The sequence below is a fragment of the Ornithorhynchus anatinus genome, chromosome X2, assembly GCF_004115215.2.
Source record: "Ornithorhynchus anatinus isolate Pmale09 chromosome X2, mOrnAna1.pri.v4, whole genome shotgun sequence".
Lineage (NCBI taxonomy): Eukaryota > Metazoa > Chordata > Mammalia > Monotremata > Ornithorhynchidae > Ornithorhynchus > Ornithorhynchus anatinus.
This window is the reverse complement of record NC_041750.1, coordinates 29,490,032-29,550,979: the sequence shown is the minus strand read 5'-3', so window position 1 is coordinate 29,550,979 and position 60,948 is coordinate 29,490,032. Positions and strand designations below refer to the sequence as shown.

Genomic DNA, 60,948 nt, shown 5'->3' with positions numbered 1-60,948 from the left:
AGGATCCTTCTGGGAGTGAAACAAGTTCATCCTTTGATCACCCATTGGATCAGAGGGGCTGCTATCCCTTTTTCTGATAAAAACCAGCTAGACTCCACTGTTATCTCTGGGTCAGTGAGCGAAGATCATTCCAGATCCATGGTCATCCAGTAGCATCACATGACTTTGGGGACATTACCTCATAGCGGCATGAGAGGCCTTACTTCTTTCTCCTCTGAATCGAGCAAACATCTCTGGGCTCTTTGTTTTCCAAACCAGAATGGCTACATTATGTGAGCTCTGACTTTGCGGAGGGCGTGGGCAGAGCTGTTAAATGGATCTGGCCAACCCGTCAGCCATCACTCCTCTCCCTTCTCCCCTTGTGGTCAAGAACAGCTGTTACAGGCTCCGGGACAGCCTCCGATGGATCCCAGACTGAGAAGAATGGTGAGTTTGAAGTTATCCATTGTCACTGTTTTTCAACATGTGATTGTCCTAGGATAACGTGCATAGCTTTGGGTTGCAAAAATGCATTAAGGAGCTTTCCTTCCATTTCTCTTAAAACATTTTTGTTTGTAATGAGACAGAAAGCTGAATGGATCCTGCCAAGCTCTTCATTATACAATATCAGATGTATTTGGCACCGATATTGACTATTTCTAAAGGCTCCGCCGAATCCGAAGATGGAGCCAAACTGTAGGCGGGCTCTCCATCTAAATTAGGCCTCAAGCAGGGAGGAGGAAATTTCCCTGAGGGAAAGGTGGGTGGGTGAAACCAAGACCCAGAACTCGGATTCCTCGGGGGTGTTCCCGGAGCTCTCCAGGTGGGCTGGGAATCTCACCAGGCCAGGTGGGCTGGTGGCCTGCCCTCAGTGAGTTCTCAGGAGGCCAGGAGGAAAGAAGCAGACAGTTGTAGGAGAAACCATTGAAAGGAAAGAAAGCACAGAAGCCTCGGTAAAAGTGAATGGAAGAGTTTCACTTATTAGATGTGCAAAGAGAAAGGATGGAAGATAGGAGGGAGGATTAGACTGTAAGCCCGTCACTGGGCAGGGATTGTCTCTGTTGCCGAATTGTGTATTCCAAGCGCTTAGTACAGTGCTCTGAACATAGTAAGCGCTCAATAAATACTATTGAATAAATACTATTGAATGAATGAGAACTGAGTTGAGGTTAGTCAAACACTTTCTGGTTTAGGATCAAAGGCCTTTAAATTCTCCTGGGCGGATTAATGTACCATGTCCATCCATATTCATTGCTCTAAGCTACTGAGACCAGACTGAGTTGAAGCTGTTCTGGTGAATCCAGCCAAAACAAGCAGCTACTTCCCTTTATATCTGAAGGAAGCCTCCATTCAGTCCCTAAAGAGTTAGAATATTTGCTTTGCATTGTTAAAGGAAAATAAACCTGGCCATGAGGGCATCCTTCACCAGCATTCCATTCCCTACTTCTCCCACTTGGCTTGGCCTCTTTGTAAACTTCTTTCTTCTTGGTCCTGGCACCTCCAGGGGATGTCTTCTTCTTGGGTTGCAGGTGCTTGGAAGTTTACACTTTCCTGTTTGCCACCACACTGGGCAACAAAATCACTGATCTGATTCTCAATGGATTTTCCCATCGGAAAACGTTCTACTCTAAGAGGTGACTTCACAAGGTCATTATCATTTATAAACTAGATTGCTAATGACCTCCATACCGATCTATTCATTCCAGTCCCAGATTCTAGCTTTCCATCAACCTGAGTGATGGGCTGAAGATCTCAATAGCCTTTGAATTAAAGTTTTTTATCACACGTAAGAAAATGATAAACTCATTTTGCTCTAAAGACTCCTCATAATCAAAGAAACTATTCTACGTTCATGATCTATAAAGGAAATGTATTGAAAATGTATTGCTGCAATTTTAAACTGGGCTTTGGTAGAGATTAAGGTGGCCCTCAAAGTTATTCCCTGCAGGTCAGTGTTTGGATGAGGAAGAGCATAGTGGAACACGAGACCTGAGCTGAACTTCGGTCTTGCACCTCACTCCACCATGGACCACCTACCTTGGTCCTGCCCAATGGACCATCCGCCTCGGTCCTGCGGACCGAGGACCATTCCTTCTCCCCCTCGGCCCCCGGTCCTGGCCCATGGATGACTCCCCTTGGACAACCTCCCTCAGTTCTGACTCATTCATTCAGTCATGTTTATTGAGCACTTACTGCACTCAGAGCACTGTACTAAGCACTTGGAAAGTACAATTCAGCAATAGGGACAATCCCTGCCCACACCGGGCTTACAGTCTAGAAGAGGGGAGAAAGACATCAAAACAAGTAAACAGGCATCAATATAAATAGAATTTTAGATATGTACATATATACACAAGTGCTGTGGGGCAGGGAGAAGAAGTAGAGCAAAGGGAGCAAGTCCGGGCGACGCAGAGGGGAGCGGGAGCTGAGGAAAAGGGGGGCTTATTCTGGAAAGGCCTCTTGGATGAGTTGAGCCTTCAGTAGGGCTTTGAAGGGCGGAAGTGTGATTGGAGGATTTGAGGAGGGAGGGTATTCCAGGCCAGAGGAAGGAGGTGGGCCAGGGGTCGGCAGCGGGACAGGCGAGAATGAGGCTCAGTGAGAAGGTTAACCGCAGAGGAGTGGATTGTGCGGGCTGGGATGTAGAAGGAGAGAAGGGAGGTGAGGTAAAAAGGGGCAAGGTGATGGATAGCTTTGAAGCCAATAGTGAGGAGCCAATCATGACCCACAGTCTTGTCCCTCGGTCCTGCCCCTTGGTCTTGCCCTTGGGTTCTGTCCCATGATCCTGGTCCAGGGATGTCCCAGGGATGGGATGCAGGTCGAAACATTCTCTTCTGGCACAAACTGGGCAGGAAGGAACTCTCTGGGCATGTGAATTTAATTCAAGAAACTCAAAGGGATATGGTATTTTGGTATTTTTAAAAACAAATCTGATATTGCACTGTGTTACGCTGAGCGGTGGAGGAAAGGGGTTGGGTCTCGTTGCCACCATCAAACACTGACTGCACAGCCCTGCCCAGGTTCTGGGTGTTCACAGTCGAGTTGGATCAACCTCTTCTTCTGAGCAGGACCCAGAAAGGAGAGGGAGCCAGGGTCTTTTCTTTCCCATGGAAAATCCATTATCAATCCAGTCTAACTGCTGCCCTTGTGGGCAAATAGGTTTCTTGAGTCACAGATCCGGAACTCGAAAATTATAGCCACACCATTTCAGCAGAATCCAATTTCTTCCCACCCTCTTTCCACCTTGGGAATAAAGCTGGCCTCCCTGCCTCCCAGCCCTCTGATTTATTATCCCTGATGTTGCTTGGAGCATCAGTTTGAATTTCTCTCTGTCCCTCAAGCCCCTCCCTGTCTAGACATCAAGCAAAAACTCCTCTTTAATAACGTTGGTATTTGTTAAGCGCTTACTATGTGCAGAGCACTGTTCTAAGCGCTGGGGGACCTTCAAGGCTCCCCAGTAACTCCTCCCATCTTACATACAGAACCTCTTCCCCTGTTGCTCTCCAGCTCGCATTCTTGGTCAGCTCCACACTCAGCTTCTAACTGTAGTTCACTCTTGTCCCCCTGCCTCCTGCCTCCAGTCCCGTGCTCATGTTGTAACCCTAGCCAGGAACTTATTCCCCACTCAAATCTGCCGGACCACAGCTCTCTCCATCTTTAAAACTCCTTAAATATATCCCACTTCCTCCAGGAAGCCTATCCTTATGGATTCACATCAACCCAACAGCTATCCTAAGCCTTGAAACATTTTATTCCTAACCCCAGCCCTTATTTACTTATGTATATTTTAATTTGGATTTTCATTTGGATTTTCAATTACTTATTCTGCTATTTCATCCTGATGTATCCGAACTCGGACCTGTGACCATCAGGCAGTTTTTTATAAAATGGTATTTGTAAGTGCTTACTATGTGCCAGGCACTGTACTAGGCACTGGGGTAGCTACAAGCTTATCAGGTTGAACACAGTCCATGTCCCTCATAGGGCTCATGGTTTTAATCCCCATTCTTCAGTTGAGGTAAGTGAGGCAGAGGGAAATTAAATGGTAGAGCTGCGATTATAATCCAGGTCCTTCTGACTCCCAGGCCCATAGGCTATCCACTAGACCACACTGCTTCTCATTTTATATTCCCTGCACTCTCAACCCCACAGCACTTATGTCCATATTTTTAAATCATATATTATAAATTATTTATTTTTATTCATGTCTGTCTCCCCCTGTAGACCATAAACTTGTTGTGGACTGGGAATGGGTCTGCCAACTCTGTTACACTGTACTCTGTTACACTGTATATTGTAACTCAGTTACATTGTACTATGTGCTTAGTACAGTGTTCTGCACATAGAAAGCACTCAGTAAATACCACTGATTGATTGCTTGAAACACCAATGATTGATTGAACTACCTCTGATCATGCTCTCCTACAAGCCCTTTCATAGGTAATCTTTGCTGTCCCCTTGCTGATTAGAAGTTCCTCGAAGGCAGGGAATGTGTGTCTTGCTCTGGTTGTATTCACCCAGGGGCCTAGTATAGTGTTCTGCACATAGTAAGAGCTCAGTAAATACCATTGATTGATTTCTTGAAATACCATCATCGCTTGATTGAACTACCTCTGATCATAACCTCCTCCGTCCGCCTCCTACGCTCCTATGCTCGAGCTGCTGAGCGCTGCTGGCGAAAGTCCAAGCACCAAGCCGACCTCACACACTTCAAATTTATCCTTTCCTGCCTTAACTCTGCCCTCTCCTCCGCCAGGCAAAGCTTCTTCTCCTCCCTCATCGACACCCATGCCCGTCACCCCCGCCGATTGTTCCGGACCTTTAACTCTCTCCTTAGGCCCCCTGTTCCTCCCCCTCCCCCATCTCTCACCCCTAATGATCTGGCCACCTATTTCCTCACGAAAATCAACACGATCAGGTCTGAGCTCCCCAAAGTCACCCCTCCGCCTCTCCCCTCCCCCCCAACAACTCCCTCCCCTACTTTCCCATCCTTCCCTGCAGTATCCTCAGAGGAGATCTCCTCCCTCCTCGCAAGTGCCACCCCCTCCACCTGCGCCTCGGACCCCATTCCCTCTCACCTTCTTAAAACCATCGCCCCTGCCCTCCTCCCTTCCTTAACTTCTATTTTTAACCACTCAATCTCCAAGGGCTCCTTCCCCTCTGCCTTCAAACACGCCCACGTCTCCCCCATCCTAAAAAAACCCGCTCTTGACCCCACTTCCCCCTCCAGTTATCGTCCTATCTCCCTACTACCCTTCCTTTCCAAAATCTTAGAACGAGTCGTCTACAATCGATGCCTAGAATTCCTTAACTCCCATTCTCTCCTAGACCCCCTCCAATCTGGCTTCCGTCCCCTCCACTCTACCGAGACTGCTCTCTCTAAGGTCACCCATGACCTCCTTCTTGCCAAATCCGATGGCTCCTACTCCATTCTGATCCTCCTTGACCTCTCTGCTGCCTTTGACACTGTCGACCATCCCCTCCTCCTCCATACCTTATCTCACCTTGGCTTCACGGACTCTGTCCTCTCCTGGTTCTCCTCTTACCTCTCTGGCCGATCATTCTCGGTCTCCTACGCTGGAGCCTCCTCCCCCTCCCATCCTTTAACTGTTGGAGTTCCTCAAGGGTCAGTTCTTGGCCCTCTTCTGTTCTCCATTTGCACTCACTCCCTCGGTGAACTCATCCGCTCTCACGGCTTTGACTACCATCTCTACGCAGATGACACGCAGATCTACATCTCCGCCCCTGTCCTCTCCCCCTCCCTTCAGGCTCGCATCTCCTCCTGCCTCCGGGACGTCTCCACCTGGATGTCGGCCCGCCACCTAAAACTCAACATGAGCAAGACTGAGCTCCTCATCTTCCCTCCCAAGCCCGGTCCGCTCCCAGACTTCTCCATCACCGTGGATGGCACGACCATCCTTCCTGTCCCGCAGGCCCGCAATCTCGGTGTCATCCTTGACTCGTCCCTCTCGTTCACCCCACACATCCTATCCGTTACCAAGACCTGCCGGTTTCACCTCTACAATATCGCCAAGATCCGCCCTTTCCTCTCCACCCAAACGGCTACCTTACTATTACGGGCTCTCGTTATATCCCGGCTAGACTACTGTGTCAGCCTTCTCTCTGACCTCCCTTCCTCCTCTCTCGCCCCGCTCCGGTCTATTCTTCACTCCGCTGCCCGGCTCATCTTCCTGCAGAAACGATCTGGGCATGTCACTCCCCTTCTTAAACAACTCCAGTGGTTGCCTATCGACCTCCGCTCCAAACAAAAACTCCTCACTCTAGGCTTCAAGGCTCTCCATCACCTCGCCCCTTCCTACCTCTCCTCCCTTCTCTCTTTCTACCGCCCACCCCGCACGCTCCGCTCCTCTGCCGCCCACCTCCTCGCCGTCCCTCGGTCTCGCCTATCCCGCCGTCGACCCCTGGGTCACGTCCTCCCGCGGTCCTGGAACGCCCTCCCTCCTCACCTCCGCCAAACTGATTCTCTTTCCCTCTTCAAAACCTTACTTAAAAATCACCTCCTCCAAGAGGCCTTCCCAGACTGAGCTCCTCTTCCCCCTCTACTCCCTCTGCCATCCCCCCTTTACCTCTCCGCAGCTAAAGCCTCATTTTCCCCTTTTCCCTCTGCTCCTCCACCTCTCCCTTCCCATCCCCACAGCACTGTACCCGTCCGCTCAACTGTGTATATTTTTGTTACCCTATTTATTTTGTTAATGAATTGTACATCGCCTTGATTCTATTTAGTTGCCATTGTTTTTATGAGATGTTCTTCCCCTTGACGCTGTTTAGTGCCATTGTTCTTGTCTGTCCGTCTCCCCCGATCAGACTGTAAGCCCGTCAAACGGCAGGGACTGTCTCTATCTGTTGCCGACTTGTTCATCCCAAGCGCTTAGTACAGTGCTCTGCACATAGTAAGCGCTCAATAAATACTATTGAATGAATGAATGAATAACCTCCTACAAGCCCTTTTATAGGTAATCTTTGCTGTCCCCTTGCTGATGAAAAGTTCCTTGAAGGCAGGGAATGTATATCTTGCTGGGGTTGTACTCCCCCAGGGGCTTAGTAGAATGCTTTGCACTCAGTAGACAGTAGTAAATACCTTAGCTCGTTTGACTGATACAACATCAGGGAACGAGCCCAGCGGAGCCAGTCAGCTCCCCCACCCCCAGGCCCTGCCAGCCTCTAGAGCTGTGCTCCAGGGCTCTTCGAACTATAGCCGTCCTGCCTCCCTGCCGGCCTGCCTGCTACTTCTGGACTGCCCTAAGGTTTTTCACGTCATTGTCCTGGACCGCTGCCGCCATTGGAAAAATTCTGAAATTGAGGTTAATATTTAGCCTGAGTAATAAAATTCGGAATAAAATCTCAGAGAGAAGGAGAGGGTGGAAATCGGCCTTTCGTCCCGGCAGATCACCAAACAGAAACGACTGGGGGACTTTGCCGCCTCCCAGAAAGAATCCTAGGTAAGACCTTCCTCTTTCTGCTATGAGAAGACAGCCATAGTGGGTCCATCCTGCGTTAGATCAGCCTTGGAAACAGACGCTTTCCCACGGGCAGATCGATTTCTTGCAGGGACTCTAGCAGGCCAGGATTCTGCTCCTACCGGTGCTACTAACTCACTGCTAGGAGCCGTAGTCTCGTGGGGGAAAACAGGTGGCAGAGGACCCAGTACAGGGCACCAAGTCAGAAATTGGCTGAACAGTGTCCTACATAAAAGAGATTGAAGTGGCAGAAGGCTGGAGAAAGATAGAGGAGAGATGCGGAAATTCTTCCCCACCAGTTCCCCCGTGACTACAGGATTCTCATGCTTGAGTGATAGTTTAACTTTGCCTTTCTGAAAGTCGAGCGCAGGGATATGTGCCCGTGTCTTATCTCTGCGTGAGGCAGGAGAGGCGGAAAGTTCACAGTTCCAATTAAAGCCACAGTCACATCGCTTGCTTCCCCACCTCCTTCGACTGGGAGCCCTGAATGGAACAGGGGCTGGGTCCTACTTGATTATCCTGTATCTACCCCAGCTCTTAGTACAGCACTCAGCACGTAGCGCTTAAAAATGATCACTACCGGTCCCATAGGCTCTTTTCTTCTCCAGAGAGGTTTAGGGTAAACCGAAAGGGAAAATGCATTTTCCAACTGTGCATTCTTGCCACAGATAAATGACTTATCCATCAATCAATAGTATTATTGAGTGCTTTCTGTGAGCAGAGCGCTATACCAAGCACCTGGAAGAGTATCACAGAGTAAGTAGGCATAGTCCTGGTTCTCAAGGAGCTAAGGATCTAAGTCACTGTTCTTGTGAGGGGAAACGCTTGGAGATCTAAGGAACACAGTAAACGTCAAACTCCCGAGACTCCAAAGAAAGCCCTGCAGGCTAGAGGCAGAGAGAAGCTTAAGTATTTCTTTAATTCTCCAAAGACAATCTGTGGGGGAGAAGGTCAGGGGCCAAGGATGCACACCTTGCCTCAGCCTGACTGTTCCTGTCCCTTGTCCTGTTGGTTCAAACTACTGTGTGCAACAGCGTGGCTCAGTGGAAAGAACGCGGGCTTGGGAGTCAGATGTCAAGGGTTCGAATCCCGGCTCTGCCACTTGTCAGCTGTGTGACTGTGGGCAAGTCACTTAACTTCTCTGTGCCTCAGTTACCTCATCTGTAAAATGGGGATTGAGACTGTGAGCCTCACGTGAGACAGCCTGATTACCCTGTATCTACCCCAACGCATAGAACAGTGCTCTGCACATAGTAAGCGCTTAGCAAATACCAACAAAGGAAACAAATACCACTGGCTTGTCTTCACTGGCTACTCTCAGCTCAGAGACCTAAGTCTCTGTCTGCCGAGGGTACTGATTGGGATAGTTTCCTCATTAGACTATAAATTCATTGAGGGTCAGGTATATGTACCAGTACAAACTACAGTATATTACTTAATGACACAATCTTTGTGGTTGAGATGGCTGTTACCTGCTCCTGGCAAAAATGCTAGGAATTCAGGCCTTTCCCATCCCCCTTCACACCCATTAGAAGAGTTCTGCTGAACTCAAAGTAGTGTGGTCTAGTCCATAGAGCACAGGCCTGGGACTCAGAAGGACCTTGGTACTGCTCTGCCACTTGTCTGCCGTGTGACTTTGGGCAAGTCACTTGACTTCTCTGGGCCTCAATTACCTCATCTATAAAATGGGAATTAAGACTATGAGCCCCACGTGGGATAGGGACTGTGTCCAACCCGATCAGCTTGTATCTACTCCAACGCTTAGTTCAGTGCCTGGAACATAGTAAGTGCTCAAAAAATGCCATTAAAAACAAAACAAAGCAAAACAAAAAACCCAAGTAGAAAACTAGGGATAGGGAAGTGAGTTTCTCTCTCTCTGTCTCTGGCCTCGCTCTCTCCTCTCCAGACTCTCTGTCCTCGACTCTCCCATCTTTTCCAGCAGTATCTCAAGAGATGTCTCGCTTCCTCTCAAGATCTACCTCCTCCTCCACCTGTGCCTCTGACCCCATCCACATCGAAACACCTTCCCCTTCCCTTCTTCCCCCCCGACCGCCCTCTTCCACCATTCACTTTCCAATGGCTTCTTTCCTACTACTTTCAAACATGGTCATATATCTCTTATCCTAAAAAAAGCAACCCTCCCTTGACTTCATGACTCCCTCCAGTTGTCACCCAATCTCCTTCCAAACTCCCTGAGCAGGTTGTCTACAACTGCTACCTCCAGTTACTCTCCTCTAATTCTCTCCTTGACTCCCTCTAATCTGATTTTCACCCCTTTCGCTCCACAGAAGCTGCCCTCTCAAAGGTCACAAACAATCTCCTTGCCAAATCCGATGGCCTCTACTACATTCTAATCCTCGACCGCTCAGCGATCTTCGACACCGTAGACTATCTCCTCCTGGAAACATTATAATAATAATGTTGGTATTTGTTAAGCGCTTACTATGTGCCAAGCACTGTTCTAAGTGCTGGGGGATACAAGGTGATCAGGTTGTCCCACGTTGGGCTCACAGTCTTCATCCCCATTTTACAGATAAGGTAACTGAGGCCCAGAGAAGAGAAGTTGCTTGCATGACTTCCCCAAAGTCACACAGCTGACAAGTGGCGGAGCTGGAATTAGAACTCATGACCTCTGACTCCCAAGCCCGTGCTCTTTCCACTAAGCCACGCTGCTTTCAACGTTGGTTTTGCTGACACTGCCCTTCTATCTCTCTGATATCACTCCTTCCGTCTCTTTCACGGAGTCCTCCTCTACCTCCTTCCCCCTAACTCTGGGGGTACCTCTAGCCTAAATTCTGCATCCCCTTCTATTCTACACCCACCCACTCCCGTGGAGAACTCATTCACTTCCACGGCTTCGACCACCATCCCAACGCAGATGATTCCCAAATCTACCTCTCCAACCCTGCCCCTCTTTTCTGCATAGGCTATGCACTTGGATCTGTACCCTTTAAGCAGTTGATATTCACCCCATCCTTAGCCCCACATTGTTTATATTAATGTCTGTCTCCCCTTCTAGACTCCTTGAAGGAAGGGAACGTGTCTACCAACTCTGTTGCATTGCACTATCCTAAGAGTTTAATATAATGTTCTGCACACAGCCTTCAATAAATGCCATTGATTGATTGATTGATTGAGTCGTGTCTTCTGCTGAGCTGAAAGTGATCTAGAGGATGCACTCTGGCGCCCTCTAGAGTCATGAAGAGGGAAATCAGCCCTTCGTGGCTCTGGTCGTGGGTCTCAACACTAACAATTATAATAATAACAATAATATTGGTGTTTATTAAGTACTTACTATGTGTCAGGCACTGAACTAAGAGCAAGGCTGTACTGAGAGCTAATACAAGCTAATCAGGTTGAAAACAGTCCCTGTCCCATTAATCCCCATTTTACAAATGAGGTAACTGAGGCTTGAAACCCAGGTCCTTCTGACTCCCAGTCCTGTGATCTAACCATTAGGCAACACAGTTTCTCTGATGATGAAAAAGCCTTCCTTATGGAAGGATACACTTTGCTACCTTAGCATGAAAGGTAAAATGCTGAATGAGAGCTACTCCTTACCTCCCCCACTCCCACTTCTTTCTTCTGTAGGCCAGTTTCATTGTACTATCCTGCAAGCAGAGAGGCAGTTGTTGCCTAGTGGATAGCACATGGACCTGGCAGTCAAAAGGACCTGGGGTCTAAGCCCCGCTCCACCACTTGTCGGGAAGCAGCATGGCTCAGTCCTTAGGAGTCAGAGGTCATGGGTTCTAATCCCGGCTCCGCCACCTGGCAGCTGTGTGACTTTGGGCAAGTTACTTGACTTCTCGGTGCCTCAGTTACCTCATCTGTAAAATGGGGATTAAGACTGTGATCCTCACGTGGGACAACTTGATTACTCTGTATCGACCCCGGCGCTTAGAACGGTGCTCGGCACATAGTGAGCACTTAACAGATACCAATAATATTATTATTGTCTGCTGTGGGACTCCGGGCAAGTCATTTAATGTCTCTGTGCCTGTAAAATGGGGATTAAAGCTGAGCCCCATGTGGGACATGGACTGTGTCCAACCTGAATGGTTTATATTTACCCCAGTGCATAACACTTAACGGATACTATTAAAGTATCTCAAAGTCACGCTTGGCTCCGGCAGAAGAGTCGATAGGGATTTTTAGAGGAAAAATTAGGGATGATAGAACTGATTTTACAGCTTCGCGAAGCCAGTCTCAGACACTGTCCAGCTCCAGCTCTAATAATGATACTAATAATGACATTTGTTAAGTACTTATTATGTGTCAAGCACTGTACTAAGCACTGGGGTAGGTACAAGATAATCAGATCGGACATTCGGAGTCTCTGCCTCAAAGTCTAAGAGGGAGGGAGAACAGGATTCTTCCCCCCCATTTTACCGATGAGGTAGATGAGGTACAGAGAAGTTGAATGACTTGCCCAAGTTCACAGAAAAGGAAAATGGCCGAGTTGGGATTAGAACCCAAGTCCTCTGACTCCCGGGTCCATGCTCTTTCCACTAGGCCACATTGCATTCCCTCCCTGTTCAGGGGTTGATTTGGGTGGGTCAGATGCCACGCCAATGGGCAGAGTGGACATGTGCCGGTCTCTCAGTCCAGGTGACTCCGAGAATGAACGGCTTCTCAAGGGGCAAAAGGAAGTGAATCCTGTCCAACCAGTTCCCCGATCACCTGAATCTTGTTCTCTGCTCAGTTGGCACTGATGAGTGGTCCGGGCAGTTGGGCGGGCTCAGAGGTCACCGTATCTGGTGGGCTTCCCGCTGCTTTTGAGCTTGTGCTTTAATAGTTTCCGTCTGACTTGGGGAGTCGTCAAAAAGACTATTTACTCTGGGTTTTCAGCATAAATGTGCTGCCTTTGGCCAAGGCGGGGTCTAGTGGCCAGTGTGAAGAGAATTCCGGGGAGGCCCGCCCACAGAAACAGGAGGGAGCCGACGCAGCTGCCAGGTGTGGCTGCCACTGCCAGGCCTGCAATGTCCTGCCCAATCTGCCCTAGGGAAAGGCCACAGTTCCGGCACCGCGTCAGGGCCCTGCCCCAAACTCAAGGGAGCCCAGGGTGGCAGTTATACCTGCGCTCTGCCTCCACCACCACTCCCGTTGCTGCTTTACTAAACCTTCATTGCTACTGTAGTCAGTCAGTCAGTCAGTCAATCTTATTTATTGAGCCCTTACCGGGTGCAAAACACTGTACTAAACGCTTGGGAGAATACAATTTAAAACTATAACAGACACACTCCCTGCCCACAGTGGGTTCCCGGCTAAGGACATCTGTCTAGATGAGCTTAAGTATGCGCGTCTGTGAAGGTCTGTGGGTCTCCGGGTGTCCTTCTGGGTGTCTTGCGGGTGTCAGAGGGTCAGGGCTCTTCAGCCTGGAGAGGTGCAGGGTACAGACCAAGAAGGATGTGGGTGCCTGCTGGAGCTGGAGGGAAGCAGGGTCAAAGCAAATGGAAAGAAATCCTTCTTCCCCCGGTCATGGGGTGGGGTGAAAGCGTGGAATTCATTCCCAGAGGAAGCCTTATGGCCGAACTCATGGTTTTCAGGTTCAAGAGTGGTTGGGCTAAATTTGATGAATTCATGGACAAGCAGCCTACGATAGGTCCCTAGAAGGAAAGTGGAAGGAAGATCCAGGGATGTGCAGGAGGCGACCACCATGGTTCCTCCGGGAGTTCTGGCACCGCTGTAGCTGGAATCAGAGTTCTGTTCCAACCATAATAATAATAATAATAATGTTGGTATTTGTTAAGCGCTTACTATGTGCCGAGCACTGTTCTAAGCGCTGGGGTAGACATAGGGGAATCAGGTTGTCCCACATGGGGCTCACAGTCTTAATCCCCATTTTACAGATGAGGGAACTGAGGCACAGAGAAGTTAAGTGACTTGCCCACAGTCACACAGCCGACAAGTGGCAGAGCTGGGATTCGAACTCATGAGCCCTGACTCCAAAGCCCGTGCTCTTTCCACTGAGCCACGCTGCTTCTCTAGGGATGAGGGATGAACCAGGGATGAGGACCCTACGATCTCCTGTTCTCAGCTGACTCATATTCCCTTCTACCTGTTAAGGCCCCAGAGCGGGTTTGTCTGTGAGGGGTAGTGGGGGGTGGTGACGGTGGGGTGCACACTGAATAGTGGGGTGTTAGTGTTCTTGGTTGGAGATGCCAGACGCAAACAGGGCACTCTAATGACTCTGAAGTTTGGTTTTCGTGCTTTCTTTCTTTTTTTTTTTTTTCCTTTAAAAGGCGTCGTCCATTCTCATTGTCCTGCTGCTTTTGGAAGCAGGAATGTTCTCCTCCTCCTCCCCTCCTGAACTACTAGACCAGGTCTTCCAGTATGTCGATGTGCATCAGGATGAATTTGTTGAGGTGAGTGGATTAGGGCCCCGCACATGGCGAGGGCAGAGCTACGGCAGCGGGCAGTGGTTGGGTTCCCTGGAGGCCCCAAGGAATACCCAGGTACGAGAGGCTTCCGCTTGGGACAGCTGGGCCACTTTGGTGAGTCTTTGTGAAGCAGCGTGGCTCAGTGGAAAGAGCCCGGGCTTGGGAGTCAGAGGTCGTGGGTTCTAATCCCGGCTCTGCCGTTTGCCAGCTGTGTGACTTTGGGCAAGTCACTTAATTTCTCTGTGCCTCAGTCACCTCATCTGTAAAATGGGGATTATAACTGTGAGCCCCACGTGGGACAACGTGATCACCTTATATCCCCCAGCGCTTAGAACAGTGCTTTGCACATAGTAAGCGCTTAACAAATGCCACCTTTTTTATCATTAATTACTACCAGGGAAAAGGTAAACCAGGCACCCCTTCTGCTGGGGTGGAGCAGATCCACCAGTTTCATACAACATAGAAAAGTAGCGCAGCCTAGTGGGTAGAGCATGGGCCTGGGAGTCAGAGGGACCTGGGCTAATCTCGGCTCCCCCATTAGTCTGCTAGGCAAGTCACCTCAATTCTCTATGACTCAGTTACCTCAAATGTAAAGTGGAAACTCAGACTGTGAGCTCCATTTGGAACATGGATTGGGTCCAACCTGAATAGCTTGTATGTATCTCACCACTTAGTAGAGTGCCTGCCACAGAGTAAGTGTTTAACAAATACCATAAAAAAAACCAACAAAAAAAACATCCAGCAAGGAGATGACATGTGAAGGATATATAAGTAGCTGATGTAATAATAATGATTGTGGTGTTTGCTGAGCACTTACTATGTGCTAAGTACCATACTAAGTGCTGAGGAAAAGACAAGTCAATCAAGTCAGACCTATTTCTAGAGCTGCCTTGGGGTCCAAAGATGGCATTGTTTTCGACGAGAGACTATCTCTGAGAAACAGTGTGGATGGAAAGTCCTCACAGCCACATACAGGCCCATCTTCCATCAGTGCTGCCTGCAAGTCAGAGGGACACTCTTCTTGCCTGACCGCTTTTGGGCAGAGGAGACTCCGTCCAAGGGCCCAAGGCCAACAGGGGCTGCTCTTGAACTGGGATGTTCATACAGTGCTTGGGGGAAGGAGGGAGGAAGAAGCACCAGCAGTGCGGCTTAGGGGAAAGAACATGGGCTTCTAATCCCAGCTCCGCCACTTGTCTGCTGTGTGACTTTAGGCAAACCGCTTAACTTCTCTGTGCCTCAGTTACCTCATCTGTAAAATGGGGATTAAAACTAGGGGTCCCACCCTGGGACAGCCTGATTTCCTTGTATCTACCCCAGCACTTAGAACAGTGCTCGGCACATAGTAAGCGCTTAACAAATACCATAATGAAAATAGTAATTACTGTTATTATTATTAAGGATGAGCTCTTGAGCTGTGCTTGCGGGAGAGGGGAATGACTGGCAGTGAGCCAATCTGGCAGATGGCTGGTGGACCAGTGGGTGCAGGACAGAAAATGGGGCTCTTGTGTTGGCTGATGAAGAAGGTTGGTCTTCCCTCAGAAGCAGGCGGCTTGAGCTCTTAATGGAACTAGTTATCACACTTCAGGGGCTGAGCTGTGTTTTAGGCATGTTCAAATGTGGGAGAAGGGACACCGTGACCAAAGGTGAAAGATTCATTTTTTAAACCACATTTGCTGGTTTGGTGGGATCTTCCCCAAATGAGCCCTGCCCCGGAAGACCTCTGTACATCCCCCACACCCTCCTCCACCCATTCCCTTGGTCCTCCCCAGTAATCTCCCCCACTTCTCCTACTATCAAGTAACAAGTCAGGTCCTGCCTGGAAAACAGAGCCGCTGGCAGGATTCAGAAATTCCCTCTAGGAAGCTTGGTGAACCCTCCTTCGTCCTCAGACCGGTGACAAGGGAAAGCATGCATTTGAGTGACAAGAGTACAACAGCCCCCTCCTGCCCAGACTCTAAATGAGGGCACCGGCCCTCCAGGGCACCCCCTCCCCTGGTTTAACCGGATACTCGGCTCTCCCTCCAGACTCTCGCCGAGTGGGTAGCTGTCCGCAGCATTTCTGCGCAACCCCTGCTTCCTCTAAGACAAGAGATCTTCAGGATGATGGACGTGGCAGCAGACAGACTGCGACGCCTGGGAGCGAAGGTCGAGTTAGTGGATCTGGGCTCTCACCAGGTATTGTTCCTATTGCCCTCCCGCTGGCTCAGAAATACTCTGCTCTCCATCTGGATGGGCCTCGGGGAGAGAGGCTTCTCTTTGGAAGGGGTGGGAGGGGCTACATGGCTGTGGACGAGAGACCCTTCCTCCCCTTCTCCCAAACAGGTTCAGAGCGAGACCCAGGACTGCAAGGGAAGGACAGGGTTCAGGTTGCAGGGCTGCGGGCGGGGCCGGGGCCAGGGGCTGCTTCTCACAGAGAGACCCATGTTTAGCAGCTACTCCTGCTCCAAGCTCCCACTTTCGGTCTCAGTAGTCTTTTCCAGAGAGCCCAAAGCTGCCACCCCCATGAACCACTCAGGCCAATAGCCTTCCCGGGAGAGAGTTGGGGGAAAGCAGGTGGGGGTGGGAGGCAGCTGGGATTCTGAAGGCAGGGACCCTGAGGCCTGAGGGCTTTGTCACGGGGATGCCTGTCCTCAAGCCCCCAGAGGGCTATAGGGCAGCCACAGGAACTAGGGCCAGAGAACAGCTCCCCTCGGCCCCCTCTCCATTTCTCCCAGAGAGTCATGCTGGGGGGGGGGGGGGGGGGCGGTGTGCTGTTCCTGGCTCTCCATTTCTCCGTGAGCCTCTCCCATCAGGGGACGAGCATCGGTTGGGAAAGTGACAACGCCAAGCTTGTGAAGCCGCTTTCTTTCTTCTGTGCCTAAAATTCTGTTTCAGGAGCTACCCGAGGGCCAGACCCTGCCGGTGCCTCCTATCATCCTTGCAGAGCTCGGCAGCAGTCCTCAGAAAGCCACCGTGTGTTTCTATGGTCACCTCGATGTGCAGCCTGCCAAAAAGGAGGATGGATGGGACACTGACCCCTTCACCTTGACCGAAGTCAATGGTCGGTGGCTTGTTCTGGTGTCCGGTTGACTGCCATTATTCTCCTATCCTGGCTGTCTGGAATTGAACATTTTATTCCATTTTAAGAAAACTTTAATCTATTGCCCATTCTCTCTTAGTTCCTACCAATGGACCGTTCTCTCTCTCATCCATCCATTTTCACTTGGAAATCTTCTTTGTTGTCCTGCCTAGTGTTTTCAGAAGGAGAAGAAGAAGAAAAAGAAGGAGAAGAAGATAAGACAGGGTCCTCTGCCTCCAAGGGGCTAGATCTGTCAATCACTTTCCTAAGGAAAACGGACAGGGCTGGGTACCCCCTTCAGATTAGGGTCCCAGAGGCTGGCCCTCTGGAGAACTTCAGAGGCTGGGCAGAGGCAGCCATAAATAGAGTGAGGAATCTAGGAGGGACTGGGGGTCTCGGGGCCCACGGATCTGGCAGCTCTGGGTAGGAACAGGTCAGGGATGGAGGGGAGGGAATCGGGCCTTGGTCTCTGGCCCAATTGGCACTGATGCTCAAGGTGCCTCTAAATCATTCCAGGGCCCAGGACCCTGAAACCCACCCCACTGGGGGGAATTTCTATGTTCACTGAAAAAAAAATTGTTTCTAGTACTTGAAGCATACAGAGATTTCTGATGGTAGAGCATTCTATGGTCATGACCATTAGCTCGCTGAGTCACTGCACACCAGGAGATATGACAGTCCATAGGTCCTCAGTCTGCTTTCAGAGAGTGGAAAGGTCTGTTTTGGCAAGGTGTTATTACATGCTAATTTCAGTGTTCAATCAATATCCGGTCATTCCCTTTAGACTGTTAAGTTCTTCGGGGACAGGGAACATGTCTATCAACTCTTGGTGTGTTTTTTTACTCTCCCAAGCACTTAGAAAAGCACTGTAAACACGCAATAAATATGACTGACTTTTTTGGTCATGATATACATGAAAGGAGACTTTGTCATCTCAGAGCAAAATTTGCCCACCGAAAAACTCAAGGTATCAGAGCAATCAGATCAGCCATCTCACCATGTTATTGTTATTAGTATTAGTAGTAGTAATAATAATAAAAATAATAACAATCATATTTCTAGAGTACTATGTGCAGAGCACTGTACTAAATGCTTAGGAGAGCACAACACAACGATATAACGCACCACCACAAGCTTACAGCTGGGAGATAGACAAAAATATAAATAATATTATCAATAATAATAAAAGCTTATGCATGAAAATACTGTAATGAGGGAGAAATGAAGTTTCCTTTGCCGCTGCAAGGGAAAGAGGCTCAGGGTTTGGAGTTGGGAAGAAAACTCTTCTCAAATGGCCCCAGTGTGACTGTAAATCTGGTTCCCACAATGCCCTCTGTGCTCAGTGGCTCAAAAAGATGGTGCTAATTCCCCAAGGAATTCCAGGTGGGGTGCCGATAATGTCTATCCCCGACCCAGGCAGGTGCACAGACACAGACCCAACTTCTCGACAACTTTACTGGGTCCCAGTGCCCAGAAACCGTCAGTTCTGCCCAACTCTCCAGCCTCAGTTGGAAATTTGGTGAATCAGTCCCATGGCCCCCAGAACATTCTAAACTGTTCTAGAAGCTTCAAGGACCAGCTAAAGAACAGGTTCAACCTCAAGGAGCTCACAATCTAATGGAGGAGATCAGACGGTTAGGCAGACAGACTGCAAGGCTGGCAGACAGACAAGCAGACAGACAGACTGCAGTTTAATATCAGCATGCTGCTGATATTCCTAGGGGAGAAATTGGACTCAAAAATCTACTAGACTTTATCATCCCTGTGTAAACCAGACCACCAGAGACACCAAACAGAAGTGCATACTGCATTTCTGTTTCTGAATCATTTAGGCTAACAAATGCAAAATCTAAACACTTTTGTTTTTCCTTTTTTTAAAAAAAGGAAACCTTTATGGAAGAGGAGCTACAGACAACAAGGGCCCAGTGCTAGCGTGGATCAATGCAGTGGAAGCATTCCAAGTGCTAGAGAAAGTGCGTGAGTACAAAAGCATTCGAAGCTTAGAGAGAGCAGGGCCCAGGCAGGAAACTGAGGCACTTGGGTGTCACTGTAACAGGAGGCCCTCGCTTTGGTGCCTATAGCTGGAGGTGCCACCAGACTGTGGAGGGGTGGAGATCATGGATGGGATCCTCAGGAAGAAGGGTGGGGTGGGGGAGGGAGGGAGGAGAGGGAAGGGAGAGCTGTCTCAGGTTCCACACCTCCCTGGAACCACTTCTGGTGGGAGCCCGAAACATAGGGAACCTCTGAGAGGCATGTCCTGTTCATTTCTGATTGTGACAAGTTCCAGTTCCTATGAGAATGGGATGTTGGGAGAGAAGGTGACAAGATCAGGAGAGATTGTGCCCCTAACCCTCATCCTTCCTTTAAATAGAGAGGAAACCTGCTTCTGTCAGAGGTGGAATAATGGCAAGGAGCTAACCAGTCCGCCGGTGTGCCTGCCCACCAACCCTGCCCAGATTCTCCCTGGGTCCTTCCCGGGTGCCAGAACTTGTACAGCATGTGGGAGGGCAGGCCCGGGATTTCTTACTAAGTCACCTGTCTCCCTCTTACAAATGAAACAGGACATCCCAGTGAACATCAAATTCGTCATTGAAGGCATGGAAGAAGCAGGATCGATTGGTCTAGAGGAGCTTGTCGAGAGGGAAAGGGACGATTTCTTCTCCAGTGTGGATGCCATTGTGATTTCCGATAACCTTTGGATTAGCCGGGAGAAGCCAGCGCTCACCTATGGGACCAGGGGGAACAGCTATTTCACCGTACAGGTATGGCAGGGGTGGTGGCGGGGAGGGGCTGGGGAACAGCCCTTGGAGACCTTCATCCGCTTGGCAAAGGTTGCCTCGGGACAAACCCGACCCTCTGGGAGGTTCCCGAGGGCCCAGGAATCTGGGGAAGGGTCAGAGCTGCCCCTCTCAAAGAGCCAAGACATTTCAGTCCCAAGGCCTGGAGGCTGGAGATTCTCTAGGCACAGAACAGTTCTTCCTCTCTGTCTCAGGATCTCTTTGAAGAGGAAGGAGGACCCTCTTATCCAGCCGGTCTCCACCCAGCAGTTTAGTCACTTTAGACAGCTCCCCAATCAATTCATCAATGCTACTTACTGAGTGCTTATTTTGTGCAGAAGAAGCGTGGCTCTGCGGAGAAAGCACGGCCTGGGGAGTCAGAGATCATGAGTTCAAATCCCGGATCCACCGCTTGGCAACTGTGTGACTTTGGGCAAGTCATTTAATTTCTCTGTGCCTCAGTTCCCTCATCTGTAAAATGGGCATTAAGACTGTGAGCCCCACGTGGGCCAACCTGATCACCTTGTATCCTCTCCAGCACTTAGAACAGTGCTTTGCACTTAGTAAGTGCTTAACAAATGCCATCATTATCATTATTATTATTATTACAGAGCACTGTACTAAGTACTCAGGAGAATACAGTACAGTTGGTTGCACTGTAGAAGAAGCACTGTCGAGAAGCAGCGTGGCTCACTGGAAAGAGCACGGGCTTTGGAGTCAGAGGTCATGGGTTCGAACCCCGGCTCTACCACTTGTCAGCTGTGTGACTTTGGGCAAGTCACTTAACTTCTCGGTGCCTCAGTTACCTCATCTGTAAAATGGGGATTAAGACTGTGAGCCCCACGTGGGACAACCTGATTCCCCTGTGTCTACCCCAGCGCTTAGAACAGTGCTCGGCACATAGTAAGCGCTTAACAAATACCAACATTATTACTGTACTAAGTACTCAGGAGAGTACAGTACAGTTGGTTGACACAATCTCTGCCCTCAAGGAATTTACAATCTCACTGGAGAGATTAGAAGTCCAGGAGGCACATAGTGTCTAGGGCTTCTTGGATTCCCATCCTCTTAGTCCAGGGCCCGACCATGGCTTCTCAAGCGACCGAAGACACCAGGCCCGAGTAGCATGAGGACATAATCCCAACACCAAGGTCCCATTGAGTTGGTCTCTAGTTCAGCCTCAAAAACAAGCACTGGCCCATGGGACTGGGTCAAAAATACATCCAGACAGGTGCTTGCAGAAATTTGAAACACGCTGCTTCCTTCCAGTGACCTTTTGGAGTATTTTTCGGGTGCTGGAGCCCTCTCAGCCTATAATCCGGGGGGCAGCACGGCAGGTGGTCTTGTTAGACTGATGGGGAATGGAGTGGGATCGGGTGGTGTTGAAAAATCCAGTGTGTGCATGCCTGATATATTCCCTGGTTTGCTCAGACCCATGAGTGAGTTTATTTTTTATCTTTCAGGTGAAATGCAGAGATCAAGATTTTCACTCGGGAACCTTTGGTGGCATCCTCCATGAACCAATGACAGACTTGGTGTCCCTCCTTGGTAACGCTTTATTTTCTTTCACTATTGCTCCCCAGTTGGGACTGACATACCTCCAAACTCAGTCATAGAAAGGCACAAGGCCTGCACCAGAAAGGGGCAGGGTTGGGGGAGAACTGTCAGCCTGCACAGACATGATGGAGGGAGGGACAGAAGGAGACAGAGAAGAAGCAGAGAGGGACAAAGAGAGCGGCTTCCCCTTTCATCATTCATTCATTCATTCATTCATTCATTCACATTTATTGCACACTTACTACATGTGAAACACCGAACTAAAAAAGGAAAAATGAAACTTGGTCACTAGCCTTCAGTAGACTCCCAGTCTAAAAGAAGAAATAGGGGCTGGGAGGTTGGCAAGAGGCACAGGAGGAAGGATATAACCGAGCCCAACAAATGGAGCAATCAACACAACAAGAGCACCAGCACCCTGTGGATGAAGGAGTTGTTTACAGGCTTCTTAGTGCCCAGGGTGTCTAGAGTCTCCACAGTCAACTGGAGCTTTCCTATTTCCAAAATCTGGGAAGGCAACACTGTCTTTTCCCCATTTCACTAAAACTTATACAACCTCTCCCACCTGCTCCTTCCCTGCCCCCACCCCCACCTGCCATGGACCTGACCACTCCCCAGAGTTAGCCAGCCCCAGAACCCCCATCCCTGGCCCATTGCATCTTGGAAGGGAGAGCAGAGGGGCAGAAAAACAAATGCTCTAGCCTCGCTTGCAGAAGTGACCTGCCTGCTTCTCCACGGAGGGCACCCTGCCCTCTCTTCTACCCAGGGCATCTTGCGTGCTCCTCCACGCAGAATACCCTGCCCACTCCTCCCCACAAAAATGTCCTGTTTTCACACAGGGGGCCCTGCTCGTTCCTTCACACAGAACCCCCGTCCACTCCCCGACACAGGGCACCCTGTCCCCTCCTAGTTCTCCAACAGAGTTCTCCAGCCCAGTTGAGACCCCACCAGTGCTCCAGGTACTACTCAGTTACTCTCCTGAAAGCGGAGAGAGAGCATCCCCGAATGTCGGGAGACTCTGATGCTTTTTGTAGGGTTCTCGGTTTCGAGTCTGGGTTCTCCTGGGGCTACAGTCCACTCTCCTCACACCCAGCACTGCAGAGACACACTGCACCCCACACAGACTCCGGGATTCGCTTCACTCCCCAGAAACCCTCCGTACCCTGCACTCTGGCAATGACTTCCAAGTTTCTCATTTTCATTCTCAAAGAAAACCCAATTTTTGGTCCCTATGTTTCAATAGCTTGGGGTCGATTTTCAGCAGAATTCAGAAAGTGTGGCACTAATTTTTATAATAAGGCTCATTTCCCATCCCCTAGTAGTGTGGCATCCTCAGATCATCAATCATTCATTTCAGTTCCTTCCTAAACCTGAGTCTGAGAGCCCCCTCCTCAGTGTTGGCAGCCCCACAGGAGGCTGGAATTTTGCTGAATCTAATGAGCTCCTTAAGGTTTGCCTCCCAGTTCCATTCACAGAAGTAAAGAATAATTCTAGCATTTGATAAGCGCTTACTCTGTGCCAAGCACCATATTAAGCATTGCGGTAGATAATCAGTTCCCCCATGAGGCTCACGGTCTAAACTGGAGGGACGACAGGGATCGAATACCCATTTTACAAATAAGAGAACTGAGGCACAAAACAGTGAAGTGACTTGCCCAAGGTCACACAGCAGACAAGTGCTAGAGCCGAGAATAGAACCCAGGTCCTCCGTCTCCAAGGTCCATGCTCCTTTCACTAGGCCACTCTGCTTCTCTGAAGAATATCCTCTGGGACGATGTTCAGAATAAAGTAACAAAAGGAACGAACTGACTCCTTGCACTCTCCACAGGGAATAGGCAGCGGGGGCGTGGAACTCAAACTCAAATTTTGTCATCAGGGAGACTGTGCCTGCCTCTCTCAACCATTTCTCCAGTCTCTCACTGCCCTGGCCCTGCGGGATGGGGCCAGGCCCTCATGAAGTCTCTCCAGAGGCTCAGTGAGATGTACTAGGGATGCACCAGGGGTGCGCCAGCTGAATCCTCGCTTCTTCCCTAATCCTGGCCATGCATAGCTTGGAAAGGGGCAGTCACACCCTATAGGAGAGCTCAGAGAGGCTGGTTGAAGAGACCTGGAAATTCACCCAGCTTGGCACCCAGCCCCTCCAGCACGGCACTGCCCCTTTGAAGTGTGAGACAGGAGAGGCCCTTCCCTCCTACCCTCTGTCCCACAGACCATCACAGAAAAGAGAGGAGAGTCAAACCCCAAGTGGTCGTGTATCAAACATGGGACATTATTTAAACAAAAAAAGGTCCCATTTTAGGAGAAGAGCATGAAGGATGAAGACTTGCATGTGCTTTGTGCAACTTGAAAAAGAAATATTAAGAACCTACAGTGAATTTTCTGAGGTTATGATCCCTTCCGACGTAGTTGCTGTAGAAATCGTACGAAATCACTGATTGATTTCAAATGGGGCACGAACAGCAGGAGAAAATGAACTCTTAGACACCTTGTTTTCATGCAAATGCTCTTACAATAAAAAACAAACTCGGGAGGGGAATTCTGAAAATAGGATGTTACAGCGGAATTAGTTCCGAGTAGATCATACATCAAAGTTTTCTCATTAGCCACCCGGGTTATGGTCTCGAGTTAAATCAGAATTTCCTGAGAAACACTCAATAGGTCTCTAATCAAATTTCTCAGTAAGTTAATTAAAAGGAAAAAGAAAAAAGAGCAAATTGTCTTTCTCCTCTGGCAAAGTACTTCTCCTGAGCAAAGGCAGCAAAAGGCCCTAAACCACAGGGAATCCAGAGAGCGAATGAATTTCAAATATCAGTTAGCACTGAGACTGGGGCAGTTGCTTCCTCTACTGCTTATTCCACTTGTCAGAGACACTGTTTCCACACCCAAGTAACTGACTTTTTAATGGTATTTGTTCAACGCTCACTAGATGCCAGGCACTGTTCTAAGCACTAGGTTAGGGTAGAGAAGCAGTGTGGCTCAGTGGAAAGAGCATGGGCTTGGGGGGTCATGGGTTCTAATCCCGGCTCCGCAGCTTATCAGCTATGTGACTTTGGGCAAGTCACTTAACTTCTCTGGGCCTCAGTTACCTCATCTGTAAAATGGGGATTAAGACTGTGAGCCCCACGTGGACAACCTGATCACCTTGTATCCTCCCCCGTGCTTAGAGCAGTGCTTCGTACATAGTAAGCGCTTAACAAATGCTATTATTATTATTATTATTATTATGAGAGACCAGCTAATCAGGTTTGACAGTCACCAACTTGGTTAGATGACCTCCCAGGAAGTACCGACAGTCCCTGCTTTGGGCAGTATGCTTACTCGTGCTTCCAGCTAGCCCTTTCAGCAGCCTCACCCCTAGGGTAGCCTTTGGTTTGCTGCGGTAGAGGCAGTCAGGTTTCTGGTCGGTCCGTCCCCCCTCTGGTGAGGATGAGGCACTGGTCATCTTTATGCCCGGCATTTCCATTTCTAACATTCAGCCTCCTTCCATTTGGGTTGTAGCTGCCAAGTTCTGTGGTTCAGCAAGGATGCCTGCGTGTAAAGGCACCTGGGAGAGGAAGGTCCACCAGCTCCAGAGTTCTAGAGCAAAGGAGCGTGAGGGGTGTCCGAAGTCTCCCCAGAGAGCCACTCTAGGTTCTGGAGATGTCTGCCAAGAACCTATTGGTGCACTTTTCTGAATCTGCTACATCCCACTTCAAAACCTACAAAGCAGATTTAACATCAGATATGCCTGTTCCTTCTGGGTTGGTAAAGGGGTCTCTGGGATTCTTCAGTGTCCCCAGTGGCCACACTCCCCATCTCGCACATCCTGTTCGACACATATGTGAGTTTGTCAGCTCTGTGAGGGCCAGGCTTCTCTTTCGCCCAGCTTCCAAAGTGGCTTTTTAAGGGACGTAGTGGATACACAAACCGCTTTGGGGGTCTGGTCCTCATCCCTCCCAATCCAATTAAAGAACATCGTAGGCAGAGATTTCTCTACCGGACTGAGAGGAGGCTTTCTCACTGCTTCTCTCAAGACCGTCTAAGCTTCTCGGCCCTTAAGCAGAAGGCAAGTGTTTCTCATATATGCCCGTTTATCAAAGAGCTCCTTAAAGTAGACCCACCCATACTTGATAATAAGTGTGATAATATCCGCAACGAATGCCTTATTGCCCAGACAGTCTCAGAAGTAATTTACTCTGAGTTCAATTCAATTTTAGAAACGTTGACCCGGGTAGAGATGATGGTGGGCCCGTGGTGTTTGTCCATCAGGTCCAGTTCAGCAAAGACAGTGCAACGTATAACAGTTTTCAGTAAATTGGAAATTACCGTCACGTTCAGAGGACTCTCGCTCGACAGCTAATTGCCTTTCTGACTGGTGTGTCTATTTCTTAGGTAGCCTCGTGGATTCTTCAGGTCACATTCTGATTCCCGGAATCTATGATAATGTGGCTCCACTTTCTGAGGAGGAGAAGAAATTTTATGAAGCCATTGATTTTGACCTGCAGGAATATAAGAATAGCAGCCATGTGGAAAAATTTCTGTATGACACCAAGGTACTGTTTGTCAAATTAATGTAGATCAATGATCTGGAAAAAGTGATAGAATAAAACAGATGAACACAGTCTCTAACCCGGAGAGTGTCCAACTCAAATTTCTTCTTTCTGGCCAAAGGCCTTTTGAATATAAATATAAATATTTTTGACCCCTCGCTTCCATCTGTGGGTATTATTATTAATAATATTATTGTTTACTGGCTTCTTCCAAGAACTCCAGCAGACAAGTGAGACACTGTTTTCCCCTGGCAGAAAGCATATTGCCTTTCGCCTAACGGGCTGCATGTTTTTCTAGGTGCTCGCTGATCTTAAACTTAATTAAATGTTCTACCAATTGGAGAGGAATTGAGGCTCACCAATCCGCGATTCCCAGGAATACCTCTGGAACCCTTCAGGAGATGGGCATTTCAGGGGGCTGACAATCTTTCAGAACAGCAGCTGTTCATAATGACAGTATATAGACCCTGGCCAATGGGTCCACAACTTTCCCTCCAAGTTCTTAAAGCACCCTCTGTTACTTCCTTTCATCCCTGAGAGCCAAAGTGCCTAAGGATGACTGCATAGTATGTGGATATTCTGAGGGTGGCTGTGGGAATGGCCCAGTCTGAGATGGAGGAATTTAGCCAGGTGAGGCATCTTAGAGAGAGGGGTTTCAGGAGGGTCTTGTGATGGAAAGAACTGAGTTAGCAGTTTGGAGAGGGAGGGAGTTCCAGGACAAAAGAAGTGCCTGAGCAACATATTAGAGATGGGAGAGTTGAGAGTCAGACAGAATGTTAGTTTGGGAGGAATGGAAAGCACGAACTGGGGTGAGGTGGGTGAAGAGAGCAGATATGGAAGAAATGGGACTGCTAGTGAAGTGGCTGGGAGTCAGGAATTTCTGCTTGAGGTGGAGAGGAATGGGTAGCCACTGGAGGTTTTTAAGGATGGAGAGGCATGTGCCAAATGATGTTTCAGAAAGGTGATCCCACCAGTACAGAGAAGTAGGGGCTGAACAGGGGAGAGGTTGCAGGCAGGGACACCAGAGAGGAGGCTAAGATTTTTAGGTTATCACTGTTTATGCTGTTTCTCATGTTCATCTAAAATTGAAAATATGTCTAAAATAGAACCTTTCATCTTTCCCCCAAACCCACTTTTCCTTCAGACATAATCATTTCTGTCAACAATGTTACCATCCTCCCTGTCCCAGAAGCCAATAACCTCATCGTCACCCTCAACTTCTCATAGTTTTTCAACTCTCACATTCAATCTACTGCCAAATTCTGCTCATTCTTTCCTATACAGCGTCTCCTGGATTTGTACCTTCCTTTCCACCCAAATTGTCACCACCCTGGTGCATGCTCTGGTCGTATGGTGGCTAGACTATTGCGTTAGCTTTCTCACTGGACTACCTACCTCCAGCCGCTCCCCTCTCCAGTCTATACTCCAGACTGCTTCAGGATTGTCTTCCTGAAACATTGCTCTGCTCTTATCTGTCCTCTTCTCAAAACTCTCTACTGGCTTCTTTAGGCAAGTCACTTAACTTCTCTGTGCCTCAGTTACCTCATTTGTAAAATGGGGATTAAGACTGTGAGCTCTCTGTGGAACAGGGACTGTGTCCAATCCACTTATCTTGTATTTACTCCAGCGCTTAGAACAGTGCCTGGCACGTAAAAAGTGCTTAACAAATACCACGATCATCATTATTATTTCCATGTAGGAGGAACTCCTGCAGCACCTCTGGCGCTATCCGTCGCTGTCCATTCATGGGATCGAAGGGGCATTTGATGAGCCGGGGATGAAAACCGTCATTCCTGGGCAAGTGATGGGAAAGTTCTCCATCCGCCTGGTGCCTCATATGGATATTCCTGTAGTGGAGAAACAGGTAACAGTGGTTGGATCTGGCCATTCACTGCTATTCTGGCCAGGACCTGAGATCAGGATAACATGGCAGAGATGCTCTACTGCTTCTTGGGTAACCACCAACGGTAGCGTATATCCCAGGTTTAGTTGGTTTGAGCCAAATCGTTATATGGAATTTTTACAGCCCACGTTCCACCTAACCCAAGGGCTCTGGCTCGCAGCAGTTGCTGACAAGAACTGGGTGTTGATCACCCTCACTCACACTCTCGGTTAGAATGGAACCTCCGACACCCCTTCTATCTGATGACTCAATATCGGTCCTCCGTGGATCTTCCCAAATCCCTCTGTGTCCTGCTGGCTTTTCCCATTCCACAGCTTCCTAAAGGGACAGATTCCCCCTGTTCATTCCCAACTTGGAGAAGATATGTACCCATCCTTGTAGATGGTTTCAGAGTCCACATTCCTGGTGATTTAAAAAAGTTGCCTACAAGGGTCCCCTGACTGAAGGGTGGGTTGGAGCAAGGATCCTGGGGTACCCCCAGGAGCCATCCTCCTTTGCTCTCCCTGCTCGAATTTTAAGTCCCCCAGGCCCCTGGAGAAAAGCCCCTCCCTCTGCTGGAAGTACTGGGACCTCATCCTTCTCAGCCTGGCCCCAGGCCTTTCCCCCAACTCACACTGCAACGAAGAACCCCTCAACTAAACCTTGCACTCCTCCCAATTTCCCCTCCTTTTTCCTCCTCCTCCTGGAACCCTGCCTGCCTCCTTGAACTCTAGATGGCAAGACCAATGGGGATATTGGGAGAATTGGTCTCCGGACATCACGACTGGAGTACGAAGGACATTTTCCTTTGCTTTTGAATTTTTGGATGTTTCAACCCAGTTCAACTTTGTTTTTTAAACTGGAGACTGGTCTAAGGCTCCAGGCTTTCAGGTTCTGGCTCAAGCCAGAGCATGTGATGATGCTAACTCGTAAACCACCCAAAGCAACCCAATGTAACCCGATGCTTTGTGCCCTGAAATTACCCCCACCACGACCTTGGTCCTCGAGAGCAAAATTTCCAAAGAGCGAAAGAGAGGGAGCCCTTCTTTCGAGTTTTCTGCAAGGGAAATTATCTATGACTCTTGTTTTACAACATTGTGGAGTGTGTATGGACCAGCTCATGCCTCCGTTGAACTAGGGTCAGAGGACAGTCGGTGGGTGCTAATGATGACACTGTCTTCCAGGTGACACAGTATCTGGAAGATATATTCTCTAAGCGTCAGAGCCCCAACCAGCTGAAGGTAACTATGTCACTGGGATTAGCACCATGGATGGCCAATGTGACGGATGCTCAGTTCACTGCAGCAGGAAGAGCCATCAGGAGAGGTTTGACCTTGTGTTATTTTTGGTGACACAACATGATGCCAGCTTTAGGGCTTGTTTCTAGCAGAAGAGGGGTCTCTTCTTCAACTACTGTGGATATTTAAAAGTTTTAAATGCATCCTTAGTCTCTTTTCTGGAGACAATGAAGAGAGCGTGCTAAATCTGGGTTTTTATGTTCATAATTAATGAGGAATACTCAGAACCCCTGTATGGGGAAGGGTATTTAAGTTGTTACTTCTACAGTTTACATGTCCAGCCCTGTATTCTCACTGCTTTCCAATCCTGTGTTTCCCTCTGTCCCACTGACCTCTCCTCATGATGACCCACCAGCTCCTGAAACTCAGTATGTCAGTAACTGAACCTCTCATCTGCCCTCCTAAACCTCTTAAAGCTTTGAGCTGCCACCGTGTCCCTCTTTCTTTCTTTTTCTTTCTTTCTTTCTCTCTTTCTCTCTTTCTCTCTTTCTCTCTTTCTCTCTTTCTCTCTTTCTCTCTTTCTCTCTTTCTCTCTTTCTCTCCTTCTCTCCTTCTTTCTATCGTATTTATTGAGTGCTTATTGTGTGCAAAGCACTGTACTAAGCACTTGGGAGAGTACAATACAACAGACATTCCCTGCCCACTATGAGTTCACGGTTCAGAGGGGGAGACAGACATTAATGAACATAAAAAATAAATGTTACAGATATACCCATAGGTGCTGTGGGGATGGGAGGGAGAATGAATGAAGGGAACAAATAAGGGTGATGCAGGAGGGCGTGGGAGAAGAGAAGAGGAGGGCTTAGTTAGGGAAGGCTTCTTGGAGGAGCTGTGCCTTCAATAAGGTTTTGAAGTGGGGGAGGGCAATTATCTGTCTCATATGAGGAGGGAGGGCGTTCCAGGCCAGAGGTAGGATGTGGGTGAGAGGTCGGTGGCGAGATAGACAAGATCGAGGTACAGTGAGAAGGTCATCATGAGAGGAATGAATTGGGTTGTAGTAGGAGAGTACTAGTCCTCTGCACTGGTCCCTCCTGACAGACCACTTCTTTGATCTGTCGTGGTTCCTTCGAATAAGATTTCTGCCTTCCCAGGTGTTAACAATTCAAGGCAGAGATCTGCACCACATATATGTTACATATATGTGAATCTCATCATCAGCAAACTCTCCAAACAAAACGGTCAAAAAAAGAGCAAATAGCAGCAGGCCTTACGCTGTAGTTGCCGTGAGACAAGAAGGCAAAATTGAAAACCGCACCAGGTGCTACAGCACAATAAGGGAGAGTCCACGTGGGCCCCCAGAGTGGTCGGAACTGTGGATCCCGTCTTAGCCTTTTCAGCCACTCGCCATCAGCGGTGACTCCCTCGAGCACCAGGAACAACTTTATCCCTGTGTTGAAGAACCAAACCCAGGAACAAATATCTCATCCTTAACAGCGCTGCTCCTTCTCAACCTGTGTTTCAGTGTTTGGAGTGGATCCAGATATGATCCGGGATGGTTCTACAATTCCAATTGCTGGAACATTCCAAAACCTCACACAGAAAAGCGTGATGATGCTTCCGATTGGAGCAGTGGACGATGGGGAACACTCTCAGAATGAGAAGATAAGCAGGTACCCAGATCCCCAGAAAAGGCTCACCCCTCCTACCCCAAACCCAAGAAACTTTCCCCCAAACCCCCTCAACAATTTCCTCCAGAGCAAAGTAACAAAAAGAAGGCCACCCTAAGTCCCTCAGCCTCACAGGTGAGGAGGTGGATCAGGGTTCAGGGGACCCAAGGAGTATGGCAGGGGGCAGCTTGGCCACAAGTCACCAGTCACTGCTCCAGGCCATCAAGCAGTGCGGGAGGGAGAAAGTGGCACAGTGACTTTGGGGCATTTGGTCTCAGAGTCCCAGAGCCTCCCTCTGGCCTGCCTTTGGATCAGCCCTACGATGCCGCTCCTAAAATTTCCAGGGGTGAACTGAGCCCTCAGAGGAGGCATGCCCCGAGGAGGTGCAGAGCCCCCAGAGGGAGGAGGGTGACGTGTAGTCTGGGGACTCCAAGCATGATGTGGACTGCAGTCCTTGGGGGTCAGGGCCCAGAAAATGCCTGGGGTGGAAGAGCTGTGCGAGAGACGGTAGCCCCGTCTGGCCACAGAGATCAATCGTGGCCACCGCAGCTGTTTGGAATGGCCAGCGGTGCACTCACTTCTGCCCTCCCTGCGCTGGTTTCCTTGAGGAAGCAACTGTGCCCCTGTCATGGCAGGGAGACTCGGGCCGGTGGTCAGGGTGGTCCCCGGGCGACCCCGATGTGGCGGTCCTGGCCACCGAGCCCACACCCCTCCCAGATGCCCCGCGCTTGGGAATCGTGGGATTGGAATGACAGCAGCTGTGTCTCTTTCTCATGCATTAGGTACAACTACATCCAGGGAACCAAACTGTTTGCAGCCTTTTTCCTGGAGTTTGCCAAGCTACATTAAGAATTCCCTTTTCAACCTCTCCCAGGCAAAGACCTATTTCGGACACTGGGAACATTTCCCCTTAAGGTTGAGAGCTTTTCTTTGCTGAGTAAAAGGAGCAAAATTTTTGAAAAACCCTCACCGATAATAAAACGTCTAAGCAAGCGGCCAATTCGTTGCTGGCACTGAAATGCTTCCTGCTTTGAACCTGTTCTTCCAAGGCTCCCCAGCTGTGCTGCCATTCGGCACCCTGATTCCCCTCTGCTCAGGTCCCCAGACTGTGGGGTTAAAACCTCATCTGTGATCGGGTGGAATGGGAGGGGCTCAGTTAGCCATTTTGTCAAGATTGTCCCCTTGTCCGATTTAAGACCCTCCTAAGAGTTGCGCCTGTTGCAGTGACCCAGTGGGACCAGAACCGGGGACCCCGCATTGACCTTTTCAACCACATCCGCACTTATAGGTGAAACTTTCTATCCGCTGAATAAAACTGTTTGTCTCTCTGGGCATTCATTTTAGCTACATAACATCAGTATGCTACGGCACCAACTTTTTACTTTCACTGAATATACTTTTACTACTTAACATTCCTAAATCAGAAATCACACACCAACCAAGGAGCAGAAGGTTTTAAGGCATTATCATAACTAAGAACCCTTCTCAGTTCTTAGTGCTGGGGAAGCAGCGTGGCTCAGTGGAAACAGCATGGGCTTTGGAGTCAGGGCTCATGAGTTCGAATCCCAGCTCTGCCACTTTTCGGCTGTGTGACTGTGGGCAAGTCACTTAACTTCTCTGTGCCTCAGTTCCCTCATCTGTAAAATGGGGATTAAGACTGTGAGCCCCACGTGGGACAACCTGATTCCCCTATGTCTACCCCAGCGCTTAGAACAGTGCTTGGCACATAGTAAGCGCTTAACAAATACCAACATTATTATTATTATTATTATTATTCTCACCCAAGGTGGATATTCTTATCTTTTTGGTCCCTCATCTGGAAGTTGACTGACCCTGAGGCTATTTGCAATTATCTGCCTTCAGTGCCACTGAGCCTGCAGAGTTGGAGGGTGAGATGGCTAGGAGGTAGGGATATCTTCACGGAAATTTTCCTCTCAGATGAAATGCATCTAAAATTGCCCAAAGCTTCGAACAGAGCCAGTTTTAGGCTGAGAACCCACCAGCTCCCATCAGCGGTAACACATTCCGAAAGTAAAACCATAAACCAGAGCTTTACTCATTAATCATTCCGGCCGGCCTGCTGGTTCACCGACTGAAGTTGATGGCGGAAACAGATGGAGAATGTGACTTTCCCCCCAGAACCGGGCTCCCCGAACTTAAATAAACAGATGCAGCATTTTAAGTTATTTAAATCGTGCTACTGGGAAGGGAGCGAGTTTTATAAGAATGTTTTTCTCTGGACCTAGTTCCAACCCGGTGACTCCTACGATCCAAACTCCCCGTCCAGTGGCTCGACAGAGTCCGCACGGCAGCCCCGGGGTGCAGCTGGCTTTCAGCATCCCAGAAATCACACCCTCTATGCTGGGAGGCAGACGGGTTGTGCTCTGAGTGGGCATAGCCTGCAGGTTCCTCTGCAGGCTCCTCTTGGCCGGAAAAACTAGCTTGTGGAAGAAGTGTGTGTGGGTGATCGATCTGGCCTAAAATATCCTGTTTAGACACTCCCTTTTGATCCTGTTCCTCTAACTTGTCAGTTACAAAATGCCACAAGGTGGGAATCTCTCCAACACCTTACTCAGGAAAGCCAAAACTACAGAACTTGTCTTTCAACCACCCAACGATTCCCTTCCGGGACCCCACCGCTACGAAACCCCAACTCAAACCCTGGGAAGTCTGAAGCACCAGCATCTATTAGACAGCAAGCTCCTCAAGAGCCAACGTGCCATGTCTACGGCTTCTCCTGTATTTTTCCAGGCACCTGGGACAGCGCTTTGCATCCAACAGACGCTCAGTCGATTGCTCAGCACCGAGTACGTGCTTGCATAGATACAGGATAAGTGGTGCATGCAGGGCTGCCATTACTTGATAGGCTAGTGAGTTGGTGGCCTCGGGAGGTGCTCTCAGAGAGAAAGGACACAAAACTCAAACTCAAAAGCTCCCAGCCTCTCTCCTCCCAAGTCAGAAGCAACACCTGAGTTAACAGGGAATCAAGAGGGGAAAGCAATGGCTCCAGAGCATGGCAGGTGAGCCCAAGTCTCTCAGCAAAAGAATATACGTTCCACAGGCTCGGGCAGACTGATCTGTTAATATTTTTTGTTGAGTAAGAAGCCTAATGCCTGTAACATCCTGAGTGTCAGGGCATCCACTCAGAGCAGGAAGGCAGGGGGGAGTGTCAGGCCTTCCTTTCAGGGTGGGTGTGCGTGGGGTGGAAGCGTTGGGGCATCCGTTCACAGAGGGAAGGTTGGGGGAAGTGTCAGAGCACCATCTCAAGTGGAGGGGGAGTGTCGGGCCAACCGCTCAGGGAGTGGGGAATGTCGGGGCAACCACTCAGAGAGGGAAGGTCGGGATTTGGAGGGGTGAGTGTCGGGGCATCCTCTCTGGGAGCGGGGGGTGAGTGGGGGCAGGAAACATCGTTCCCTGCCTCAGAGTGTCCAAATGTCTGAAGACAGCCTTGAGCACATACTGGAGATGACGACTCAGAGGAGGGTGATGATGGGGCTCTTGTTGTGCCCTCGAGCACGGCTGCATGGGATCGGCCTTCTTATTCAAAGCTACTTTACTCCCCGGTGACAGGAAAGAGGACCTTGACACAAAATGGCCTCTATAACTCTAGTAAATGATATGGTGAGACTGATTATTATATGCCAGTGTAAGAATAGACTATTTTTAGGTTTCCATAGCAACCTTAACTCTACTCTTTAAGTGCCTTTGTCTTTCTTTGTATGATCGGATGATGGTGGGAAAATAGTTCAGGGAGAAATTAAAACTTCCAAAATGTAAAGTGTAAAATCCCCCAAAATTGCCCAAGCCTAACCCCTTTCCCTGCACATGAATTTCGTGTGTCACGAGGTGGGCTGCCATCACGGCCCCCGTCACTTCTGAGAAGGAAAGACCATCCTCTATCTTTGATGGAGACGGGCTCCTGCCTTCGGGCAAAGACAGTCCGATGGCCCGAGGATGGGCCCCCGTGGGTCATCGGTTGGTTCCGGGGCCTGCCGCTGATTAAGGGTCTGGCTCGGGCAAGGACGTGGGCGGATTGGCGCCGAGACATGGAGAGTTCCTCATTTTCAGTACTGCTCGTGAGAGCGAAGAGGGCAGGTCTAATCACTATAATTTAGCATCTAGGCTGATTGTTTTGAATTGCACTGAGAGGAAAGAATTTGTTAGTGGGTGAAGAAAATGTAGCCTTTTTGGGGGTTTGTGTTCTAAAGGAATTTCTTATTTAGTCAGGGAAACAATTTCTTGGATTATAATGGACAATACAAATCACCTCCCTCCCCGGCTTGGAGATCCCGGAGACGGCACTCAAAGGAGCGTGGGTTAAAAACACCTGTGTGGGTGGGGAAGTGTTCGGAGTATTTCTTTACCGTTAGCATAGACGGATCTAAATGTAATGGCAGAGAACATTCATTTAGAGAAAATCGGAGCCTAAAGAGACACTCTCGATGAAGTTGCTTCTCAAATACAATATGGGCTCATCTTTCTGAGCGTTAAGAGCTAGAGAAGAACACTACCTAGGATTTCTAGGTCCTGAGGGGCCTGGGAATAAAAAAACATAATGATGATCCCACCGAGAAGTGGGACTTCAATGCTCTCAAAAGTCTCAGAGGAAGAAATTCAGTGCCCAGATGACATTGAGCCTCTTCGGGGAGGAAGGTGGAACTTGAAACGGAATTTCACCTGCATTTGGCTCTTCTCTAAAACCACCCTCTGGAAGAATAGATGTTTCTTCTGGATGCCCATCGGTCCCCTGGCCCGAGGAGGCATTTGTTGACTTGTGCCTGAGAAATGATTCCAACCACCGGCGTTCTTAATTTGAGACTTTCCTGAGTAAAAGAACAAAAACAATTTAAAAGACCTTAGATTTAGTCCTAAAGTCAATAACAACACGATCCCTTGTAAAAAAAAAGTGCTCTCCCAAGTCATTTAATGGAGTAAAAACTTGACTCCGACCTCAGCCGAACCCTGAACCGCACAGTGCCAGAAGGCCAGGCCGGGCAAGGGTCTGGCTCATTTGGCTGGCCCGAGCCCTGGGCCCAAGCCGAGAGCAGGGCTGAGCTCACAAATGGGTGGCCCCTGGAATCGCCATTCACGTGTGCGTGCGGGGCCCAAGTCGCCACACCGTGGTACCCTTTAATCCAAAACCGGTGGCCCGAGTCTGGCCACATAGGACTTTATAATAATAATGTTGGTATTTGTTAAGCGCTTACTATGTGCCGAGCACTGTTCTAAGCGCTGGGGTAGACATAGGGGCATCAGGTTGTCCCGCGTGGGGCTCACGGTCTTAATCCCCATTTTACAGATGAGGGAACTGAGGCACAGAGAAGTTAAGTGACTTGCCCACAGTCACACAGCCGACAAGTGGCAGAGCTGGGATTCGAACTCATGAGCCCTGACTCCAAAGCCCATGCTCTTTCCACTGAGCCACGTATGCTGGCCTGACCTGGGCTCAGGATTTATAGGCTAGACTTGGGCCATTCAGATCCCCCAGAGGGGGTGGGGAGCCTGGGCTGACAGCTGGCAGTGGTGGCAGCCTAGGTAATGAGTTGGCTAGGCCTTGCCCAGGTTCCCAGGACTGGCCGGGCAGGATTGGGACTCTTTGGCTTCAGGACAGTCCTCCTGCCCACACGGGGCAATCGGGGCTAACTATAGCCCGGCTCCTAAAATTAGGTTTGCCCTGTGCAGATTTGGGTCAAAACAGGAATTTTCCACTGGAGCAGTGCTTGTGAAAACATAGGGCTGGGCCCCCTCTCGGTCGGGGGCGGCCTCTTCTCAGGCCTCCCCCCGACCCTGGGATGCAGCGGCTCGATTCGACTTCTCAACCGGACCCCTGATGCGCCAGTGGGAGTCTGGCAGACGCAGAAGTTGGACCCCTCACGTATTTCCCCGACTCTCTTCAAAATGCTTTTTCAAGTGACCAGCCGAACAGATCGTCGAGGTACCGAACGGTCTGCCTTTTCCATCCCTACCGAAACGGACCGGCAAGCGGCCAACAGGGGATCGACTTAGAAGTTGGCCATAAGCCACTATTCTGTCTCAGAGAATCGATCTGTCTCCCGCCGCCCGGGCCGTAGGAAGGTTTTGACCACGACCCCACGTGCCCACCCAGCCCGCGAGGGAGACGGGAAGCCGCAGCCCATCTGGAATCGGCTGGAACCATGACACACTTTGCCTCCTGCCCCCCAGAGGTGGGGCTCGCTCTGGGAGCGGAGGGGGGAGCCCAGTAAGGTGTAGAGCTCTGGAGAGCAGAACCAGCAACCAAGGCCAAGGCCTCTCCGCTGCCTCTCTGTCTCCCCTTTCCCTTTGCCTGCCACACTACTCATGCTTAGGACATTGGCTCAGCGTCGCCCTTGCACTTGGATGAGAAGCGGCGTGGTTTAGGGGAAAGAGCATGGGCTTGGGAGTCAGAGGTCATGGGTTCTAATCCCGGCTCCGCCGCTCGTCAGCCGTGGGACTTTGGGCAAGTCACTTCACTTGTCTGGGCCTCAGTTCCCTCATCTGTAAAATGGGGATTAAGACTGTGAGCCCAAGTGGGACAACCTGATCACCTTTCATCCCCTCCCAGGGCTTAGAACAGTGCTTTGCACATAGTAAGCACTTAACAAATACTATCATCATTATTATTATTGGTGGAAAGAGCACAGGCCTGGGAGTGAGAGGACATGGATTCTAATCTCAACTCCACCCCATGCTTGCTGTGTGACCTGGGGCAAGTCACTTCGCTTCTCTGGGCCTCCGTTTCCTCATCTGTAAAATGGGGATTAAGACTGGGAGCCCCATGTGGGACAACTTGATTACACTATATATACCCCAGCATTTAGAACAGTGCTTGGTACATAGTAAGCGCTTAACAAATCCCATAATTATTATAATGATAATTATTAATTTCTCCCTTTATTTACTCCTCCCTCAGCCCCACAGAACTTTGTTATCTATCTGTTCATATTAATGTCTGCCACCCCGCTAGACTGTAAGCTTATTGTGGGCAGGGAATGTGCCTACCAACTCTGTAATATTTTACTCTCACCAGAGCTTAGTACAGTGCTTTGCACACAATAGGCATTCAATAAATGCGACCGATGGATGGATCCACTTTGAACTCCAAAAAATATGGTCATTTTATTCAACATTGGATGGTATTGTAATAGGTGCTAAAAAAGACTAAGGGTCTTGGAAAACTGCTGTGCTGTTCCTCGGCTAAAGTTCTAGCAACAACATCTCAGTGCTGCCACTCCTAAAGAATCCCCGCAATGTCTAGGTGTGACCTCCTCTACAATTCCAGCAGCCCCTCGGTGTGGAATCTTCTGAATACTCAGCATCCCTTGAAGTGGTATACTCTGATGGTCGGGCAACCCCTCAGGGCGGCCTCCTCTAAGGGCTCAGCAACCAATTAATCATCAGTCAGTATAAAGCATCTTCTCTGTGCAGAACCCTACACTAAAGACTTGAGAAAGTTAAATAAAAGTAAATGACACAGTGCTGGCCCTCAAGGAATTTATAATCTAATGGGAGTAGAGAGGCAGGCACCACAATATTTATAACCAGAGGGGCCAAGAGAAAGAACAAGACCTACAACTGTTAATAGCGGTAGTACAGAAAGAGAAACACGTGAATAAATAAGTGCAAATCAATGTAAAATGACAGGCATCTAAGTGCTAAGAAAGAATGAGTGCTAAAGGTCCGAACATGAAATGTTAAACATATGTTGTCACGAAATAGGGCAGGGGAAATTCACCGCAGAATTCATCTCAGGGTTTGAAGACTGGGGGAGCTGTGATCTGGACGAATTAAAGGGGTGAGAGGGGATGTCTAAGGAGGTGAGGGGAGAGTTCTAAGCAGATAGAAGGTTGGGTACAGTGGATGGGAGAGAGGAATAAAGCGAAGTGTGAGCCACTGTGAGTTGACATATAGCAGCAGAAGAAAGCAGATAGGGAGAAGCTAGTAGAGTCTTGAAGCCAATTGTCTGGTTAACCATTGGAGATTTGAGAGGAGTGGTGAGTAGAATTTTAGAAGGGTGATCTGGGAAGCAGAGTATAAAACAGAGTATAAATCGACCTAATGAGGAGGTTGCTACATAGTTTAGAGGTTCCAAGGTAGTAATTACATGGCTCAGGTCACCTTTAAGATGGGTGCCTAGACCTGTACACTCTCACCCCCCAAAGCAGGAAGCTTAATTTTACAACTTTCCAATCCTCGGGGAGCCTGCAGTGGTTAACTAAAATCTGTTTGCTTGGAACGGTAGGGAGTCTGAGTACTTCCTTCTTGAAGAGTTATCTTATCTCGACAGTGTTGCCATGATTTGTTGACTTGTGGATTGTTGTTTTCAGTTGTTGGTTTTTTTTTACTTCACCCTGATTGCGAGGCCCCTGTGGGAGGGCTTGTGCCTGAACTGTTTATTTGTATCTAGTCCAGTGTTCGGTACACTATAAGTGCGAATAAATAACATCACTAGTAGGGCTATAACAAGTTGACCTAGCTGATGAACTTTTTGGAACTAGGAGAGGATCTGGCATGTTGAGAAGGAAAATCAGTAGAATTTTAGAGAGAGAAATTTAAAGGTGATATCGAGGTTGTAAAATTATGGGACGGGGGATGGCGGTCAACTGTGAGGGGGAATTTAGGTGAACTGGATTTAAGAGGGACGATAAACAGTTCAGTTTTAGAAATATTGAGTTTAAGGAACTGGTGAGACAGCCTTGTGGAGATGCCCTGGAGGAAAGAGATGTGGTATTATAGAGAAGGGCTGGTGACTCTATGTGTTATCCACATAGAGATGGTAGTTAAAGCAGTGGGGGAAGATGAACTCCCCTAGGGAGTGGAGGCTGAGAAGATGAGGGGATATAGTCCAGAGCCTTGAAAATACCCACAGTTGTCTGAAAAGGATCAGCCAAAGAGGTAGTGTAGCCTTCTGGAAAGTGCACCCAGACCTCATCTGTAAAATGGGGATGAAGACTGTGAGCCTCACGTGGGACAACCTGATGACCGTGTATCTCCCCCAGCGCTTAGAACAGTGATCTGCACCTAGTAAGCGCTTAATACCCAAATTACTATTATTAATTTACTTGCCCACAGTCAAGTGGCAGGGCCAGGATTCGAACCTATGACCTCTGACTCCCCAGCCCGGGCTCTTTTCCACTGAGCCACGCTGCTTCTCTAAACGTGTGGTCTTTCCACGAGGCCACAGTGCTTCCCATATTAGTCTGGGGAAGCATATTACAGGGGAAGCGGCGTGGCTCAGTGGAAAGCGCCCCGGCTTGGGAATCAGCAGAGGTCACGGGTTCGAATCCCGGCTCTGCCACCTGGCAGCCGTGTGACTGTGGACAAGTCACTTCACTTCCCTGGGCCTCGGTGACCTCATCTGTAAAATGGGGATTAACTGTGAGCCTCACGTGGGACCACCTGATGACCCTGTGTCTCCCCCAGCGCTTAGAACAGTGCTCTGCACATAGTAGGCGCTTAACGGAGAAGCAGCATGGCTCAGTGGAAAGAGCCCGGGCATTGGAGTCAGAGGTCATGGGTTCGAATCCCGGCTCTGCCACTTAGCTGTGTGACTGCGGGTGAGTCACTTCACTTCACTGGGCCTCAGTCCCCTCATCTGTCAAATGGGGATGAAGACTGGGAGCCCCACGTGGGACCACCTGATGACCCTGTGTCTCCCCCCAGCGCTTAGAACAGTGCTCTGCACAGAGTAAGCGTTTAACAAATCCCAACATTTATTATTATTATTAACAAAGACCCACATTATTATTAGATTAAGATGGGGATGAAGATCGTGAGCCCCACGTGGGACCACGTGATGACCCTAGATCTCCCCCAGCGCTGAGAACCGGGCTCTGCACAGGGTAAGCGCTCAGGGAATACGACTGACTGAATGACTGAATGACTGAGCGAATGAATGAATGAATGAATGAATGAATGAATGAATGAATGAATGAATGAAGGCCGGTCCCGAGGGCGGAGAACATGGCGGAGGGGGCGGCGCATGCGCAGCCGGAGGCGCGAGGCCTTGCCCTCCGCGGGGACTCGCCCTCAAGCCCTCCCCCTCCCCCGTCGCGGAAGTGACGCGGCCGAAGGGGGCGGGGAGCTACGGCGCGCCACTGGTGACCAAGAACATCACAAGCGGAGGGGGAGGATTCCGAGTGCGCGGTGAGTAAGCGGAGGCGGCGGGGCGCCCTGGCCTCCGCCGCCGGCCGGCCGGCGAGGGCCGGCGAGGGCCGCCGGGCCCGGCGCCCCCGGGCGGCGGGCGACCCCTCCGCGGGGCCCGTCCCTCCCTTCGGCCTTTTGGGGCCTCCGCGCTGCCGTCGTTTCCCTGCCGTTGGCCGTCAGCCGTCAGCGGGCGGGTCTCGGCGCGCCCGGCCTCCGGCCAATCGCCGTCGTCGTCCCGCCCCCCGGCCCCGCCTCGCCGCTTCTGATTGGCCGCCGCCCGCCCGCGGCTTCCCCCCCCCCCCCGGGGCACGGCCGGGGCGCCTGCGCTGGGCGGGCGGAGTCGGGGCGCATGCGTCGGGCAGGGTCGCGGGGGAGGGGGAAACTGCACGGCCCAGACCGCTAGGTGGCGACGGCGGGCTCTGGGAGCCTTCTGTCTTTTCTCCATCATAATAGTCAGGGTGGTATCGGTTAAGCGCTTACTGTGTGCACAGCACTGTGCATCACAGCAGTCTTCATCCCCATTTTAATATAATAATAATGTTGGTCTTTGTTAAGCGCTTCCGGTGTGCACAGCACTGTTCTAAGCGCTGGGGGAGAAACGGGGTCATCAGGTTGTCCCACTTGGGGCCCCCGGGCTTCGTCCCCATTTTAATATGATAAGAATAACGTTGGCATTTGTTGAGCGCTTGCTATGTGCACGGCACTGTGCATCACAGCAGTCTTCATCCCCATTTTAATATAATAATAATGTTGGTCTTTGTTAAGCGCTTCCTGTGTGCACAGCACTGTCATCAGGTTGTCCCACGTGGGGGCTCACAGGCTTCATCCCCATTTTAATATAGTATTACTATGTGCACAGCACTGTTCATCACACAGTCTTCATCCCCATTTTAATAGAATAATGTTGGTCTTTGTTAAGCGCTTCCTCTGTGCAGAGCACTGTTCTAAGCGCTGGGGGAGATACACGGTCAGCAGGTTGGCCCACGTGGGGCTCACCGTCTTCATCCCCATTTTAATATAATAATAATAATGTTGGTCTTCTGTTAAGTGCTTACGATAGCACTGTTCTAAGCGCTGGGGGAGATACAGGGTCATCAAGGTGTCGTCGTCAAGGTGTCCCACGTGGGGCTGACAGTCTTTATCCCCATTTTAATATAATAATAATAATGTTGGTCTTTGTTAAGCGCTTACTATATGCAGAGCACTGTTCTAAGCGCTGGGGGAGATACAAGGTGATCAGGTTGTCCCGCGTGGGGCTCACCGTCTTCATCCCCATTTTAATATAATAATAATAATGTTGGTATTTGTTAAGCACTTACTATGTGCAGAGCATGTTCTAAGCGCTGGGGTAGATACATTATACAGGGTAATCAGGTCGTCCCACGTGAGGCCCACAGTTAATCCCTACTTTACAGATGAGGTAACTGAGGCACAGAGAAGTGAAGTGACTTGCCCACAGTCACCCAACCGACAAGTGACAGAGCCGGGATTCGAACCCACGACCTCTGACTCCCATGCCCGTGCTCTTTCCACTCAGCCACGCTGCTTCTCATCACCATCATCATAATGATGCCATTTGTAAAGTGCTTACTAGGTGCCAAGCACCGTTCTAAGCGCTGGGGGGAGGGGGGTGGAGAGACGAGGTCATCAGGTTGTCCCATGTGGGGCTGACAGTCTTCATCCCCATTTTACAGATGAGGTCACTGAGGCCCAGAGAAGTTGTGACTTGCCCAAAGTCACCCAGCTGACAAGTGGCGGAGCCAGCCCGGGGGGCTCTGGGTAATAATGACAACAATAATAATAAAAAAAAATAGCGACATTCGTTAAACGCTCACTCTGTGCTAGGCGCCGTCCTAAGGGCTGGGGTGGGTACAACCAAATGGGGTTGGACACAGTCCCTGTCTCACGTGGGGCCCACGTTGTTTAACCCCATTTTACAGATGAGGTCACTGAGGCCCAGAAAAAGAAATAATAATAATGGTATTTGTTAATTGCTTATTATGTGCAGAGCACTGTTCTAAACGCTGGGGTATACAGGGTAATCAGATTGCCGCACATGAGGCTCACAGTCTTAATCCCCATTTTACAGATGAGGTAACTGAGGCATAGAGAAGTGAAGTGACTTGCCAACAAGTCACACAGCTGACAAGTGGCAGAGCAGAATTCGAACCTATAACCTCTGACTCCCAAGCCTGTGCTCGTTCCACTGAGCCACGCTGCTTCTCTAAGTGACTTGCCCGAGGTCACGGAGCAGCCAAGTGGCGGTGTCTGGATTAGAACCCAGACCTTCTGACTCCAGGCTCGCTAGGCCATGCTACTTCTCATGGATCTGTGAAAAGATTTTTGTCCACTTGCTCCTTATCCTGTAGAGATGCCCTTTAGTTGAAGACTACTGTTCTCGCATGTCCCTGATAATAATAATAATGTAATAATGTTGGTATTTGTTAAGCGCTTACTATGTGCAGAGCACTGTTCTAAGCGCTGGGGTAGACACAGGGTCATCAGGTTGTCCCACGTGGGGCTCACAGTCTTCATCCCCATTTTCCAGATGAGGGAACTGAGGCCCAGAGAAGTGAAGTGACTCACCCACAGTCACACAGCTGACAAGGGGCAGAGCCGGGATTCGAACCCATGACCTCTGACTCCAAAGCCCGGGCTCTTTCCACTGACCCACGCTGCTTCTCCAGCCCCCGACGTGTCGTTTTATTTAAATGGTAAAATATTGTAATTATTATTATTAATAATTCCACCTCCGCCGTGTGTCTGCTGTGTGACATTGGACACGTGGCTACTACACTGCTCTGTGCCTCAATTCCCTCACCTGCAAAATAATAATAATAATAATTGTGGCATTTTAGTGCTTACTATGTGCCAGGCACTGTACTAAGCGCTGGGGTGGATACAAGCAATTCAGGTTGGACACAGTCCCTGTCCCATGTGGGGCTCATAGTCTCACTCCCCATTTTACAGATGAGGTCACTGAGGCCCAGAGAAGTGAAGTGACCTGCCCAAGATCACACAGGAGACACGTGGCAGAGCTGGGATTAGAACCCATGACCTTCTGACTCCCAGGCCCGGGCTTTATCCACTAAGGCACTTGATTGATGACAACTGTTGGGCCTCACAGTGTCAGGTCCGGCGGGCTCCTAAGAGAAGCAGCGTGGCTCAGTGGAAAGAGCCCGGGCTTGGGAGTCAGAGGTCGTGGGTTCTAATCCCGGCTCCGCCGCTTGCCAGCTGTGTGACTTTGGGCGAGTCACTTCGCTTCTCTGTGCCTCAGTTCCCTCATCTGGAAAATGGGGATTAAAACTGTGAGCCCCACAAGGGACAATCTGATCACCTTGTATCCCCGCAGCGCTTAGAACAGTGCTTTGCACATAGTAAGCGCTTAACAAATGCTACCATTTATTTATTTGATTACCCTGCCTCCCTTCTTCCCGAATCCTTCCATCAATCAGTCGATCAATATTCATCTCTCTGCTCCACATCCCTTTCCCGCTGCAGGGGGACCAAAGGAGTAGACGGGGATGGAAAGGGGAAAATGCAAGCTACCTCAGGGTGGGCGTTCCTAGAAAGTTCTAGGAGGGTTCAATTCCAGCACTTCGGCTTGCAATCCGACATGATTGACAGACAGAAAATAATTTACAGGCAGGTGTAAGGAGAGAGGAAAAAATGGACAGGTGATAAATGCTTAGAGTGTGTATATCGACATGTATAAAGATGCCGAGGGGGTAGGTGAGAGGATATGATCTTGGGAAGAGAAGAAAATGATTGGGGGAAAGTCTCCTGGAGGAGGTGGGATTTGGGGAGGGAGTTCGAGGCAGAGGGAAGGATGCGAGCCTCGGGAATTGTAGTCGGTTTGTTGCTCTATGGCAGCCGGTGAGCTGAGAGCGCCGGTCAGTGACCGGAGAGGAGCTGCCTGATCCAAGCTGTTCAAGACACTGGCTTCAGCCAGAGCGGGCCAGCTCGGGGGCTACTTTGAGGACACCCACCTGGAAGAGAAGGCCCCGAGGCCTTTTCGTGCCTGGGCGGGGACCCACTCAGGAGGGCAAAAAAAGGACACGTCCCTCTCCCCTCCTTTCCACTCCTCGCCCCTTCTCCACCCCCTTTATCTTTCCCCACCCCTCTTTTTCCCTCTCCCCAAGGGGGTGGGATTCTCCCAATAATAATAATAATGTTGGTATTTGTTAAGCGCTTACTGTGTGCAGAGCGCTGTTCTAAGCGCTGGGTAGATACAGGGTAATCAGGTTGTCCCACGTCTTCATCCCCATTTTACAGATGAGGGAACTGAGGCACAGAGAAGTGAAGCGACTTGCCCACAGTCACACAGCTGACAGGTGGCAGAGCCAGGATTCGAACCCATGACCTCGGACTCCCCAGCCCGGGCTCTTTCCACTGAGTCAGTCTCCAAGGAGCTCCAGCCCGCTTGGTAGCTTGAGGGTGCGACTGCAGGTGTTGCCTTCCCCGAGACCTCCAGGCCTGCACTGAGGATGGCTATTGAGGTAGTTTCTGCAGGGCGGGGGGAACAAATCTGCTGTTGGCACAGTAGGTTGGTGTGATAAATGAAGCACTGGGTGGGAGGAACAGGGCAAACACAGTTAGACAAATGTAAATAAAAAACAGCATAATAGAACGGGAGGAACACAATTAGGCAAATGTAAAAAAAAAAAAAAAGCACCGCACAATAGATACCTTAACCTAAACATGTAAAAAGATACCTAAGAAGGCAAAGCACAGAAACATAAATATTTTCCAGGGTCACAAGCAGGGAGGGATTCCTGAGGGCCTTATCGCACTTATGTACACACATCCTTTTATACTCTGTTACTTCCTCTTCTCTGGAATTTGTCATCCCTCTCCCCTGCTAGACTGTAAGGTCCTCGAGGCCAGGGGTCATGTCTACTACTCAGAGCTTAGAAGAGTGCTTGGCACATAGTAAGCGCTTAACAAATACCATCGTTATTATTATTACTGCTGTTCCTAAAAGTGGTATTTGTGAAACGCTCACTTCATTCGTTCATTCAGTAGTATTTATTGAGCGGTTACTATGTGCAGAGCACTGTACTAAGCGCTCGGAATGTACTATTCGGCAACAGATAGAGACAATCCTGTCCAACGACGGGTTCACGGTCTAAATCGCGGAGAACAGTTATTGTGCCAATCAATGGGGTAGATAGAGTATAATCAGATCAGTCATATGGAGCCCACATTTTGAGTAGGCAGGACGATAGATATTTATGAGCACTTATGCCTTTTATTCTTGTCGTCACCACTAGGCTAAGTATGTTTATGTTTTTTTGCGGGGGGGGAGAGGACATTCAGGTATTTCTAAAAACATCTGTACTGCTTCCTGCTCTATATCCTTGCCCTCCCTCGGGCTTCCAACTCTTTTTGAGTCAATTTGTGTAAGTTTTTCTCCCCAGTTGTAAGCTCCTTGAATAGAGAATGTGGGTTCCTCTGGGAACTATCCCAAGTGGTTAGTACAGTGCTTTGCACACAGGCACTCAAATACCACTGATCGAGTTATCTGAGAGCCCATCTCCACTAGACGAGAACTTTTGCTGAGCCCCAGATATCGGGTATTCATTCATTCAATATTTACTGAGTGCTTACTGTGTGCAGAGCACTGTACTAAGCACTTGGAATGTACAATTCGGCAACAGATAGAGATAATCCCTGCCCATTGACGGGTTTACAGAATGACTCTGTGTGTTTACTTGCTCCAGCCTGGGGTTTGGGGGACTCTCGGGAGCCTTGGTGATGGGGACCACCAAGGCGATCTCAGTTTTGGGGATCCTTTCATCAGTTGACCCTCTCCCAGATCCCTCTTGGGGATCCTCAGGCAGCCGGGAGGGGAAAAGAAGGAGGGAAGGCTGGCCTGTCGGCCCTCTGTCCCTCCCTCCCTCCCTCCCTCCCTTCCTTCAGATCAGATGAGCAGCAGCAACAGCAGCAGCACATCTCCAGACACCTCGTGGCTCTCCGGTCAGCAGCCCAGGCCAGCTCAGATAATTTAGTGGCCCAGTCTCGCAGGCTTCTCCTCAGCTTGGGGGCCACGTCTGCGTGAGGAGCTGAAAGGCAGGGAAAATGCTCAGGGATCACTTTTCCGGTTTATTGACAATCCCAACAGAGCCAGAGACAGAACTGAGTCGTTTAGCGGGAAGGCACTGTAGCAGCGTAATAAATATCAATAAGTAAATACAGCCCCAAACATCCTAAATGGGTGGCGTTCAGAGCGTGAGCCGGGCCCAGCTTGCTGGTTTCGTGGCTGAACTAATTTTTTTTTGGCTCGATTCCAGCACTGGCATAATGTCCTACTTCAGATGTATGGTACATAAAAATGTTTTATGGATGCTATCTTCAAGATCCTTAAGACTTCTTTTGTTTGCAGTTTTATTATTTGAAAAATAGGAAGCTTATAAATGCTCCCTGGTTTTCTCTTGTTTTGTCTTTGTTTTTTTTTTCCAGAAGGGAAAAGGTGGGGCCTATGCGTTTTCATTTTACATTATTTACAAGTTGAAGACCAGCAGTTGAGAGACTAATGGATGCTTAAAAAATTCTCCCTGAAGTATATGCTTCATGTTTTGAATTTAAAATATGATTGGTCTGTCAATTATCATAGTATTTATGAGTTGCCCTTTTGAAGCCATTATCTAAACTGAAAGCTATTTTGACTGTTTATATTTAACCTGCTAAAAAGCTACAAGTGGCTAAGTTACGATGGAGCAGTAGAAATACAACCCTCGAAGTCAAAACCTGAAACCACTCCAGTCCTTGACACAGAATCGGAGCTCAATAAGTAACTGTCGAATGACCATCTAAAACAGTTGCACTTGATCAAGTACAGTAAAATCGTTCCTGGCACAAAAGACTTCTCCTTGCAGAGTGGAGTATTTTATGACTCCCTCACGTCGTTCAGGTGGGCCGGGAATTCTGTTGCCTCTCCCTCCTCTTCCCTCACCCCTCCAGGACGTAACCCCTGATTTCGCCCCGATACAGTGGTTCAAACCCCACGATTTCTTAAGGGAGGCCTTGTTGTAGATGGACCCTGATTTCCCAGCAGCTCCGACACAGAGGGAGAGGCAGGCTCTCTGTCTCTCTGTCTCTCTCCCTCTGGTATTTGTTAAGCCCTTATAATGTGCCAGGCACTGTACTAAGCGCTGGGTAGATACAAGCTTAATCAGGTTGGAAGCAGTCTATGTCCCCCATAGGGCTCGCAGGCTCTTCATCCCCACTTTACATATGAGGTAACTGAGGCGCGGAGAACTACCAATTGTTGTGCCCGTAGGTCTGCTACTGGGTGCGGACCGTGGTGCGAGGTGATGGCGGTGCATTAGAAAAAGCTTCGAGGTCTCCGCCCTGGAAGAGTTTTGCATCTACATCTGGAAATCCCATATCCTGAAGCCGGAACTATCTTCACATGGCTCCAAAGCCAAATTAACATCTCCTCTAGGCCACTGGTGGGCTGTGCCCTCTCCCATCACCGACTTGTAGGAGACCCCCACCTCCTGCCTTCCAGCTGGGACCTGGGCCCCCTGCCCGGCCGCTCTCAGCCAGGGCAGGAGCTGAAATGGTCTATTCTCCTACCGTCCGATGTCAGCGTGGCCTGGGTGCTCCGTCGGACCCTCTTGGCAAAGTAAACCTCTGGGGCTCCCGGAAACCACGTGTCTTCCTCGCAAAGAACTTCTTAGAGCACATGAAGGATTCCCAAAGGCATCCAGCTGAGGTTGGCCTGTATCTGCATCTCTGTGCCGTCGGAATTTCAAAATAACCTTCAGTGGCCACCTCACCTACTTATGCTCATGATTTTCTTTCTTCTACCCTTTGACAATGAGAAATGTTGTGGATTTGTTGAACTGCCTCAGGTTGGAGCTGAACATTTAGAAGTGGAAATTAATCATCAGAGAAAACAATCAGTGCCTGTGCCTCAAAGACAGAGGATTGTTATTATCGTTGTTGTTGTTCCTGCTAATATTGGTTAGGTACTGACCGTGGGCCAAACCTTGTGCTGCAAGCTGGGGGATTACCCAGAAATTAATTCAGAGATGGCTTTGGGAACATAGTCCAGAACCTAACCGCTGATTTGCCCTGATAGTGGTTCATACCCCATGATTTCTTAAGGGAGGCCTTGTTGTAGATGGATCCTGATTCCCCAGCAGCTCTGACACAGCTATCCTAAAGTGGGAGGATAGAACAATAAAAATGGAATCCAATGGATAAGAAAAAGAGGTTCTCATTAGATAATTCCATAAAAATCAAGAAATCTATCCCTTTCTAAATGTTCTGTCCCCATCCACTTTCAGATAGGTAGCACCGAGCTTTCTGTTGCACTTAAGTCTGCTTGTATACCTAAATCCTAACTGAAACATTGGGCCCACTGGGATACTCTGGGAAACCCACTGTGGCCAGCTTCCATTCATTCAATCGTATTTACTGAGTGCTTACTGTGTGCAGAGCACTGTACTAAGCAACTGGAAAGTTCAATTCAGCAATAAAGAGAGCCAATCCCTGCCCACAATGGGCTTACAGTCTAGAAGGAGACTTGTAGGGGCTTCCTAGGATTCTGATTTTAACCTTTTTGTGGGGAAGGTCTGCGACATTTTCTTCAAATGGAATTAGCTATGGAATCAGTGTTGAACGAGGTCTGTCCATCCACCGATTTGGGGGACTTCAGCTGTGCTCCCCTACAGGCTAGCCCCCCTGTGAGCGTGGTGGGGAGGGCGGGCTTTCCAGGTGGTAGGAGGGTGGATGACCGGCTCCCACTTACCTGTCCGCCTGCCCATCTGCCCTGACCCAGACTGTGCTGGGGCTCATCGTTGGAGAGGGACCTCCGGTCACATGGGGTCCGGTCCGCTGTCCACCCCAGCCTGGCGCTCAGTAAGTGCTGAAAAAATACCATCATTATTATTAGTGGTACGTGTTTTGACACTGAATGATGGAGAGGAGCAAGACCTGAATGGGGCATTCAGGAAGCAGCGTGGCTCAGTGGAAATAGCATGGGCTTGGGAGTCAGAGGACATGGATTCTAATCCCTGCTCCATCACTTGTCTGCTGTGTGATCTCGGGCAAGCCACTCAACTTCTCTGTGCCTCAGTTACCTCATCTGTAAAATGGGGATTAAGAGTGTGAGCCCCTGTGGGACAACCTCATTACCCTTTATCTACCCCAGCACTTATAACAGTGCTCAGCACATAGTAAGTGCTTAACAAATACCATAATTATTGTGATTATTATCACGTGGGAAGAGCAGGAGCACGGGGCTGAAATGGGGTAGCGGCGCAGTCGGCAAGAGAGACGCTTTAAAGACAGTGAGGCGAAACCTCAAGCGATGAGCCGTCGCTGGGCACAGCTGGCAGACAGATAGACAAGCAGCAGTGGCGAGCAAACCCACCTCGCAGGCGGCGATTAGAATGGGTGCCAGGGTTAGAACAGAGGGTTAGAACAGAAAAGATGCTGATCTGGACAGAGAGGAGAACAGTGCCAGGCCCGGCAGGGAGCAGATGCAGCAGCACCACAGGGCAGACTTGCAAGCGCATGCTGAGACCGGAGGCGGCCCGCCCGGTTCCTCGACCTTCACAACCTCACTCGAAGACTGAGAAAACCTTGCTGGCCTCAGAACTGATCAACCCGGTGTGGCTCAATATTGGAAGTGAGGGTTTCGCTCACTCCTAAGGGATAACGGGTCCCCGTCACTGATCCCCCTCCATGCAGACCTGAGAATTGTACATTCCAAGTGCGTAGTACAGTGCTGTGCACATAGTAAGCCCTCAATAAATACTACTGAATGAATGAATGAGAATTAATCGGTCAGTCATATTTATGGAGCATTTGCTGCATGCAGAGCGCTGGACTAAGCGCTTGGGTCAGTGCAGTACAGCAGAATTGTAGAACAACTTGACGTCGGTACCGAGAAGCACGGGCAACTCATTTGCTAAGTGTTTTTCCGGCCTGGGAATTTGGGTTGCATTTTCTCCTCCCTCACCATGAACCCTTTTTCCAAGAAGGCGCTTGGATTGTGAACGCCTGTTTTAATTTAGCATGCTTTTACCACGGGAGAAAGGAAAATATCTGCTGGAGAAAGTTTAAAGCAAAAAACTGCTGCTTTGGAACCAAAAAGCACTAGAATTCTCTTTGAAACGTGCCTAACGTTGAGATTGTCTGAACCATCAGAATTGCCCAGCGGGTAATTACATAATTTCACACTCTCTAGCAAAGTCAGACCCTGAGGAAGAGGTTGACAGCCCATGTGTCTGTTCCGTGACAGTGATGTCTGTATTTATCCGAAATCTATGGTGATTGTGAGATGGTCCTCATTGATGCTGTACAACACTGTGCTTCGTAACACATGAAAAGTTAAAATACATAAATACCTGAGCCCCTCCGGTTTCAAAGAGGCTGATATTTTTGCTTTTATGAGCTCTTTTCCGTATTGGTTTTTAGTGCTTTTTGCTGTTTGATATTCATGCTTCTCTTTTGTTCTTTCCTGCTCTGCTCTTTTCTTCTTTTCCTTAAACAAATAGTTGATATGGTAATAAGAACCCTCCTAGGAGAAAGCCATTGTTTAGCTCAGTTAGGGTACTACTAATCCAGTCACCAGAGCAACCGGGACCCAGCAGGGCCTCTCAGTTATTAAATATAATAGAAACTTTGCATTTTAAATCCCAAGCTCAGAAACCACTTCTTACCAAAGTGTACAGTTCAATTCTGGGATTTCTGCTCACGGTCAGTTCTAGATCAGAATTGGATCAGTAACTCTGGGAAGAAGAGTAGGAGCATTCAGGGCTCCTGCTGATTTTGAAACTAATTACCAGACCAAAGGAATCGATTCCGAGATCAGTAGTACCTTTTGAAAAACGGCAAAGCAGAGAAGTAGAAAACGTGTCTTTGCGTAGCCCCCAGTAAACCGCACTGGGATTGCGAACAGAACGGCAACTCTTTCGGGGCCCAGAGTCCCGACTGAGCTCCCGAGGCTCCCTTCCGGCCTCATGTGAAGCGGTACCTGGGCGGGTCTCTGGACCGCTGCAGGGGAGGCTTGTGGCAACCGTTCACTGCCGTTCCCATTTCCTTGGTTTTTTTAAATCCGCCAAAGTAAACTGAATCATTGGTACCGGTCTTTATGCCTCTGGGTTGGTGGGAAATCCCAACAAGGAGAGAAGCAAATAGGAGCTTTTCGTCTTGGCCTGGAATGGCGGCTGTCTATCAGTCAGAATGATGATGGCTGAGCCTCGGTCCCATCACCGAGGATGGAGACACCGATGGGTGAATCGATTTCAGCGCTGATGTTTTGCATGGCTCCTCTCGCTCGCTCTCATCCCTGCTAGCTGTGTTGTTCCCGCTGGGCCCGGAGTACGACGAACGAGCAGTTGGGCAGGAGTGCAGCACATTGCAAAGTGCATGAGAAGGAAGGCATTTTCGGGTGCAGCGTCTGTTGGCAGCCAAAGCGAGCGCAGCAAGGTGTCAGCCCAGGGCTGGGCTGCTGTGGCCTGATCGGTAGTTAGTTGCCGTAGTAGCTGCCGTGGCACATGCCACAGCACATTAGCCAACTCATTTTCAGCAATCCTAATGGGCCCGCCTACTGCCCGGTAAGTCCTAGGGGGTTCTTTGGGCAGAAATCTTCACCTCTGCTGGCACAGCCCCAGCACAAAGAACCCAGGCCTTCCGATTCCCAGAGTTTGGGCCCTTCCCCGTCGACCCACGGTAGGGTGTCAGGAGAACGAGGCATTAGCAACAATACTGAGGCATAGACTGAGAGCGATTAGTGGTCGAGGCTGGCCTTGAGGAGGGATGGTGGTGGAAAAGAGATTAACTTTGAGAACGAGGAGCAGAGGCCTCCGATTCCTGGGCAGAGGCAGCATGGCACTGTATCGCTCCAAAACCAAGTCATCAGCCAGTCAGTCGTATTAATGGGTGCTTACTGTGTGCAGAGCACTGTATTAAGCTCTTGGGAGAGTCAGCGCTTAGAATAGTGCTTTGCACACAGTAAGCACTTAACAAATGCCATCATTATTATTACAATATAACAGACGTTCCCTGCCCACAGCGGGCTTACAGTCTAGAGGGGGAATTTGGATACCAGCCCCGCGAACACCCGTGCTCTTGAAGGGCCTAGCACCTAGTTCTATTATTCTATTTGATGCTCCCTAGCTACACATCCTTCCACCTGCCCCCCGGCTCAAAGTCACCCGTTGGCAAGAGAGACAGATTTGTGAGCTCTTTGGGATTTTTGCCTCAAGTTGTCACTTTCCCGTGTCTTTGACATTACGTTATCACTGGCCTGTTTCACATTCGTAGCGTCTGTGACTGCTACAACAGAGTTAGGCTTCGCAGATGCTTCTCGGGTACAGTATTTTTCCAACCTGACCTTTTTCCTGGAAGACAGGATGAGTTAAACCAAGCATGTTCTTGAAGGGTTCTGAGGTGGCAGTAGGGGGAGGGAGAGAGTGAGACAGTAAAGTCTGTACACCCAGCCAGAGGAGTAGGGAGGGAAAGGGGGAAGCAGGAAGAAGCAGGATCAAGGGAAAATCCAAGGAAAGCCGTGGGGAGAGGGGGAGAGGTAGGGAAAAGAAGGAAACCAGAAAGGGGGAGCCTAGCCTCTCTGTGGGCAGGATTCCTGAAGTCAGGGATGGATGATCTGTGCCAGGTCCCCAGAGGGAGAGTTAAAGATGGAGAGGCGAAGATTGGGGATGCTGGAAGGCTAATTCTTAAACATGAAGATGGATTTCCTGGCAGGGCACCGAGCACATGGTTCCTTCGCGGGGGTTCTGGTGCCCCTGTTGAAGTCAGAGTCCTTAGCTAAATGGGCCATCGACCCATCTCGGGACTGGCGTTTCGTATGTCCTAATGTTGTAACTCCATGACCCTGCGTGGACCTTATCCATGGTGATGGGTCGTAGCAGAACACGCCGACGTCTGCTGTTTGAGCTGGAAATCCGCCACAGTTCATTCCACCGTATTTATTTAGCGCTTACTGTGTGCAGAGCAGTTTATTAAGCACTTGGGAGAGTACATTATAACAAGAAGCAGACCCATTCTCTGCCTATAGCGAGCTTGCACCACAAGCAAAATGAGCATAAGGAGTGGAGCCGCCTCCCAGTCGTGTGCCCGGTGGGAGCCCAGTCTAGAGAGCTCACTTTTCAGCGAGGTGCTGTGCTGAAGAAGACAGGAACCCCTGCCCGTGCCAGGCCCGGAGGGGGTGGATCTCTTCTTTCAGAGGCTTCCCAGGCCCAGGGAGCAAGGGAGATCTCAGGCAGCAACAAGACTGCCCAGCGTGCCCAGGGAGGCTTGTCCCGCTTTCAACTTTCCACCGTCTGCCCATGCCCCATGGGAGAATCAGCCCCATGTGAGGGGCTACGACGACAACGTTTTCTGTGCCTGGACCTTTTGCAAGTAGCATTAACTGTGTTTCCAAGTGTTAGTTTTAGATTAGCGCAGCTTTGCTCCCTTACCTCCTTCCCCCCCCATGGGTCGCCTCTACAGCTTCTTTTATTGCTTTCTGAATAGGTCTTAAAAATGTTAAGGGAAAGTATACCAACTTTCAGTATGGAATGATTTTTTTTTTCTTTAGTGCCTGAATGATAAATTCTTGAAAATAAGGTTTTATAATGGAAATGCTTAAGGGGCAGGGGAGGGGCTTTATCGTATGTAACCTTTCCTCCTCCTTTTTAGTGAATAGGCCGCTTAAACTAAATTAAGTAAAGGGTATAAATTCTGTTGTTTCAGTTTTTAATATTTCATGGATGACTTTATGGATAAAAATTACATTTAACAATAAATATGAAGAAGAATTTATACCGGCTGCACTAGTTTGATATGGAACAGCAAATCCCGTTTCTCTGTAGCTGTAAAGAAAATTCATTATAATGTCTTTGGTGGTGAGAGATGGCTTCATTGTGATTAGTTACATTGATAATAAAACAACCTTTTTACAAATGGCGTAAGATACGTGAGATCTCTTGTGTCTACCTTTAATGGCACTAAATTTGTGCATTTTCTACCTTATCAGATTTTCCTCTTTCCCTTTTCTTTGTAAGGTATTTTTAGTTCATAATTTTCAAAAAGTAATAGGCCGAGTTACCAGTAACGTGTTTGGTTTCAGGAAAGAATTTAGAAGTTCTTCATCGCATTTAGTTTTTGTTTCAGATTCTTTGTGATCCAAAAGGAATCTTCTCTAGATGAGGTTTGTCAAAATCGTTCATAGGATGGGTTGATTATCTGATTAGAAATTGGCATTTGAGCCACTCAAAAAGTGCTGCTAGGGAGGCAGTGCTGTCTGGTGGAAAGTGCATGGGATACGGAAACTGGAGAAGTCCTCTGCCATCGGCCTGTTGTGTGACATAAGGCAAGACCTTTAATCAGTCTCCGATCTGTAAAATGGGGATAAGTTACCTTCTCCCTCTTGTTTTTAGGTGTGAACTACGGGGATGGTGCTTAGCAAAATACTTGGGGTCTAATAACTGCTTAGTAAATACTATAGTCTACCTCCCAATCAAGGGCTGCCCTCTGGGGTTTATGGCTCGGAGAATTGCCTCCCACTACCTACCCTTCTACAAAATCCTAGAAATCGACCTCTGCACCTTCTGCCTGAAGCAGCTGCTGGAAGAAAAGCAAAGGAGGGATTGGCCTTAGCCCCACTTATCTCTGCCCCCTCTATCTCTGGCTCTCTCCCACCCCCCTCCTCCCCTAGGTGTACACTCCCCTGTCTTTTATTTTTTAATGGTATTTAAGCACTTATTATGTGCCAGGCACTGTACTAACCTCTGGGGTAGATGATGCACATTAATCAGTTTAATCACAGCCCCTGCCCCACATGGGGCTCAGAGAATTAATCCCCATTTTACAGATGAGGTAACAAGCAGAGAGACATTAAGTGACTTGCCCAAGGTCACACAGCGGACAAGCGGCGAAGCTGAGAATAGAACCCAGGTCCTTCTGACTCCCAGGCCTGTGCTCTATCCAGTAGGCAAAGCTGCTTCTGACGGATGTCCCCCATCTCCACCCCTTGCTTCCCTGCTGTGACCTGCAGCCATTAGAGGAAGCTACTGTAATCCCACCAGATTTCTTGATTTTTTTTAAGCTATTATTACCAAATTTTGAATTTATTGCTTCAATATACGGTTTTTCCAAAGGGGAAAATTTAATTAAAAAAAGCAAAAAACAAAAACCTTACCACACTTGTTAGTTCACTGATTGGAGTTGGTTTGGATTCCCTAAAATGATTGTATTTTGCTTGGCTCTTTCATGTTTGAATTGTTCGTTCTGTTCATTTTGCAAATGCTGTTTACAGTCTCCAAAGTAATCTCATTTTCCCAGTTGTAAAAGGACAGTGTTCATTTCAGATGCTGTTCCTAAATGTTTTTCTTCACATTAACATATTTTATAATGTTGCCTGCAAATGCAGTGTAAAGAAGCAAGTAAACACGATTGTATTTCCGACTTGGAGGGGAAAGCAAACCTTGTGTTTAGTCTGGTGTTCAGCTAGATGTTCACGGGGCCGGTGTTGGAGTAGAGACAGGAGGAAAGACAAGACCCCTCTGGCGAGCTCTGGTTAGAAAATCCACAGAATTACTAAGACTCTACTGGGTGCTAAAGTCAACCAGTCAGTCAGTCGTATTGATTGCGAGCTTACTATGTGCGGAGCACTGTACTAAGCACTCAGGAGAGTACAGTATAAAAGATTTGGTAGACACATTCTACCAACATCTTCACTAAGCATTTAAAAGAGATCATCAAAAGCAAGACACACATCCCCTGCCCTCCAGGAGTTTCCAGTCGAATGGGGAGGAGATAGAGTGGACAAAAAATATATTCAAATAATGAGAGCGGGGGAAATTTAATGATCTAGCAGGAAGTAATTTAGACATGTCAGGATAAAACAATTGAATAGATAAAGGGTATTCATGAATATAGTAAATATAGGAATAAATTCAAATACGTACCTATATACAGAAATGCTGTATTTAAACTGGTAGCCCAGTGCTAGACGGGCATTATGTCCAACCTAATTAACTTGTATCCACCCCAGAGCTTCAGACAGCGCTTGACACACAGTAAGTGCTAAACAAATACCATTAAAAAAAAGCGTTGAGAGTGGGTGATGGGTTGACACAACTGGTGTGTTGTGAATTGGGGAAGGCTTCCTGGAGGAAGTGGCATTCTAGGAGAGCTTTGTAGGTGGGGCGAGCTGAATTGTGGTGGCTTTGGAGAAGTGCTGAGGGAATCCCACTTTGGGGAACAAAATGAACAGGGGCAAGTTGAGTGTGAGGTAACTAGAAGGTGAACTTGGAAGGAGCTGGGAAGTAGTGGGAGAAAAGAACAGGTAAGATAGAGAAAACTCATGGAGAACCTTGAAGCTGAGGGTATGCGGTTTTCTTTCAGTCAATCGATCAATCAGTCAGTGGTATTTATCGAGCACTTTCTGTGTGCAGAGCACCATACCAACTGCTTGGGAGAGTACAGTAAATAGACACAATCCCTACCCTCAAGGAGCTTTCAGTCTAGCGGGGGAGGCAGATATAGAAGTAAATTACAGGCACTGTTAAAAAAACGAATGTGTTCTGGGGGTTATGGGGTGAGTACCTTTAATAAACCCTCGATAATAATAATCTTGGTATTTATTAAGCACTTACTATGTGCAGAGCACTGTTCTAAGTGCTGGGGGATACAAGGTGATCAGGTTGTCCCACGTGGGGCTCACAGTCAATCCCCATTTTACAGATGAGGTAACTGAGGCACAGAGAAGTTAAATGACTTGCCCAAAGTCACACAGCTGGCAAGTGGCAGAGCTGGGATTTGAACCCATGACCTCTGACTCCCAAGCCTGGGCTCTTTCCACCGAGCCACGCTGCTTCTCTGTGAATACCATTAATTGATCAAGTGCTCAGATATGGACTCAAGTGCATTGGTGATTGCACAGTAGGAAGGCAAAAAAGCGGGGGAAGATGAGGGATTGATTAGACAGGGAAGGCTTCTAGGTTAGACAAATAGTAAGTGCTTAACAAATGCCATTATTATTATTATTCTTCCTGGAAGAGATATAATTTTATTAGGGACTTGAGGATGGGGAGAGTGGTGGTCTGTCAGATATGAAGGGGGAGAGATTTCCAGGCAGGAGGTAGGGCATGGGCAAGGGGCCGACGGCGGGAGAGACAAGCTTGAGGCCCAGTGAGTAGGTTGGAGTTAGAGCAAAGTGGGCAGGCTGAGTTGCCGTGAGAGAGGAGTGAGGCTAGAGGAGAGAGCTGACGGAGAGCCTGAGGTGGAAGGAAATGGGTAGGAGTGAGATGGGGAGAGGACCGGGCTCAGCTATGCTTCCAGAAAGTCCAGGCACTAATATAAACATTGAAGTATTTCCAAAAGCCAAAGTCTTGCATCTCCATCTGGATCTTTTTTCACAAAGGGTATGAGGTAATAATAATAATAACAATGTTGGTATTTGTTAAGCGCTTACTATGTGCAGAGCACTGTTCTAAGCGCTGGGATAGATACAAGGTCATCAGGTTGTCCCACGTGGGGGTCACTGTCTTAATCCCCATTTTACAGATGAGGTAACTGAGGCACAGAGAAGTGAAGTGACTTGCCCACAGTCACACAGCTGACAAGCGGCAGATCTGGGATTCGAACCCATGACCTCTGACTCCCAAGCCCGGGCTTCTTCCACTGAGCCACGCTGCTCCTCTGGTAGTATCAGAAAGGAGGTGGGGATGATGAGGATTGATTTTATTTTCAAGTGGGAAGAGGGACGTGTACATTTTAACTCTCAATTCAAGATAAGCATTCAAAACCATCCGTTTTCCTTTGCGGGAGGGAGAGGCTGTGGAGGCTTCAAACTTGAAACTGCGGTGAATGCTCGGGCGAGCTGTAGGCCGAGGTGCCCTTTCGATCAATCATTTAATCCATCGATGGTGTCTTCAGAGTTTTTCGTGGAAAAACTGGGGTCCTGTGGTTCAGGTAGATGGTAGCTGGTACATCACCCCACCTGGGACAAGCCCTGGGATTCTCACCTTCTGCCTAGTCTCTTACTGGACCACGGAAGGGACGTTATCCGGGATTCCCCAGCCCGGGCACAGGTTGCATTTCTGGGTTCTCGTGCCAGTTCATAATCACCGAGTTTTACCTGGATTTCTTTAAAAATTTCTGTGCTTTGCCCATCGTAATGTAGATTTTCTTTTGATTTCGGGAATGGACTGAGGTCAGCGTTTGGTTAGTGTTTCATTTCAGGTGCTGCCTGATAGCGGTTTTCCTCAAATTCCCAATTTCCAGAAACCCTGGTGTTGGGTGCTTCGTGTAGAAAATGGCCACCAGATGTCAGCAGAAGGCCGCTCCTCTGCCTTGCCATTGTTCTTTGGATTTACTTTGTGTCTTGGCTGGGAACTTTTGGGAGCTTCCAAAGAGCTCTATTTGAGGAATCCTGTTTTCTGGCCAAGTTTTGATAGATACATTTTCATCGGAAGTTTGAATTATCTAGAGGTCACAGAGGCAGAAATGAAATGAATTCGAAAAGCAGCGTGGCTCAGTGGAAAGAGCCCGGACTTGCGAGTCAGAGGTCTTGAGTTCTAATGCCGGCCCTGCCGCTTGTCAGCTTTGTGACCTTGGGCAAGTCACTTCACTTCTCTGTGCCTCAGGTCCCTCATCTGTAAAATGGGGATGAAGACTGTGAGCCCTGTGTGGGACAAGAGAGGGTATTGACGCCTGTCTACTTGTTTTGTTGTCCGTCTCCCCCTTCTAGACTGTGAGCCTATTGTTGGGTAGGGATTGTCTCTATCAGTTGCCGAATCGTACTTTCCAAGCGCTTGGTACGGTGCTCTGCACACAGTAAGCGCTCAATAGATACGATCGAATGAATTAATGAAGAGACTGGGGTTCTAAGCCCAGAGTTGCCACTGATCCTCTGTGTGACCTTGGGCCAGAAACTTAGCTTCCTTGGGCTTTAGGTCCCTCCCCTGTAAAATGGGGGGTAATTGTGTTTTTGTTTAGTGTTTACAGTGTGTCAAGCACTGTTCTAAGTGCTGGGTTAGATAGATACAAGGTGATCAAGTCCCACATGGGGATCACAGTCTAAGTAGGAGGGAGAATGGGTATTGAACCTCCATTTTGCATATAAGGGAACTGAGGCACAGAGAGATGAAATGAGTTGCCTAAGGTCACACAGCAGACGAGTGGCAGAGGCGGAATTAGAGACCAGGTCTTCTTACTACTAGGTCCCTGCTCTTTCCACTAGGCCACACTGCTTCTCTAGGAATAATCATGTCTGCCTTCCAGTGCCTCACAGGAATGTTCTGAAGATGAATAGGATTTAAATGATGGGAAAGCACTTAGGAAACACTGAATGCACCATATAGATTCAAGGTGACTCCAAACACGAGGCAGCCCCCTAGTTCCTGTGTTACATTCATCCCACAGGCAACGTGAGTTTGACAGGCCCACGTGTGAAGGTCCTTGCTGGGGGGCAGAGCTCAACGGTTTCTTTTCAGGAAACTATTTAGAGTTTGAGCTCTTGGTTCCACTCCCTCTCTGGTCTGGTCATTACAGCTCTCCAAAATAATCATCCCCCACACGGGAGATAGAACTCAGGGAGGGAGATAGAGAGAGAGCTGGGCTGTGACCTGTGGGGCCTAGCTGCGGGTGTGGGTGCTAGCAAAGGGAGCCACAGCTTTCCTCTGGCCCTTCGCTTTCATGGAAAAGTGAAAATATCTTCCTTTTGCCATTAGCTCTGGGGCAACACTCCGTTAACCAAGTCACACTTGGTTACACAGAGATGGTTTCATTGGAGAATTCCAAACTTGCCCAGATGTAGAAATGGAAATTTCCAGAACAGGCTCGATTAAGTGGAAAACGACATAGTTGAGATGAGTTTCCTCTTAATTTCTTGTATTTTCTTTCACACACTTTTTTTCTGAAGTTTTTTTCCATTTGTTTCCATCTTTCCTGTTTTCTTTAGTTCTGTAGTTAGAACCTGATACAGCAGCCCAGTGACATAAGATGGGGAGGCTAATGTGATTGGCAGTTGGAAATTATGAGGCTTTGTTACTCTGTAAGAAGAGGAAATTGGCATCTGAGAGGAAAATGGGTGACTTCTTAAATTAGATTCTAAGAGGTGCTTGGGCAAGAATCCCAAGTTTTTATCAAAGAGAAATGAATGAATGAATGAGTCAATCAGTAGTATTTATCGTGAATTTGCTCTGTATCGAGTACTGCAGTAAGCAGTCGTGGGAGTACAGTAGAGGAAGTAGATTTGATCACTGCCCTCAAGGACCTGGAAGCTGGAAAGCTGTTGGGA

At 48.9% G+C, this 60,948-nt stretch overlaps 2 protein-coding genes across 4 annotated transcripts in view; both read left to right on the top strand.

Annotated features, from left to right (window-relative positions):
• The first annotated feature begins 327 nt into the window (after positions 1-327).
• CNDP1 (carnosine dipeptidase 1) lies at positions 328-31,873 on the top strand. 2 transcript variants are annotated; one of them, XM_007672882.3, is made up of 12 exons: positions 328-426; positions 13,697-13,819; positions 15,860-16,009; positions 16,709-16,874; positions 18,777-18,865; positions 19,454-19,654; positions 21,133-21,217; positions 25,595-25,755; positions 27,452-27,616; positions 28,819-28,960; positions 30,395-30,542; positions 31,322-31,873. In XM_007672882.3, exons 1-12 carry the CDS (start codon positions 403-405, stop codon positions 31,386-31,388), a joined length of 1,521 nt encoding a protein of 506 aa, XP_007671072.1. In that variant the 5' UTR covers positions 328-402; the 3' UTR covers positions 31,389-31,873. The 2 variants fall into 2 exon arrangements, with proteins under 2 accessions (XP_007671072.1, XP_028909265.1); XM_029053432.2 differs by lacking the exon at positions 328-426 and adding an exon at positions 7,356-7,436.
• An 8,731-nt stretch (positions 31,874-40,604) lies between these two features.
• Positions 40,605-60,948, top strand: part of ZNF407 (zinc finger protein 407) — a 276,349-nt gene continuing 256,005 nt past the window's right edge. For both annotated transcript variants that reach the window (XM_029052837.2, XM_029052839.2), the window contains exon 1: positions 40,605-40,682. The gene's annotated coding sequence lies outside the window, so the exon portion shown is untranslated. The remainder of the gene's footprint in view (positions 40,683-60,948) is intronic.

Excerpts from the sequence above, each read along its gene's own strand:
- CNDP1 (XM_007672882.3), top strand. The coding sequence starts at position 403 with ATGGATCCCAGACTGAGAAGAATG. Across the intron at positions 13,820-15,859 it reads ATCAGGATGAATTTGTTGAG|ACTCTCGCCGAGTGGGTAGC; the intron begins GTGAGTGGATTA and ends CTCTCCCTCCAG. Across the intron at positions 16,875-18,776 it reads CACCTTGACCGAAGTCAATG|GAAACCTTTATGGAAGAGGA; the intron begins GTCGGTGGCTTG and ends TTTTAAAAAAAG.